The sequence below is a fragment of the Oryctolagus cuniculus genome, chromosome 17 (assembly GCF_051225735.1).
Source record: "Oryctolagus cuniculus isolate XC-2025 breed Fujian yellow rabbit chromosome 17, ASM5122573v1, whole genome shotgun sequence".
Taxonomy (NCBI): domain Eukaryota; kingdom Metazoa; phylum Chordata; class Mammalia; order Lagomorpha; family Leporidae; genus Oryctolagus; species Oryctolagus cuniculus.
This window is the reverse complement of record NC_142883.1, coordinates 73,521,916-73,589,526: the sequence shown is the minus strand read 5'-3', so window position 1 is coordinate 73,589,526 and position 67,611 is coordinate 73,521,916.

Here is a 67,611-nt window from a genome sequence, read left to right as displayed (position 1 = left end):
CCGGGAGGATGCAACTGGCTGCCCCTGGCTGGCTCCCTCCCGCTGGTCGGGCAATGCAAAGCCAGACCCACTTCTGCCCCCTGGGGTCCTGGCCTCCAGGGCGCGCTTAGAAGCGGTGCGGGCGGGCCCCTTCGGCTCCCGTCTGCCCTTCGCCCGCCCGCCCGCCCGACCGCCCGCCCGCGGAGCCTGCTGCAGCCAGCCCTGGCTCTAGGAGGCTGGCCAGCCGGCACTGCCAACTGGCCCCAGGTGCTAGCTAGAGGCAGCGGCAGGCCTCGGCAGCACACCTGCGGGCGCCCCCAGGCCGCACAAGCATTCTCGGAGGGAAGAGGAGCCCCAGGCCTCATCTCCCTCTGGCTGGCGGGCTCGCCGGCTCGCGCGTGCGCAGTCCAGGACTCCTCACAGGGAAGGCTTGTCTAGGGAGGGGCCGTTCCCGGGGTGGGGGGCGGCTGCTGCTGGGACACACCTACTCCTGACACCCACAGGGTGGTCCACGCGAGATGAGCTCGGTGCTGGGGTACGGGCTGTCCCACCGTGGCCTCCTGAGCCCGAGCGGACACGCGTGGGCCCTCTCCGAGGGCCAGCAGGGCCGGAGTCTGGGCCCTCCTGCGTTCCTGGGCGCCTCCGAGGTTCCCCCCACCTCCCTTGGATCCCCGGGTCATACAAACATTCTCTGAGGACAGTTCGAGCCCAGGGCAGCGTCCTCCTCTGGCTCTCTGGCTCTCTGGCTCCCTGGCTCATGCATGTGCAGACCAGGACTCCCTGTGCTAAGAGCTGGTAGGGCGGGGCTGTTCCTAGGGGCTCCTGCTGGGACACACCTACTCCTGACGCGCACTGGGTGGTCCACGCGAGATGAGCTCGGTGCTGGGGTACTGGCTGTCCCACCGTGGCCTCCTGAGCCCGAGCGGACACGCGTGGGCCCTCTCCGAGGGCTGGCAGGGCCGGAGTCTGGGCCCTCCTGCGTTCCTGGGCGCCTCCGAGGTTCCCCCCACCTCCCTTGGGCCGGGCCGGGACGAGGCGCAGCCCCAGGAACCCTGTGCCACCTGGCTGGCCCGTGGAGGCCCCGCCCACGGGCAGGGCAGCAAGCTCCAGAGCCCCACGGCCGATGCGCCCGACCCTGCAGCCTGCTGGCCGGCTGGAGCCACAGAGACGGCAGGTCTCCCCCGGCCAAGCCAAGAGTTGGCAGCGCGCTCCCCAAAAGCCTCCGCTGGCAGTTCCCGGGAGGATGCAACTGGCTGCCCCTGGCTGGCTCCCTCCCGCTGGTCGGGCAATGCAAAGCCAGACCCACTTCTGCCCCCTGGGGTCCTGGCCTCCAGGGCGCGCTTAGAAGCGGTGCGGGCGGGCCCCTTCGGCACCCGTCTGCCCTTCGCCCTTCGCCCGCCCGCCCGCCCGCCCGCGGAGCCTGCTGCAGCCAGCCCTGGCTCTAGGAGGCTGGCCAGCCGGCACTGCCAACTGGCCCCAGGTGCTAGCTAGAGGCAGCGGCAGGCCTCGGCAGCACACCTGCGGGCGCCCCCAGGCCGCACAAGCATTCTCGGAGGGAAGAGGAGCCCCAGGCCTCATCTCCCTCTGGCTGGCGGGCTCGCCGGCTCGCGCGTGCGCAGTCCAGGACTCCTCACAGGGAAGGCTTGTCTAGGGAGGGGCCGTTCCCGGGGTGGGGGGCGGCTGCTGCTGGGACACACCTACTCCTGACGCGCACTGGGTGGTCCACGCGAGATGAGCTCGGTGCTGGGGTACGGGCTGTCCCACCGTGGCCTCCTGAGCCCGAGCGGACACGCGTGGGCCCTCTCCGAGGGCCAGCAGGGCCGGAGTCTGGGCCCTCCTGCGTTCCTGGGCGCCTCCGAGGTTCCCCCCACCTCCCTTGGATCCCCGGGTCATACAAACATTCTCTGAGGACAGTTCGAGCCCAGGGCAGCGTCCTCCTCTGGCTCTCTGGCTCTCTGGCTCCCTGGCTCATGCATGTGCAGACCAGGACTCCCTGTGCTAAGAGCTGGTAGGGCGGGGCTGTTCCTAGGGGCTCCTGCTGGGACACACCTACTCCTGACGCGCACTGGGTGGTCCACGCGAGATGAGCTCGGTGCTGGGGTACTGGCTGTCCCACCGTGGCCTCCTGAGCCCGAGCGGACACGCGTGGGCCCTCTCCGAGGGCTGGCAGGGCCGGAGTCTGGGCCCTCCTGCGTTCCTGGGCGCCTCCGAGGTTCCCCCCACCTCCCTTGGGCCGGGCCGGGACGAGGCGCAGCCCCAGGAACCCTGTGCCACCTGGCTGGCCCGTGGAGGCCCCGCCCACGGGCAGGGCAGCAAGCTCCAGAGCCCCACGGCCGATGCGCCCGACCCTGCAGCCTGCTGGCCGGCTGGAGCCACAGAGACGGCAGGTCTCCCCCGGCCAAGCCAAGAGTTGGCAGCGCGCTCCCCAAAAGCCTCCGCTGGCAGTTCCCGGGAGGATGCAACTGGCTGCCCCTGGCTGGCTCCCTCCCGCTGGTCGGGCAATGCAAAGCCAGACCCACTTCTGCCCCCTGGGGTCCTGGCCTCCAGGGCGCGCTTAGAAGCGGTGCGGGCGGGCCCCTTCGGCACCCGTCTGCCCTTCGCCCGCCCGCCCGCCCGACCGCCCGCCCGCGGAGCCTGCTGCAGCCAGCCCTGGCTCTAGGAGGCTGGCCAGCCGGCACTGCCAACTGGCCCCAGGTGCTAGCTAGAGGCAGCGGCAGGCCTCGGCAGCACACCTGCGGGCGCCCCCAGGCCGCACAAGCATTCTCGGAGGGAAGAGGAGCCCCAGGCCTCATCTCCCTCTGGCTGGCGGGCTCGCCGGCTCGCGCGTGCGCAGTCCAGGACTCCTCACAGGGAAGGCTTGTCTAGGGAGGGGCCGTTCCCGGGGTGGGGGGCGGCTGCTGCTGGGACACACCTACTCCTGACGCGCACTGGGTGGTCCACGCGAGATGAGCTCGGTGCTGGGGTACGGGCTGTCCCACCGTGGCCTCCTGAGCCCGAGCGGACACGCGTGGGCCCTCTCCGAGGGCCAGCAGGGCCGGAGTCTGGGCCCTCCTGCGTTCCTGGGCGCCTCCGAGGTTCCCCCCACCTCCCTTGGATCCCCGGGTCATACAAACATTCTCTGAGGACAGTTCGAGCCCACGGCAGCGTCCTCCTCTGGCTCTCTGGCTCTCTGGCTCCCTGGCTCATGCATGTGCAGACCAGGACTCCCTGTGCTAAGAGCTGGTAGGGCGGGGCTGTTCCTAGGGGCTCCTGCTGGGACACACCTACTCCTGACGCGCACTGGGTGGTCCACGCGAGATGAGCTCGGTGCTGGGGTACTGGCTGTCCCACCGTGGCCTCCTGAGCCCGAGCGGACACGCGTGGGCCCTCTCCGAGGGCTGGCAGGGCCGGAGTCTGGGCCCTCCTGCGTTCCTGGGCGCCTCCGAGGTTCCCCCCACCTCCCTTGGGCCGGGCCGGGACGAGGCGCAGCCCCAGGAACCCTGTGCCACCTGGCTGGCCCGTGGAGGCCCCGCCCACGGGCAGGGCAGCAAGCTCCAGAGCCCCACGGCCGATGCGCCCGACCCTGCAGCCTGCTGGCCGGCTGGAGCCACAGAGACGGCAGGTCTCCCCCGGCCAAGCCAAGAGTTGGCAGCGCGCTCCCCAAAAGCCTCCGCTGGCAGTTCCCGGGAGGATGCAACTGGCTGCCCCTGGCTGGCTCCCTCCCGCTGGTCGGGCAATGCAAAGCCAGACCCACTTCTGCCCCCTGGGGTCCTGGCCTCCAGGGCGCGCTTAGAAGCGGTGCGGGCGGGCCCCTTCGGCACCCGTCTGCCCTTCGCCCGCCCGCCCGCCCGACCGCCCGCCCGCCCGCGGAGCCTGCTGCAGCCAGCCCTGGCTCTAGGAGGCTGGCCAGCCGGCACTGCCAACTGGCCCCAGGTGCTAGCTAGAGGCAGCGGCAGGCCTCGGCAGCACACCTGCGGGCGCCCCCAGGCCGCACAAGCATTCTCGGAGGGAAGAGGAGCCCCAGGCCTCATCTCCCTCTGGCTGGCGGGCTCGCCGGCTCGCGCGTGCGCAGTCCAGGACTCCTCACAGGGAAGGCTTGTCTAGGGAGGGGCCGTTCCCGGGGTGGGGGGCGGCTGCTGCTGGGACACACCTACTCCTGACGCGCACTGGGTGGTCCACGCGAGATGAGCTCGGTGCTGGGGTACGGGCTGTCCCACCGTGGCCTCCTGAGCCCGAGCGGACACGCGTGGGCCCTCTCCGAGGGCCAGCAGGGCCAGAGTCTGGGCCATCCTGCGTTCCTGGGCGCCTCCGAGGTTCCCCCCACCTCCCTTGGATCCCCGGGTCATACAAACATTCTCTGAGGACAGTTCGAGCCCAGGGCAGCGTCCTCCTCTGGCTCTCTGGCTCTCTGGCTCCCTGGCTCATGCATGTGCAGACCAGGACTCCCTGTGCTAAGAGCTGGTAGGGCGGGGCTGTTCCTAGGGGCTCCTGCTGGGACACACCTACTCCTGACGCGCACTGGGTGGTCCACGCGAGATGAGCTCGGTGCTGGGGTACTGGCTGTCCCACCGTGGCCTCCTGAGCCCGAGCGGACACGCGTGGGCCCTCTCCGAGGGCTGGCAGGGCCGGAGTCTGGGCCCTCCTGCGTTCCTGGGTGCCTCCGAGGTTCCCCCCACCTCCCTTGGGCCGGGCCGGGCCGGGACGAGGCGCAGCCCCAGGAACCCTGTGCCACCTGGCTGGCCCGTGGAGGCCCCGCCCACGGGCAGGGCAGCAAGCTCCAGAGCCCCACGGCCGATGCGCCCGACCCTGCAGCCTGCTGGCCGGCTGGAGCCACAGAGACGGCAGGTCTCCCCCGGCCAAGCCAAGAGTTGGCAGCGCGCTCCCCAAAAGCCTCCGCTGGCAGTTCCCGGGAGGATGCAACTGGCTGCCCCTGGCTGGCTCCCTCCCGCTGGTCGGGCAATGCAAAGCCAGACCCACTTCTGCCCCCTGGGGTCCTGGCCTCCAGGGCGCGCTTAGAAGCGGTGCGGGCGGGCCCCTTCGGCTCCCGTCTGCCCTTCGCCCGCCCGCCCGCCCGACCGCCCGCCCGCGGAGCCTGCTGCAGCCAGCCCTGGCTCTAGGAGGCTGGCCAGCCGGCACTGCCAACTGGCCCCAGGTGCTAGCTAGAGGCAGCGGCAGGCCTCGGCAGCACACCTGCGGGCGCCCCCAGGCCGCACAAGCATTCTCGGAGGGAAGAGGAGCCCCAGGCCTCATCTCCCTCTGGCTGGCGGGCTCGCCGGCTCGCGCGTGCGCAGTCCAGGACTCCTCACAGGGAAGGCTTGTCTAGGGAGGGGCCGTTCCCGGGGTGGGGGGCGGCTGCTGCTGGGACACACCTACTCCTGACGCGCACTGGGTGGTCCACGCGAGATGAGCTCGGTGCTGGGGTACGGGCTGTCCCACCGTGGCCTCCTGAGCCCGAGCGGACACGCGTGGGCCCTCTCCGAGGGCCAGCAGGGCCGGAGTCTGGGCCCTCCTGCGTTCCTGGGCGCCTCCGAGGTTCCCCCCACCTCCCTTGGATCCCCGGGTCATACAAACATTCTCTGAGGACAGTTCGAGCCCAGGGCAGCGTCCTCCTCTGGCTCTCTGGCTCTCTGGCTCCCTGGCTCATGCATGTGCAGACCAGGACTCCCTGTGCTAAGAGCTGGTAGGGCGGGGCTGTTCCTAGGGGCTCCTGCTGGGACACACCTACTCCTGACGCGCACTGGGTGGTCCACGCGAGATGAGCTCGGTGCTGGGGTACTGGCTGTCCCACCGTGGCCTCCTGAGCCCGAGCGGACACGCGTGGGCCCTCTCCGAGGGCTGGCAGGGCCGGAGTCTGGGCCCTCCTGCGTTCCTGGGCGCCTCCGAGGTTCCCCCCACCTCCCTTGGGCCGGGCCGGGACGAGGCGCAGCCCCAGGAACCCTGTGCCACCTGGCTGGCCCGTGGAGGCCCCGCCCACGGGCAGGGCAGCAAGCTCCAGAGCCCCACGGCCGATGCGCCCGACCCTGCAGCCTGCTGGCCGGCTGGAGCCACAGAGACGGCAGGTCTCCCCCGGCCAAGCCAAGAGTTGGCAGCGCGCTCCCCAAAAGCCTCCGCTGGCAGTTCCCGGGAGGATGCAACTGGCTGCCCCTGGCTGGCTCCCTCCCGCTGGTCGGGCAATGCAAAGCCAGACCCACTTCTGCCCCCTGGGGTCCTGGCCTCCAGGGCGCGCTTAGAAGCGGTGCGGGCGGGCCCCTTCGGCTCCCGTCTGCCCTTCGCCCGCCCGCCCGCCCGACCGCCCGCCCGCGGAGCCTGCTGCAGCCAGCCCTGGCTCTAGGAGGCTGGCCAGCCGGCACTGCCAACTGGCCCCAGGTGCTAGCTAGAGGCAGCGGCAGGCCTCGGCAGCACACCTGCGGGCGCCCCCAGGCCGCACAAGCATTCTCGGAGGGAAGAGGAGCCCCAGGCCTCATCTCCCTCTGGCTGGCGGGCTCGCCGGCTGGCGCGTGCGCAGTCCAGGACTCCTCACAGGGAAGGCTTGTCTAGGGAGGGGCCGTGCCCGGGGTGGGGGGCGGCTGCTGCTGGGACACACCTACTCCTGACGCGCACTGGGTGGTCCACGCGAGATGAGCTCGGTGCTGGGGTACGGGCTGTCCCACCGTGGCCTCCTGAGCCCGAGCGGACACGCGTGGGCCCTCTCCGAGGGCCAGCAGGGCCGGAGTCTGGGCCCTCCTGCGTTCCTGGGCGCCTCCGAGGTCCCCCCCACCTCCCTTGGATCCCCGGGTCATACAAACATTCTCTGAGGACAGTTCGAGCCCACGGCAGCGTCCTCCTCTGGCTCTCGGGCTCTCTGGCTCCCTGGCTCATGCATGTGCAGACCAGGACTCCCTGTGCTAAGAGCTGGTAGGGCGGGGCTGTTCCTAGGGGCTCCTGCTGGGACACACCTACTCCTGACGCGCACTGGGTGGTCCACGCGAGATGAGCTCGGTGCTGGGGTACTGGCTGTCCCACCGTGGCCTCCTGAGCCCGAGCGGACACGCGTGGGCCCTCTCCGAGGGCTGGCAGGGCCGGAGTCTGGGCCCTCCTGCGTTCCTGGGTGCCTCCGAGGTTCCCCCCACCTCCCTTGGGCCGGGCCGGGACGAGGCGCAGCCCCAGGAACCCTGTGCCACCTGGCTGGCCCGTGGAGGCCCCGCCCACGGGCAGGGCAGCAAGCTCCAGAGCCCCACGGCCGATGCGCCCGACCCTGCAGCCTGCTGGCCGGCTGGAGCCACAGAGACGGCAGGTCTCCCCCGGCCAAGCCAAGAGTTGGCAGCGCGCTCCCCAAAAGCCTCCGCTGGCAGTTCCCGGGAGGATGCAACTGGCTGCCCCTGGCTGGCTCCCTCCCGCTGGTCGGGCAATGCAAAGCCAGACCCACTTCTGCCCCCTGGGGTCCTGGCCTCCAGGGCGCGCTTAGAAGCGGTGCGGGCGGGCCCCTTCGGCACCCGTCTGCCCTTCGCCCTTCGCCCGCCCGACCGCCCGCCCGCGGAGCCTGCTGCAGCCAGCCCTGGCTCTAGGAGGCTGGCCAGCCGGCACTGCCAACTGGCCCCAGGTGCTAGCTAGAGGCAGCGGCAGGCCTCGGCAGCACACCTGCGGGCGCCCCCAGGCCGCACAAGCATTCTCGGAGGGAAGAGGAGCCCCAGGCCTCATCTCCCTCTGGCTGGCGGGCTCGCCGGCTCGCGCGTGCGCAGTCCAGGACTCCTCACAGGGAAGGCTTGTCTAGGGAGGGGCCGTTCCCGGGGTGGGGGGCGGCTGCTGCTGGGACACACCTACTCCTGACGCGCACTGGGTGGTCCACGCGAGATGAGCTCGGTGCTGGGGTACGGGCTGTCCCACCGTGGCCTCCTGAGCCCGAGCGGACACGCGTGGGCCCTCTCCGAGGGCCAGCAGGGCGGGAGTCTGGGCCCTCCTGCATTCCTGGGCGCCTCCGAGGTTCCCCCCACCTCCCTTGGATCCCCGGGTCATACAAACATTCTCTGAGGACAGTTCGAGCCCAGGGCAGCGTCCTCCTCTGGCTCTCTGGCTCTCTGGCTCCCTGGCTCATGCATGTGCAGACCAGGACTCCCTGTGCTAAGAGCTGGTAGGGCGGGGCTGTTCCTAGGGGCTCCTGCTGGGACACACCTACTCCTGACGCGCACTGGGTGGTCCACGCGAGATGAGCTCGGTGCTGGGGTACTGGCTGTCCCACCGTGGCCTCCTGAGCCCGAGCGGACACGCGTGGGCCCTCTCCGAGGGCTGGCAGGGCCGGAGTCTGGGCCCTCCTGCGTTCCTGGGCGCCTCCGAGGTTCCCCCCACCTCCCTTGGGCCGGGCCGGGACGAGGCGCAGCCCCAGGAACCCTGTGCCACCTGGCTGGCCCGTGGAGGCCCCGCCCACGGGCAGGGCAGCAAGCTCCAGAGCCCCACGGCCGATGCGCCCGACCCTGCAGCCTGCTGGCCGGCTGGAGCCACAGAGACGGCAGGTCTCCCCCGGCCAAGCCAAGAGTTGGCAGCGCGCTCCCCAAAAGCCTCCGCTGGCAGTTCCCGGGAGGATGCAACTGGCTGCCCCTGGCTGGCTCCCTCCCGCTGGTCGGGCAATGCAAAGCCAGACCCACTTCTGCCCCCTGGGGTCCTGGCCTCCAGGGCGCGCTTAGAAGCGGTGCGGGCGGGCCCCTTCGGCACCCGTCTGCCCTTCGCCCGCCCGCCCGCCCGACCGCCCGCCCGCGGAGCCTGCTGCAGCCAGCCCTGGCTCTAGGAGGCTGGCCAGCCGGCACTGCCAACTGGCCCCAGGTGCTAGCTAGAGGCAGCGGCAGGCCTCGGCAGCACACCTGCGGGCGCCCCCAGGCCGCACAAGCATTCTCGGAGGGAAGAGGAGCCCCAGGCCTCATCTCCCTCTGGCTGGCGGGCTCGCCGGCTCGCGCGTGCGCAGTCCAGGACTCCTCACAGGGAAGGCTTGTCTAGGGAGGGGCCGTTCCCGGGGTGGGGGGCGGCTGCTGCTGGGACACACCTACTCCTGACGCGCACTGGGTGGTCCACGCGAGATGAGCTCGGTGCTGGGGTACGGGCTGTCCCACCGTGGCCTCCTGAGCCCGAGCGGACACGCGTGGGCCCTCTCCGAGGGCCAGCAGGGCCGGAGTCTGGGCCCTCCTGCGTTCCTGGGCGCCTCCGAGGTTCCCCCCACCTCCCTTGGATCCCCGGGTCATACAAACATTCTCTGAGGACAGTTCGAGCCCACGGCAGCGTCCTCCTCTGGCTCTCTGGCTCTCTGGCTCCCTGGCTCATGCATGTGCAGACCAGGACTCCCTGTGCTAAGAGCTGGTAGGGCGGGGCTGTTCCTAGGGGCTCCTGCTGGGACACACCTACTCCTGACGCGCACTGGGTGGTCCACGCGAGATGAGCTCGGTGCTGGGGTACTGGCTGTCCCACCGTGGCCTCCTGAGCCCGAGCGGACACGCGTGGGCCCTCTCCGAGGGCTGGCAGGGCCGGAGTCTGGGCCCTCCTGCGTTCCTGGGCGCCTCCGAGGTTCCCCCCACCTCCCTTGGGCCGGGCCGGGACGAGGCGCAGCCCCAGGAACCCTGTGCCACCTGGCTGGCCCGTGGAGGCCCCGCCCACGGGCAGGGCAGCAAGCTCCAGAGCCCCACGGCCGATGCGCCCGACCCTGCAGCCTGCTGGCCGGCTGGAGCCACAGAGACGGCAGGTCTCCCCCGGCCAAGCCAAGAGTTGGCAGCGCGCTCCCCAAAAGCCTCCGCTGGCAGTTCCCGGGAGGATGCAACTGGCTGCCCCTGGCTGGCTCCCTCCCGCTGGTCGGGCAATGCAAAGCCAGACCCACTTCTGCCCCCTGGGGTCCTGGCCTCCAGGGCGCGCTTAGAAGCGGTGCGGGCGGGCCCCTTCGGCACCCGTCTGCCCTTCGCCCGCCCGCCCGCCCGACCGCCCGCCCGCCCGCGGAGCCTGCTGCAGCCAGCCCTGGCTCTAGGAGGCTGGCCAGCCGGCACTGCCAACTGGCCCCAGGTGCTAGCTAGAGGCAGCGGCAGGCCTCGGCAGCACACCTGCGGGCGCCCCCAGGCCGCACAAGCATTCTCGGAGGGAAGAGGAGCCCCAGGCCTCATCTCCCTCTGGCTGGCGGGCTCGCCGGCTCGCGCGTGCGCAGTCCAGGACTCCTCACAGGGAAGGCTTGTCTAGGGAGGGGCCGTTCCCGGGGTGGGGGGCGGCTGCTGCTGGGACACACCTACTCCTGACGCACACTGGGTGGTCCACGCGAGATGAGCTCGGTGCTGGGGTACGGGCTGTCCCACCGTGGCCTCCTGAGCCCGAGCGGACACGCGTGGGCCCTCTCCGAGGGCCAGCAGGGCCAGAGTCTGGGCCCTCCTGCGTTCCTGGGCGCCTCCGAGGTTCCCCCCACCTCCCTTGGATCCCCGGGTCATACAAACATTCTCTGAGGACAGTTCGAGCCCAGGGCAGCGTCCTCCTCTGGCTCTCTGGCTCTCTGGCTCCCTGGCTCATGCATGTGCAGACCAGGACTCCCTGTGCTAAGAGCTGGTAGGGCGGGGCTGTTCCTAGGGGCTCCTGCTGGGACACACCTACTCCTGACGCGCACTGGGTGGTCCACGCGAGATGAGCTCGGTGCTGGGGTACTGGCTGTCCCACCGTGGCCTCCTGAGCCCGAGCGGACACGCGTGGGCCCTCTCCGAGGGCTGGCAGGGCCGGAGTCTGGGCCCTCCTGCGTTCCTGGGTGCCTCCGAGGTTCCCCCCACCTCCCTTGGGCCGGGCCGGGCCGGGACGAGGCGCAGCCCCAGGAACCCTGTGCCACCTGGCTGGCCCGTGGAGGCCCCGCCCACGGGCAGGGCAGCAAGCTCCAGAGCCCCACGGCCGATGCGCCCGACCCTGCAGCCTGCTGGCCGGCTGGAGCCACAGAGACGGCAGGTCTCCCCCGGCCAAGCCAAGAGTTGGCAGCGCGCTCCCCAAAAGCCTCCGCTGGCAGTTCCCGGGAGGATGCAACTGGCTGCCCCTGGCTGGCTCCCTCCCGCTGGTCGGGCAATGCAAAGCCAGACCCACTTCTGCCCCCTGGGGTCCTGGCCTCCAGGGCGCGCTTAGAAGCGGTGCGGGCGGGCCCCTTCGGCTCCCGTCTGCCCTTCGCCCGCCCGCCCGCCCGACCGCCCGCCCGCGGAGCCTGCTGCAGCCAGCCCTGGCTCTAGGAGGCTGGCCAGCCGGCACTGCCAACTGGCCCCAGGTGCTAGCTAGAGGCAGCGGCAGGCCTCGGCAGCTCACCTGCGGGCGCCCCCAGGCCGCACAAGCATTCTCGGAGGGAAGAGGAGCCCCAGGCCTCATCTCCCTCTGGCTGGCGGGCTCGCCGGCTCGCGCGTGCGCAGTCCAGGACTCCTCACAGGGAAGGCTTGTCTAGGGAGGGGCCGTTCCCGGGGTGGGGGGCGGCTGCTGCTGGGACACACCTACTCCTGACGCGCACTGGGTGGTCCACGCGAGATGAGCTCGGTGCTGGGGTACGGGCTGTCCCACCGTGGCCTCCTGAGCCCGAGCGGACACGCGTGGGCCCTCTCCGAGGGCCAGCAGGGCCGGAGTCTGGGCCCTCCTGCGTTCCTGGGCGCCTCCGAGGTTCCCCCCACCTCCCTTGGATCCCCGGGTCATACAAACATTCTCTGAGGACAGTTCGAGCCCAGGGCAGCGTCCTCCTCTGGCTCTCTGGCTCTCTGGCTCCCTGGCTCATGCATGTGCAGACCAGGACTCCCTGTGCTAAGAGCTGGTAGGGCGGGGCTGTTCCTAGGGGCTCCTGCTGGGACACACCTACTCCTGACGCGCACTGGGTGGTCCACGCGAGATGAGCTCGGTGCTGGGGTACTGGCTGTCCCACCGTGGCCTCCTGAGCCCGAGCGGACACGCGTGGGCCCTCTCCGAGGGCTGGCAGGGCCGGAGTCTGGGCCCTCCTGCGTTCCTGGGCGCCTCCGAGGTTCCCCCCACCTCCCTTGGGCCGGGCCGGGACGAGGCGCAGCCCCAGGAACCCTGTGCCACCTGGCTGGCCCGTGGAGGCCCCGCCCACGGGCAGGGCAGCAAGCTCCAGAGCCCCACGGCCGATGCGCCCGACCCTGCAGCCTGCTGGCCGGCTGGAGCCACAGAGACGGCAGGTCTCCCCCGGCCAAGCCAAGAGTTGGCAGCGCGCTCCCCAAAAGCCTCCGCTGGCAGTTCCCGGGAGGATGCAACTGGCTGCCCCTGGCTGGCTCCCTCCCGCTGGTCGGGCAATGCAAAGCCAGACCCACTTCTGCCCCCTGGGGTCCTGGCCTCCAGGGCGCGCTTAGAAGCGGTGCGGGCGGGCCCCTTCGGCTCCCGTCTGCCCTTCGCCCGCCCGCCCGCCCGACCGCCCGCCCGCGGAGCCTGCTGCAGCCAGCCCTGGCTCTAGGAGGCTGGCCAGCCGGCACTGCCAACTGGCCCCAGGTGCTAGCTAGAGGCAGCGGCAGGCCTCGGCAGCTCACCTGCGGGCGCCCCCAGGCCGCACAAGCATTCTCGGAGGGAAGAGGAGCCCCAGGCCTCATCTCCCTCTGGCTGGCGGGCTCGCCGGCTGGCGCGTGCGCAGTCCAGGACTCCTCACAGGGAAGGCTTGTCTAGGGAGGGGCCGTTCCCGGGGTGGGGGGCGGCTGCTGCTGGGACACACCTACTCCTGACGCCCACTGGGTGGTCCACGCGAGATGAGCTCGGTGCTGGGGTACGGGCTGTCCCACCGTGGCCTCCTGAGCCCGAGCGGACACGCGTGGGCCCTCTCCGAGGGCCAGCAGGGCCGGAGTCTGGGCCCTCCTGCGTTCCTGGGCGCCTCCGAGGTCCCCCCCACCTCCCTTGGATCCCCGGGTCATACAAACATTCTCTGAGGACAGTTCGAGCCCACGGCAGCGTCCTCCTCTGGCTCTCGGGCTCTCTGGCTCCCTGGCTCATGCATGTGCAGACCAGGACTCCCTGTGCTAAGAGCTGGTAGGGCGGGGCTGTTCCTAGGGGCTCCTGCTGGGACACACCTACTCCTGACGCGCACTGGGTGGTCCACGCGAGATGAGCTCGGTGCTGGGGTACTGGCTGTCCCACCGTGGCCTCCTGAGCCCGAGCGGACACGCGTGGGCCCTCTCCGAGGGCTGGCAGGGCCGGAGTCTGGGCCCTCCTGCGTTCCTGGGTGCCTCCGAGGTTCCCCCCACCTCCCTTGGGCCGGGCCGGGACGAGGCGCAGCCCCAGGAACCCTGTGCCACCTGGCTGGCCCGTGGAGGCCCCGCCCACGGGCAGGGCAGCAAGCTCCAGAGCCCCACGGCCGATGCGCCCGACCCTGCAGCCTGCTGGCCGGCTGGAGCCACAGAGACGGCAGGTCTCCCCCGGCCAAGCCAAGAGTTGGCAGCGCGCTCCCCAAAAGCCTCCGCTGGCAGTTCCCGGGAGGATGCAACTGGCTGCCCCTGGCTGGCTCCCTCCCGCTGGTCGGGCAATGCAAAGCCAGACCCACTTCTGCCCCCTGGGGTCCTGGCCTCCAGGGCGCGCTTAGAAGCGGTGCGGGCGGGCCCCTTCGGCACCCGTCTGCCCTTCGCCCTTCGCCCGCCCGCCCGCCCGCCCGCGGAGCCTGCTGCAGCCAGCCCTGGCTCTAGGAGGCTGGCCAGCCGGCACTGCCAACTGGCCCCAGGTGCTAGCTAGAGGCAGCGGCAGGCCTCGGCAGCACACCTGCGGGCGCCCCCAGGCCGCACAAGCATTCTCGGAGGGAAGAGGAGCCCCAGGCCTCATCTCCCTCTGGCTGGCGGGCTCGCCGGCTCGCGCGTGCGCAGTCCAGGACTCCTCACAGGGAAGGCTTGTCTAGGGAGGGGCCGTTCCCGGGGTGGGGGGCGGCTGCTGCTGGGACACACCTACTCCTGACGCGCACTGGGTGGTCCACGCGAGATGAGCTCGGTGCTGGGGTACGGGCTGTCCCACCGTGGCCTCCTGAGCCCGAGCGGACACGCGTGGGCCCTCTCCGAGGGCCAGCAGGGCCGGAGTCTGGGCCCTCCTGCGTTCCTGGGCGCCTCCGAGGTTCCCCCCACCTCCCTTGGATCCCCGGGTCATACAAACATTCTCTGAGGACAGTTCGAGCCCAGGGCAGCGTCCTCCTCTGGCTCTCTGGCTCTCTGGCTCCCTGGCTCATGCATGTGCAGACCAGGACTCCCTGTGCTAAGAGCTGGTAGGGCGGGGCTGTTCCTAGGGGCTCCTGCTGGGACACACCTACTCCTGACGCGCACTGGGTGGTCCACGCGAGATGAGCTCGGTGCTGGGGTACTGGCTGTCCCACCGTGGCCTCCTGAGCCCGAGCGGACACGCGTGGGCCCTCTCCGAGGGCTGGCAGGGCCGGAGTCTGGGCCCTCCTGCGTTCCTGGGCGCCTCCGAGGTTCCCCCCACCTCCCTTGGGCCGGGCCGGGACGAGGCGCAGCCCCAGGAACCCTGTGCCACCTGGCTGGCCCGTGGAGGCCCCGCCCACGGGCAGGGCAGCAAGCTCCAGAGCCCCACGGCCGATGCGCCCGACCCTGCAGCCTGCTGGCCGGCTGGAGCCACAGAGACGGCAGGTCTCCCCCGGCCAAGCCAAGAGTTGGCAGCGCGCTCCCCAAAAGCCTCCGCTGGCAGTTCCCGGGAGGATGCAACTGGCTGCCCCTGGCTGGCTCCCTCCCGCTGGTCGGGCAATGCAAAGCCAGACCCACTTCTGCCCCCTGGGGTCCTGGCCTACAGGGCGCGCTTAGAAGCGGTGCGGGCGGGCCCCTTCGGCTCCCGTCTGCCCTTCGCCCGCCCGCCCGCCCGACCGCCCGCCCGCGGAGCCTGCTGCAGCCAGCCCTGGCTCTAGGAGGCTGGCCAGCCGGCACTGCCAACTGGCCCCAGGTGCTAGCTAGAGGCAGCGGCAGGCCTCGGCAGCTCACCTGCGGGCGCCCCCAGGCCGCACAAGCATTCTCGGAGGGAAGAGGAGCCCCAGGCCTCATCTCCCTCTGGCTGGCGGGCTCGCCGGCTGGCGCGTGCGCAGTCCAGGACTCCTCACAGGGAAGGCTTGTCTAGGGAGGGGCCGTTCCCGGGGTGGGGGGCGGCTGCTGCTGGGACACACCTACTCCTGACGCCCACTGGGTGGTCCACGCGAGATGAGCTCGGTGCTGGGGTACGGGCTGTCCCACCGTGGCCTCCTGAGCCCGAGCGGACACGCGTGGGCCCTCTCCGAGGGCCAGCAGGGCCGGAGTCTGGGCCCTCCTGCGTTCCTGGGCGCCTCCGAGGTCCCCCCCACCTCCCTTGGATCCCCGGGTCATACAAACATTCTCTGAGGACAGTTCGAGCCCACGGCAGCGTCCTCCTCTGGCTCTCGGGCTCTCTGGCTCCCTGGCTCATGCATGTGCAGACCAGGACTCCCTGTGCTAAGAGCTGGTAGGGCGGGGCTGTTCCTAGGGGCTCCTGCTGGGACACACCTACTCCTGACGCGCACTGGGTGGTCCACGCGAGATGAGCTCGGTGCTGGGGTACTGGCTGTCCCACCGTGGCCTCCTGAGCCCGAGCGGACACGCGTGGGCCCTCTCCGAGGGCTGGCAGGGCCGGAGTCTGGGCCCTCCTGCGTTCCTGGGTGCCTCCGAGGTTCCCCCCACCTCCCTTGGGCCGGGCCGGGACGAGGCGCAGCCCCAGGAACCCTGTGCCACCTGGCTGGCCCGTGGAGGCCCCGCCCACGGGCAGGGCAGCAAGCTCCAGAGCCCCACGGCCGATGCGCCCGACCCTGCAGCCTGCTGGCCGGCTGGAGCCACAGAGACGGCAGGTCTCCCCCGGCCAAGCCAAGAGTTGGCAGCGCGCTCCCCAAAAGCCTCCGCTGGCAGTTCCCGGGAGGATGCAACTGGCTGCCCCTGGCTGGCTCCCTCCCGCTGGTCGGGCAATGCAAAGCCAGACCCACTTCTGCCCCCTGGGGTCCTGGCCTCCAGGGCGCGCTTAGAAGCGGTGCGGGCGGGCCCCTTCGGCACCCGTCTGCCCTTCGCCCTTCGCCCGCCCGCCCGCCCGCCCGCGGAGCCTGCTGCAGCCAGCCCTGGCTCTAGGAGGCTGGCCAGCCGGCACTGCCAACTGGCCCCAGGTGCTAGCTAGAGGCAGCGGCAGGCCTCGGCAGCACACCTGCGGGCGCCCCCAGGCCGCACAAGCATTCTCGGAGGGAAGAGGAGCCCCAGGCCTCATCTCCCTCTGGCTGGCGGGCTCGCCGGCTCGCGCGTGCGCAGTCCAGGACTCCTCACAGGGAAGGCTTGTCTAGGGAGGGGCCGTTCCCGGGGTGGGGGGCGGCTGCTGCTGGGACACACCTACTCCTGACGCGCACTGGGTGGTCCACGCGAGATGAGCTCGGTGCTGGGGTACGGGCTGTCCCACCGTGGCCTCCTGAGCCCGAGCGGACACGCGTGGGCCCTCTCCGAGGGCCAGCAGGGCCGGAGTCTGGGCCCTCCTGCGTTCCTGGGCGCCTCCGAGGTTCCCCCCACCTCCCTTGGATCCCCGGGTCATACAAACATTCTCTGAGGACAGTTCGAGCCCAGGGCAGCGTCCTCCTCTGGCTCTCTGGCTCTCTGGCTCCCTGGCTCATGCATGTGCAGACCAGGACTCCCTGTGCTAAGAGCTGGTAGGGCGGGGCTGTTCCTAGGGGCTCCTGCTGGGACACACCTACTCCTGACGCGCACTGGGTGGTCCACGCGAGATGAGCTCGGTGCTGGGGTACTGGCTGTCCCACCGTGGCCTCCTGAGCCCGAGCGGACACGCGTGGGCCCTCTCCGAGGGCTGGCAGGGCCGGAGTCTGGGCCCTCCTGCGTTCCTGGGCGCCTCCGAGGTTCCCCCCACCTCCCTTGGGCCGGGCCGGGACGAGGCGCAGCCCCAGGAACCCTGTGCCACCTGGCTGGCCCGTGGAGGCCCCGCCCACGGGCAGGGCAGCAAGCTCCAGAGCCCCACGGCCGATGCGCCCGACCCTGCAGCCTGCTGGCCGGCTGGAGCCACAGAGACGGCAGGTCTCCCCCGGCCAAGCCAAGAGTTGGCAGCGCGCTCCCCAAAAGCCTCCGCTGGCAGTTCCCGGGAGGATGCAACTGGCTGCCCCTGGCTGGCTCCCTCCCGCTGGTCGGGCAATGCAAAGCCAGACCCACTTCTGCCCCCTGGGGTCCTGGCCTCCAGGGCGCGCTTAGAAGCGGTGCGGGCGGGCCCCTTCGGCTCCCGTCTGCCCTTCGCCCGCCCGCCCGCCCGACCGCCCGCCCGCGGAGCCTGCTGCAGCCAGCCCTGGCTCTAGGAGGCTGGCCAGCCGGCACTGCCAACTGGCCCCAGGTGCTAGCTAGAGGCAGCGGCAGGCCTCGGCAGCTCACCTGCGGGCGCCCCCAGGCCGCACAAGCATTCTCGGAGGGAAGAGGAGCCCCAGGCCTCATCTCCCTCTGGCTGGCGGGCTCGCCGGCTCGCGCGTGCGCAGTCCAGGACTCCTCACAGGGAAGGCTTGTCTAGGGAGGGGCCGTGCCCGGGGTGGGGGGCGGCTGCTGCTGGGACACACCTACTCCTGACGCCCACTGGGTGGTCCACGCGAGATGAGCTCGGTGCTGGGGTACGGGCTGTCCCACCGTGGCCTCCTGAGCCCGAGCGGACACGCGTGGGCCCTCTCCGAGGGCCAGCAGGGCCGGAGTCTGGGCCCTCCTGCGTTCCTGGGCGCCTCCGAGGTCCCCCCCACCTCCCTTGGATCCCCGGGTCATACAAACATTCTCTGAGGACAGTTCGAGCCCACGGCAGCGTCCTCCTCTGGCTCTCGGGCTCTCTGGCTCCCTGGCTCATGCATGTGCAGACCAGGACTCCCTGTGCTAAGAGCTGGTAGGGCGGGGCTGTTCCTAGGGGCTCCTGCTGGGACACACCTACTCCTGACGCGCACTGGGTGGTCCACGCGAGATGAGCTCGGTGCTGGGGTACTGGCTGTCCCACCGTGGCCTCCTGAGCCCGAGCGGACACGCGTGGGCCCTCTCCGAGGGCTGGCAGGGCCGGAGTCTGGGCCCTCCTGCGTTCCTGGGTGCCTCCGAGGTTCCCCCCACCTCCCTTGGGCCGGGCCGGGACGAGGCGCAGCCCCAGGAACCCTGTGCCACCTGGCTGGCCCGTGGAGGCCCCGCCCACGGGCAGGGCAGCAAGCTCCAGAGCCCCACGGCCGATGCGCCCGACCCTGCAGCCTGCTGGCCGGCTGGAGCCACAGAGACGGCAGGTCTCCCCCGGCCAAGCCAAGAGTTGGCAGCGCGCTCCCCAAAAGCCTCCGCTGGCAGTTCCCGGGAGGATGCAACTGGCTGCCCCTGGCTGGCTCCCTCCCGCTGGTCGGGCAATGCAAAGCCAGACCCACTTCTGCCCCCTGGGGTCCTGGCCTCCAGGGCGCGCTTAGAAGCGGTGCGGGCGGGCCCCTTCGGCACCCGTCTGCCCTTCGCCCTTCGCCCGCCCGCCCGCCCGCCCGCGGAGCCTGCTGCAGCCAGCCCTGGCTCTAGGAGGCTGGCCAGCCGGCACTGCCAACTGGCCCCAGGTGCTAGCTAGAGGCAGCGGCAGGCCTCGGCAGCACACCTGCGGGCGCCCCCAGGCCGCACAAGCATTCTCGGAGGGAAGAGGAGCCCCAGGCCTCATCTCCCTCTGGCTGGCGGGCTCGCCGGCTCGCGCGTGCGCAGTCCAGGACTCCTCACAGGGAAGGCTTGTCTAGGGAGGGGCCGTTCCCGGGGTGGGGGGCGGCTGCTGCTGGGACACACCTACTCCTGACGCCCACTGGGGGGTCCACGCGAGATGAGCTCGGTGCTGGGGTACGGGCTGTCCCACCGTGGCCTCCTGAGCCCGAGCGGACACGCGTGGGCCCTCTCCGAGGGCCAGCAGGGCCGGAGTCTGGGCCCTCCTGCGTTCCTGGGCGCCTCCGAGGTCCCCCCCACCTCCCTTGGATCCCCGGGTCATACAAACATTCTCTGAGGACAGTTCGAGCCCAGGGCAGCGTCCTCCTCTGGCTCTCTGGCTCTCTGGCTCCCTGGCTCATGCATGTGCAGACCAGGACTCCCTGTGCTAAGAGCTGGTAGGGCGGGGCTGTTCCTAGGGGCTCCTGCTGGGACACACCTACTCCTGACGCGCACTGGGTGGTCCACGCGAGATGAGCTCGGTGCTGGGGTACTGGCTGTCCCACCGTGGCCTCCTGAGCCCGAGCGGACACGCGTGGGCCCTCTCCGAGGGCTGGCAGGGCCGGAGTCTGGGCCCTCCTGCGTTCCTGGGTGCCTCCGAGGTTCCCCCCACCTCCCTTGGGCCGGGCCGGGCCGGGACGAGGCGCAGCCCCAGGAACCCTGTGCCACCTGGCTGGCCCGTGGAGGCCCCGCCCACGGGCAGGGCAGCAAGCTCCAGAGCCCCACGGCCGATGCGCCCGACCCTGCAGCCTGCTGGCCGGCTGGAGCCACAGAGACGGCAGGTCTCCCCCGGCCAAGCCAAGAGTTGGCAGCGCGCTCCCCAAAAGCCTCCGCTGGCAGTTCCCGGGAGGATGCAACTGGCTGCCCCTGGCTGGCTCCCTCCCGCTGGTCGGGCAATGCAAAGCCAGACCCACTTCTGCCCCCTGGGGTCCTGGCCTCCAGGGCGCGCTTAGAAGCGGTGCGGGCGGGCCCCTTCGGCTCCCGTCTGCCCTTCGCCCGCCCGCCCGCCCGACCGCCCGCCCGCGGAGCCTGCTGCAGCCAGCCCTGGCTCTAGGAGGCTGGCCAGCCGGCACTGCCAACTGGCCCCAGGTGCTAGCTAGAGGCAGCGGCAGGCCTCGGCAGCTCACCTGCGGGCGCCCCCAGGCCGCACAAGCATTCTCGGAGGGAAGAGGAGCCCCAGGCCTCATCTCCCTCTGGCTGGCGGGCTCGCCGGCTCGCGCGTGCGCAGTCCAGGACTCCTCACAGGGAAGGCTTGTCTAGGGAGGGGCCGTTCCCGGGGTGGGGGGCGGCTGCTGCTGGGACACACCTACTCCTGACGCGCACTGGGTGGTCCACGCGAGATGAGCTCGGTGCTGGGGTACGGGCTGTCCCACCGTGGCCTCCTGAGCCCGAGCGGACACGCGTGGGCCCTCTCCGAGGGCCAGCAGGGCCGGAGTCTGGGCCCTCCTGCGTTCCTGGGCGCCTCCGAGGTTCCCCCCACCTCCCTTGGATCCCCGGGTCATACAAACATTCTCTGAGGACAGTTCGAGCCCAGGGCAGCGTCCTCCTCTGGCTCTCTGGCTCTCTGGCTCCCTGGCTCATGCATGTGCAGACCAGGACTCCCTGTGCTAAGAGCTGGTAGGGCGGGGCTGTTCCTAGGGGCTCCTGCTGGGACACACCTACTCCTGACGCGCACTGGGTGGTCCACGCGAGATGAGCTCGGTGCTGGGGTACTGGCTGTCCCACCGTGGCCTCCTGAGCCCGAGCGGACACGCGTGGGCCCTCTCCGAGGGCTGGCAGGGCCGGAGTCTGGGCCCTCCTGCGTTCCTGGGTGCCTCCGAGGTTCCCCCCACCTCCCTTGGGCCGGGCCGGGACGAGGCGCAGCCCCAGGAACCCTGTGCCACCTGGCTGGCCCGTGGAGGCCCCGCCCACGGGCAGGGCAGCAAGCTCCAGAGCCCCACGGCCGATGCGCCCGACCCTGCAGCCTGCTGGCCGGCTGGAGCCACAGAGACGGCAGGTCTCCCCCGGCCAAGCCAAGAGTTGGCAGCGCGCTCCCCAAAAGCCTCCGCTGGCAGTTCCCGGGAGGATGCAACTGGCTGCCCCTGGCTGGCTCCCTCCCGCTGGTCGGGCAATGCAAAGCCAGACCCACTTCTGCCCCCTGGGGTCCTGGCCTCCAGGGCGCGCTTAGAAGCGGTGCGGGCGGGCCCCTTCGGCTCCCGTCTGCCCTTCGCCCGCCTGCCCGCCCGACCGCCCGCCCGCGGAGCCTGCTGCAGCCAGCCCTGGCTCTAGGAGGCTGGCCAGCCGGCACTGCCAACTGGCCCCAGGTGCTAGCTAGAGGCAGCGGCAGGCCTCGGCAGCTCACCTGCGGGCGCCCCCAGGCCGCACAAGCATTCTCGGAGGGAAGAGGAGCCCCAGGCCTCATCTCCCTCTGGCTGGCGGGCTCGCCGGCTCACGCGTGCGCAGTCCAGGACTCCTCACAGGGAAGGCTTGTCTAGGGAGGGGCCGTTCCCGGGGTGGGGGGCGGCTGCTGCTGGGACACACCTACTCCTGACGCGCACTGGGTGGTCCACGCGAGATGAGCTCGGTGCTGGGGTACGGGCTGTCCCACCGTGGCCTCCTGAGCCCGAGCGGACACGCGTGGGCCCTCTCCGAGGGCCAGCAGGGCCGGAGTCTGGGCCCACCTGCGTTCCTGGGCGCCTCCGAGGTTCCCCCCACCTCCCTTGGATCCCCGGGTCATACAAACATTCTCTGAGGACAGTTCGAGCCCAGGGCAGCGTCCTCCTCTGGCTCTCTGGCTCTCTGGCTCCCTGGCTCATGCATGTGCAGACCAGGACTCCCTGTGCTAAGAGCTGGTAGGGCGGGGCTGTTCCTAGGGGCTCCTGCTGGGACACACCTACTCCTGACGCGCACTGGGTGGTCCACGCGAGATGAGCTCGGTGCTGGGGTACTGGCTGTCCCACCGTGGCCTCCTGAGCCCGAGCGGACACGCGTGGGCCCTCTCCGAGGGCTGGCAGGGCCGGAGTCTGGGCCCTCCTGCGTTCCTGGGTGCCTCCGAGGTTCCCCCCACCTCCCTTGGGCCGGGCCGGGACGAGGCGCAGCCCCAGGAACCCTGTGCCACCTGGCTGGCCCGTGGAGGCCCCGCCCACGGGCAGGGCAGCAAGCTCCAGAGCCCCACGGCCGATGCGCCCGACCCTGCAGCCTGCTGGCCGGCTGGAGCCACAGAGACGGCAGGTCTCCCCCGGCCAAGCAAAGAGTTGGCAGCGCGCTCCCCAAAAGCCTCCGCTGGCAGTTCCCGGGAGGATGCAACTGGCTGCCCCTGGCTGGCTCCCTCCCACTGGTCGGGCAATGCAAAGCCAGACCCACTTCTGCCCCCTGGGGTCCTGGCCTCCAGGGCGCGCTTAGAAGCGGTGCGGGCGGGCCCCTTCGGCTCCCGTCTGCCCTTCGCCCGCCTGCCCGCCCGACCGCCCGCCCGCGGAGCCTGCTGCAGCCAGCCCTGGCTCTAGGAGGCTGGCCAGCCGGCACTGCCAACTGGCCCCAGGTGCTAGCTAGAGGCAGCGGCAGGCCTCGGCAGCTCACCTGCGGGCGCCCCCAGGCCGCACAAGCATTCTCGGAGGGAAGAGGAGCCCCAGGCCTCATCTCCCTCTGGCTGGCGGGCTCGCCGGCTCACGCGTGCGCAGTCCAGGACTCCTCACAGGGAAGGCTTGTCTAGGGAGGGGCCGTTCCCGGGGTGGGGGGCGGCTGCTGCTGGGACACACCTACTCCTGACGCGCACTGGGTGGTCCACGCGAGATGAGCTCGGTGCTGGGGTACGGGCTGTCCCACCGTGGCCTCCTGAGCCCGAGCGGACACGCGTGGGCCCTCTCCGAGGGCCGGCAGGGCCGGAGTCTGGGCCCACCTGCGTTCCTGGGCGCCTCCGAGGTTCCCCCCACCTCCCTTGGATCCCCGGGTCATACAAACATTCTCTGAGGACAGTTCGAGCCCAGGGCAGCGTCCTCCTCTGGCTCTCTGGCTCTCTGGCTCCCTGGCTCATGCATGTGCAGACCAGGACTCCCTGTGCTAAGAGCTGGTAGGGCGGGGCTGTTCCTAGGGGCTCCTGCTGGGACACACCTACTCCTGACGCGCACTGGGTGGTCCACGCGAGATGAGCTCGGTGCTGGGGTACTGGCTGTCCCACCGTGGCCTCCTGAGCCCGAGCGGACACGCGTGGGCCCTCTCCGAGGGCTGGCAGGGCCGGAGTCTGGGCCCTCCTGCGTTCCTGGGTGCCTCCGAGGTTCCCCCCACCTCCCTTGGGCCGGGCCGGGACGAGGCGCAGCCCCAGGAACCCTGTGCCACCTGGCTGGCCCGTGGAGGCCCCGCCCACGGGCAGGGCAGCAAGCTCCAGAGCCCCACGGCCGATGCGCCCGACCCTGCAGCCTGCTGGCCGGCTGGAGCCACAGAGACGGCAGGTCTCCCCCGGCCAAGCCAAGAGTTGGCAGCGCGCTCCCCAAAAGCCTCCGCTGGCAGTTCCCGGGAGGATGCAACTGGCTGCCCCTGGCTGGCTCCCTCCCGCTGGTCGGGCAATGCAAAGCCAGACCCACTTCTGCCCCCTGGGGTCCTGGCCTCCAGGGCGCGCTTAGAGGCGGTGCGGGCGGGCCCCCTTCCGCTCCCTTATGCCTTTCGCCCTTCGCCCGACCGCCCGCCCGCGGAGCCTGCTGCAGCCAGCCCTGGCTCTAGGAGGCTGGCCAGCCGGCACTGCCAACTGGCCCCAGGTGCTAGCTAGAGGCAGCGGCAGGCCTCGGCAGCTCACCTGCGGGCGCCCCCAGGCCGCACAAGCATTCTCGGAGGGAAGAGGAGCCCCAGGCCTCATCTCCCTCTGGCTGGCGGGCTCGCCGGCTCGCGCGTGCGCAGTCCAGGACTCCTCACAGGGAAGGCTTGTCTAGGGAGGGGCCGTTCCCGGGGTGGGGGGCGGCTGCTGCTGGGACACACCTACTCCTGACGCGCACTGGGTGGTCCACGCGAGATGAGCTCGGTGCTGGGGTACGGGCTGTCCCACCGTGGCCTCCTGAGCCCGAGCGGACACGCGTGGGCCCTCTCCGAGGGCCAGCAGGGCCGGAGTCTGGGCCCTCCTGCGTTCCTGGGCGCCTCCGAGGTTCCCCCCACCTCCCTTGGATCCCCGGGTCATACAAACATTCTCTGAGGACAGTTCGAGCCCAGGGCAGCGTCCTCCTCTGGCTCTCTGGCTCTCTGGCTCCCTGGCTCATGCATGTGCAGACCAGGACTCCCTGTGCTAAGAGCTGGTAGGGCGGGGCTGTTCCTAGGGGCTCCTGCTGGGACACACCTACTCCTGACGCGCACTGGGTGGTCCACGCGAGATGAGCTCGGTGCTGGGGTACTGGCTGTCCCACCGTGGCCTCCTGAGCCCGAGCGGACACGCGTGGGCCCTCTCCGAGGGCTGGCAGGGCCGGAGTCTGGGCCCTCCTGCGTTCCTGGGCGCCTCCGAGGTTCCCCCCACCTCCCTTGGGCCGGGCCGGGACGAGGCGCAGCCCCAGGAACCCTGTGCCACCTGGCTGGCCCGTGGAGGCCCCGCCCACGGGCAGGGCAGCAAGCTCCAGAGCCCCACGGCCGATGCGCCCGACCCTGCAGCCTGCTGGCCGGCTGGAGCCACAGAGACGGCAGGTCTCCCCCGGCCAAGCCAAGAGTTGGCAGCGCGCTCCCCAAAAGCCTCCGCTGGCAGTTCCCGGGAGGATGCAACTGGCTGCCCCTGGCTGGCTCCCTCCCGCTGGTCGGGCAATGCAAAGCCAGACCCACTTCTGCCCCCTGGGGTCCTGGCCTCCAGGGCGCGCTTAGAAGCGGTGCGGGCGGGCCCCTTCGGCTCCCGTCTGCCCTTCGCCCGCCTGCCCGCCCGACCGCCCGCCCGCGGAGCCTGCTGCAGCCAGCCCTGGCTCTAGGAGGCTGGCCAGCCGGCACTGCCAACTGGCCCCAGGTGCTAGCTAGAGGCAGCGGCAGGCCTCGGCAGCTCACCTGCGGGCGCCCCCAGGCCGCACAAGCATTCTCGGAGGGAAGAGGAGCCCCAGGCCTCATCTCCCTCTGGCTGGCGGGCTCGCCGGCTCACGCGTGCGCAGTCCAGGACTCCTCACAGGGAAGGCTTGTCTAGGGAGGGGCCGTTCCCGGGGTGGGGGGCGGCTGCTGCTGGGACACACCTACTCCTGACGCGCACTGGGTGGTCCACGCGAGATGAGCTCGGTGCTGGGGTACGGGCTGTCCCACCGTGGCCTCCTGAGCCCGAGCGGACACGCGTGGGCCCTCTCCGAGGGCCAGCAGGGCCGGAGTCTGGGCCCACCTGCGTTCCTGGGCGCCTCCGAGGTTCCCCCCACCTCCCTTGGATCCCCGGGTCATACAAACATTCTCTGAGGACAGTTCGAGCCCAGGGCAGCGTCCTCCTCTGGCTCTCTGGCTCTCTGGCTCCCTGGCTCATGCATGTGCAGACCAGGACTCCCTGTGCTAAGAGCTGGTAGGGCGGGGCTGTTCCTAGGGGCTCCTGCTGGGACACACCTACTCCTGACGCGCACTGGGTGGTCCACGCGAGATGAGCTCGGTGCTGGGGTACTGGCTGTCCCACCGTGGCCTCCTGAGCCCGAGCGGACACGCGTGGGCCCTCTCCGAGGGCTGGCAGGGCCGGAGTCTGGGCCCTCCTGCGTTCCTGGGTGCCTCCGAGGTTCCCCCCACCTCCCTTGGGCCGGGCCGGGACGAGGCGCAGCCCCAGGAACCCTGTGCCACCTGGCTGGCCCGTGGAGGCCCCGCCCACGGGCAGGGCAGCAAGCTCCAGAGCCCCACGGCCGATGCGCCCGACCCTGCAGCCTGCTGGCCGGCTGGAGCCACAGAGACGGCAGGTCTCCCCCGGCCAAGCCAAGAGTTGGCAGCGCGCTCCCCAAAAGCCTCCGCTGGCAGTTCCCGGGAGGATGCAACTGGCTGCCCCTGGCTGGCTCCCTCCCGCTGGTCGGGCAATGCAAAGCCAGACCCACTTCTGCCCCCTGGGGTCCTGGCCTCCAGGGCGGGCTTAGAGGCAGTGCGGGCGGGCCCCCTTCCGCTCCCGTATGCCTTTCGCCCTTCGCCCGCCCGCCCGCCCGCGGAGCCTGCTGCAGCCAGCCCTGGCTCTAGGAGGCTGGCCAGCCGGCACTGCCAACTGGCCCCAGGTGCTAGCTAGAGGCAGCGGCAGGCCTCGGCAGCACACCTGCGGGCGCCCCCAGGCCGCACAAGCATTCTCGGAGGGAAGAGGAGCCCCAGGCCTCATCTCCCTCTGGCTGGCGGGCTCGCCGGCTCGCGCGTGCGCAGTCCAGGACTCCTCACAGGGAAGGCTTGTCTAGGGAGGGGCCGTTCCCGGGGTGGGGGGCGGCTGCTGCTGGGACACACCTACTCCTGACGCGCACTGGGTGGTCCACGCGAGATGAGCTCGGTGCTGGGGTACGGGCTGTCCCACCGTGGCCTCCTGAGCCCGAGCGGACACGCGTGGGCCCTCTCCGAGGGCCAGCAGGGCCGGAGTCTGGGCCCTCCTGCGTTCCTGGGCGCCTCCGAGGTTCCCCCCACCTCCCTTGGATCCCCGGGTCATACAAACATTCTCTGAGGACAGTTCGAGCCCAGGGCAGCGTCCTCCTCTGGCTCTCTGGCTCTCTGGCTCCCTGGCTCATGCATGTGCAGACCAGGACTCCCTGTGCTAAGAGCTGGTAGGGCGGGGCTGTTCCTAGGGGCTCCTGCTGGGACACACCTACTCCTGACGCGCACTGGGTGGTCCACGCGAGATGAGCTCGGTGCTGGGGTACTGGCTGTCCCACCGTGGCCTCCTGAGCCCGAGCGGACACGCGTGGGCCCTCTCCGAGGGCTGGCAGGGCCGGAGTCTGGGCCCTCCTGCGTTCCTGGGCGCCTCCGAGGTTCCCCCCACCTCCCTTGGGCCGGGCCGGGACGAGGCGCAGCCCCAGGAACCCTGTGCCACCTGGCTGGCCCGTGGAGGCCCCGCCCACGGGCAGGGCAGCAAGCTCCAGAGCCCCACGGCCGATGCGCCCGACCCTGCAGCCTGCTGGCCGGCTGGAGCCACAGAGACGGCAGGTCTCCCCCGGCCAAGCCAAGAGTTGGCAGCGCGCTCCCCAAAAGCCTCCGCTGGCAGTTCCCGGGAGGATGCAACTGGCTGCCCCTGGCTGGCTCCCTCCCGCTGGTCGGGCAATGCAAAGCCAGACCCACTTCTGCCCCCTGGGGTCCTGGCCTCCAGGGCGGTCTTAGAGGCGGTGCGGGCGGGCCCCCTTCCGCTCCCGTATGCCTTTCGCCCTTCGCCCGCCCGCCCGCCCACGGAGCCTGCTGCAGCCAGCCCTGGCTCTAGGAGGCTGGCCAGCCGGCACTGCCAACTGGCCCCAGGTGCTAGCTAGAGGCAGCGGCAGGCCTCGGCAGCACACCTGCGGGCGCCCCCAGGCCGCACAAGCATTCTCGGAGGGAAGAGGAGCCCCAGGCCTCATCTCCCTCTGGCTGGCGGGCTCGCCGGCTCGCGCGTGCGCAGTCCAGGACTCCTCACAGGGAAGGCTTGTCTAGGGAGGGGCCGTTCCCGGGATGGGGGGCGGCTGCTGCTGGGACACACCTACTCCTGACGCGCACTGGGTGGTCCACGCGAGATGAGCTCGGTGCTGGGGTACGGGCTGTCCCACCGTGGCCTCCTGAGCCCGAGCGGACACGCGTGGGCCCTCTCCGAGGGCCAGCAGGGCCGGAGTCTGGGCCCTCCTGCGTTCCTGGGCGCCTCCGAGGTTCCCCCCACCTCCCTTGGATCCCCGGGTCATACAAACATTCTCTGAGGACAGTTCGAGCCCAGGGCAGCGTCCTCCTCTGGCTCTCTGGCTCTCTGGCTCCCTGGCTCATGCATGTGCAGACCAGGACTCCCTGTGCTAAGAGCTGGTAGGGCGGGGCTGTTCCTAGGGGCTCCTGCTGGGACACACCTACTCCTGACGCGCACTGGGTGGTCCACGCGAGATGAGCTCGGTGCTGGGGTACTGGCTGTCCCACCGTGGCCTCCTGAGCCCGAGCGGACACGCGTGGGCCCTCTCCGAGGGCTGGCAGGGCCGGAGTCTGGGCCCTCCTGCGTTCCTGGGCGCCTCCGAGGTTCCCCCCACCTCCCTTGGGCCGGGCCGGGACGAGGCGCAGCCCCAGGAACCCTGTGCCACCTGGCTGGCCCGTGGAGGCCCCGCCCACGGGCAGGGCAGCAAGCTCCAGAGCCCCACGGCCGATGCGCCCGACCCTGCAGCCTGCTGGCCGGCTGGAGCCACAGAGACGGCAGGTCTCCCCCGGCCAAGCCAAGAGTTGGCAGCGCGCTCCCCAAAAGCCTCCGCTGGCAGTTCCCGGGAGGATGCAACTGGCTGCCCCTGGCTGGCTCCCTCCCGCTGGTCGGGCAATGCAAAGCCAGACCCACTTCTGCCCCCTGGGGTCCTGGCCTCCAGGGCGCGCTTAGAAGCGGTGCGGGCGGGCCCCTTCGGCTCCCGTCTGCCCTTCGCCCGCCTGCCCGCCCGACCGCCCGCCCGCGGAGCCTGCTGCAGCCAGCCCTGGCTCTAGGAGGCTGGCCAGCCGGCACTGCCAACTGGCCCCAGGTGCTAGCTAGAGGCAGCGGCAGGCCTCGGCAGCTCACCTGCGGGCGCCCCCAGGCCGCACAAGCATTCTCGGAGGGAAGAGGAGCCCCAGGCCTCATCTCCCTCTGGCTGGCGGGCTCGCCGGCTCGCGCGTGCGCAGTCCAGGACTCCTCACAGGGAAGGCTTGTCTAGGGAGGGGCCGTTCCCGGGGTGGGGGGCGGCTGCTGCTGGGACACACCTACTCCTGACGCGCACTGGGTGGTCCACGCGAGATGAGCTCGGTGCTGGGGTACGGGCTGTCCCACCGTGGCCTCCTGAGCCCGAGCGGACACGCGTGGGCCCTCTCCGAGGGCCAGCAGGGCCGGAGTCTGGGCCCTCCTGCGTTCCTGGGCGCCTCCGAGGTTCCCCCCACCTCCCTTGGATCCCCGGGTCATACAAACATTCTCTGAGGACAGTTCGAGCCCAGGGCAGCGTCCTCCTCTGGCTCTCTGGCTCTCTGGCTCCCTGGCTCATGCATGTGCAGACCAGGACTCCCTGTGCTAAGAGCTGGTAGGGCGGGGCTGTTCCTAGGGGCTCCTGCTGGGACACACCTACTCCTGACGCGCACTGGGTGGTCCACGCGAGATGAGCTCGGTGCTGGGGTACTGGCTGTCCCACCGTGGCCTCCTGAGCCCGAGCGGACACGCGTGGGCCCTCTCCGAGGGCTGGCAGGGCCGGAGTCTGGGCCCTCCTGCGTTCCTGGGCGCCTCCGAGGTTCCCCCCACCTCCCTTGGGCCGGGCCGGGACGAGGCGCAGCCCCAGGAACCCTGTGCCACCTGGCTGGCCCGTGGAGGCCCCGCCCACGGGCAGGGCAGCAAGCTCCAGAGCCCCACGGCCGATGCGCCCGACCCTGCAGCCTGCTGGCCGGCTGGAGCCACAGAGACGGCAGGTCTCCCCCGGCCAAGCCAAGAGTTGGCAGCGCGCTCCCCAAAAGCCTCCGCTGGCAGTTCCCGGGAGGATGCAACTGGCTGCCCCTGGCTGGCTCCCTCCCGCTGGTCGGGCAATGCAAAGCCAGACCCACTTCTGCCCCCTGGGGTCCTGGCCTCCAGGGCGGTCTTAGAGGCGGTGCGGGCGGGCCCCCTTCCGCTCCCGTATGCCTTTCGCCCTTCGCCCGCCCGCCCGCCCACGGAGCCTGCTGCAGCCAGCCCTGGCTCTAGGAGGCTGGCCAGCCGGCACTGCCAACTGGCCCCAGGTGCTAGCTAGAGGCAGCGGCAGGCCTCGGCAGCACACCTGCGGGCGCCCCCAGGCCGCACAAGCATTCTCGGAGGGAAGAGGAGCCCCAGGCCTCATCTCCCTCTGGCTGGCGGGCTCGCCGGCTCGCGCGTGCGCAGTCCAGGACTCCTCACAGGGAAGGCTTGTCTAGGGAGGGGCCGTTCCCGGGATGGGGGGCGGCTGCTGCTGGGACACACCTACTCCTGACGCGCACTGGGTGGTCCACGCGAGATGAGCTCGGTGCTGGGGTACGGGCTGTCCCACCGTGGCCTCCTGAGCCCGAGCGGACACGCGTGGGCCCTCTCCGAGGGCCAGCAGGGCCGGAGTCTGGGCCCTCCTGCGTTCCTGGGCGCCTCCGAGGTTCCCCCCACCTCCCTTGGATCCCCGGGTCATACAAACATTCTCTGAGGACAGTTCGAGCCCAGGGCAGCGTCCTCCTCTGGCTCTCTGGCTCTCTGGCTCCCTGGCTCATGCATGTGCAGACCAGGACTCCCTGTGCTAAGAGCTGGTAGGGCGGGGCTGTTCCTAGGGGCTCCTGCTGGGACACACCTACTCCTGACGCGCACTGGGTGGTCCACGCGAGATGAGCTCGGTGCTGGGGTACTGGCTGTCCCACCGTGGCCTCCTGAGCCCGAGCGGACACGCGTGGGCCCTCTCCGAGGGCTGGCAGGGCCGGAGTCTGGGCCCTCCTGCGTTCCTGGGCGCCTCCGAGGTTCCCCCCACCTCCCTTGGGCCGGGCCGGGACGAGGCGCAGCCCCAGGAACCCTGTGCCACCTGGCTGGCCCGTGGAGGCCCCGCCCACGGGCAGGGCAGCAAGCTCCAGAGCCCCACGGCCGATGCGCCCGACCCTGCAGCCTGCTGGCCGGCTGGAGCCACAGAGACGGCAGGTCTCCCCCGGCCAAGCCAAGAGTTGGCAGCGCGCTCCCCAAAAGCCTCCGCTGGCAGTTCCCGGGAGGATGCAACTGGCTGCCCCTGGCTGGCTCCCTCCCGCTGGTCGGGCAATGCAAAGCCAGACCCACTTCTGCCCCCTGGGGTCCTGGCCTCCAGGGCGGTCTTAGAGGCGGTGCGGGCGGGCCCCCTTCCGCTCCCGTATGCCTTTCGCCCTTCGCCCGCCCGCCCGCCCACGGAGCCTGCTGCAGCCAGCCCTGGCTCTAGGAGGCTGGCCAGCCGGCACTGCCAACTGGCCCCAGGTGCTAGCTAGAGGCAGCGGCAGGCCTCGGCAGCACACCTGCGGGCGCCCCCAGGCCGCACAAGCATTCTCGGAGGGAAGAGGAGCCCCAGGCCTCATCTCCCTCTGGCTGGCGGGCTCGCCGGCTCGCGCGTGCGCAGTCCAGGACTCCTCACAGGGAAGGCTTGTCTAGGGAGGGGCCGTTCCCGGGGTGGGGGGCGGCTGCTGCTGGGACACACCTACTCCTGACACCCACAGGGTGGTCCACGCGAGATGAGCTCGGTGCTGGGGTACGGGCTGTCCCACCGTGGCCTCCTGAGCCCGAGCGGACACGCGTGGGCCCTCTCCGAGGGCTGGCAGGGCCGGAGTCTGGGCCCTCCTGCGTTCCTGGGCGCCTCCGAGGTTCCCCCCACCTCCCTTGGGCCGGGCCGGGACGAGGCGCAGCCCCAGGAACCCTGTGCCACCTGGCTGGCCCGTGGAGGCCCCGCCCACGGGCAGGGCAGCAAGCTCCAGAGCCCCACGGCCGATGCGCCCGACCCTGCAGCCTGCTGGCCGGCTGGAGCCACAGAGACGGCAGGTCTCCCCCGGCCAAGCCAAGAGTTGGCAGCGCGCTCCCCAAAAGCCTCCGCTGGCAGTTCCCGGGAGGATGCAACTGGCTGCCCCTGGCTGGCTCCCTCCCGCTGGTCGGGCAATGCAAAGCCAGACCCACTTCTGCCCCCTGGGGTCCTGGCCTCCAGGGCGGGCTTAGAGGCGGTGCGGGCGGGCCCCCTTCCGCTCCCATCTGTCCTTCGCCCTTCGCCCGCCCGCCCGCCCGCCCGCGGAGCCTGCTGCAGCCAGCCCTGGCTCTAGGAGGCTGGCCAGCCGGCACTGCCAACTGGCCCCAGGTGCTAGCTAGAGGCAGCGGCAGGCCTCGGCAGCACACCTGCGGGCGCCCCCAGGCCGCACAAGCATTCTCGGAGGGAAGAGGAGCCCCAGGCCTCATCTCCCTCTGGCTGGCGGGCTCGCCGGCTCGCGCGTGCGCAGTCCAGGACTCCTCACAGGGAAGGCTTGTCTAGGGAGGGGCCGTTCCCGGGGTGGGGGGCGGCTGCTGCTGGGACACACCTACTCCTGACGCGCACTGGGTGGTCCACGCGAGATGAGCTCGGTGCTGGGGTACGGGCTGTCCCACCGTGGCCTCCTGAGCCCGAGCGGACACGCGTGGGCCCTCTCCGAGGGCCAGCAGGGCCGGAGTCTGGGCCCTCCTGCGTTCCTGGGCGCCTCCGAGGTTCCCCCCACCTCCCTTGGATCCCCGGGTCATACAAACATTCTCTGAGGACAGTTCGAGCCCAGGGCAGCGTCCTCCTCTGGCTCTCTGGCTCTCTGGCTCCCTGGCTCATGCATGTGCAGACCAGGACTCCCTGTGCTAAGAGCTGGTAGGGCGGGGCTGTTCCTAGGGGCTCCTGCTGGGACACACCTACTCCTGACGCGCACTGGGTGGTCCACGCGAGATGAGCTCGGTGCTGGGGTACTGGCTGTCCCACCGTGGCCTCCTGAGCCCGAGCGGACACGCGTGGGCCCTCTCCGAGGGCTGGCAGGGCCGGAGTCTGGGCCCTCCTGCGTTCCTGGGCGCCTCCGAGGTTCCCCCCACCTCCCTTGGGCCGGGCCGGGCCGGGACAAGGCGCAGCCCCAGGAACCCTGTGCCACCTGGCTGGCCCGTGGAGGCCCCGCCCACGGGCAGGGCAGCAAGCTCCAGAGCCCCACGGCCGATGCGCCCGACCCTGCAGCCTGCTGGCCGGCTGGAGCCACAGAGACGGCAGGTCTCCCCCGGCCAAGCCAAGAGTTGGCAGCGCGCTCCCCAAAAGCCTCCGCTGGCAGTTCCCGGGAGGATGCAACTGGCTGCCCCTGGCTGGCTCCCTCCCGCTGGTCGGGCAATGCAAAGCCAGACCCACTTCTGCCCCCTGGGGTCCTGGCCTCCAGGGCGCGCTTAGAAGCGGTGCGGGCGGGCCCCTTCGGCTCCCGTCTGCCCTTCGCCCGCCCGCCCGCCCGACCGCCCGCCCGCGGAGCCTGCTGCAGCCAGCCCTGGCTCTAGGAGGCTGGCCAGCCGGCACTGCCAACTGGCCCCAGGTGCTAGCTAGAGGCAGCGGCAGGCCTCGGCAGCACACCTGCGGGCGCCCCCAGGCCGCACAAGCATTCTCGGAGGGAAGAGGAGCCCCAGGCCTCATCTCCCTCTGGCTGGCGGGCTCGCCGGCTCGCGCGTGCGCAGTCCAGGACTCCTCACAGGGAAGGCTTGTCTAGGGAGGGGCCGTTCCCGGGGTGGGGGGCGGCTGCTGCTGGGACACACCTACTCCTGACGCCCACTGGCTGGTCCACGCGAGATGAGCTCGGTGCTGGGGTACGGGCTGTCCCACCGTGGCCTCCTGAGCCCGAGCGGACACGCGTGGGCCCTCTCCGAGGGCCAGCAGGGCCGGAGTCTGGGCCCTCCTGCGTTCCTGGGCGCCTCCGAGGTTCCCCCCACCTCCCTTGGATCCCCGGGTCATACAAACATTCTCTGAGGACAGTTCGAGCCCAGGGCAGCGTCCTCCTCTGGCTCTCTGGCTCTCTGGCTCCCTGGCTCATGCATGTGCAGACCAGGACTCCCTGTGCTAAGAGCTGGTAGGGCGGGGCTGTTCCTAGGGGCTCCTGCTGGGACACACCTACTCCTGACGCGCACTGGGTGGTCCACGCGAGATGAGCTCGGTGCTGGGGTACTGGCTGTCCCACCGTGGCCTCCTGAGCCCGAGCGGACACGCGTGGGCCCTCTCCGAGGGCTGGCAGGGCCGGAGTCTGGGCCCTCCTGCGTTCCTGGGCGCCTCCGAGGTTCCCCCCACCTCCCTTGGGCCGGGCCGGGACGAGGCGCAGCCCCAGGAACCCTGTGCCACCTGGCTGGCCCGTGGAGGCCCCGCCCACGGGCAGGGCAGCAAGCTCCAGAGCCCCACGGCCGATGCGCCCGACCCTGCAGCCTGCTGGCCGGCTGGAGCCACAGAGACGGCAGGTCTCCCCCGGCCAAGCCAAGAGTTGGCAGCGCGCTCCCCAAAAGCCTCCGCTGGCAGTTCCCGGGAGGATGCAACTGGCTGCCCCTGGCTGGCTCCCTCCCGCTGGTCGGGCAATGCAAAGCCAGACCCACTTCTGCCCCCTGGGGTCCTGGCCTCCAGGGCGGTCTTAGAGGCGGTGCGGGCGGGCCCCCTTCCGCTCCCGTATGCCTTTCGCCCTTCGCCCGCCCGCCCGCCCACGGAGCCTGCTGCAGCCAGCCCTGGCTCTAGGAGGCTGGCCAGCCGGCACTGCCAACTGGCCCCAGGTGCTAGCTAGAGGCAGCGGCAGGCCTCGGCAGCACACCTGCGGGCGCCCCCAGGCCGCACAAGCATTCTCGGAGGGAAGAGGAGCCCCAGGCCTCATCTCCCTCTGGCTGGCGGGCTCGCCGGCTCGCGCGTGCGCAGTCCAGGACTCCTCACAGGGAAGGCTTGTCTAGGGAGGGGCCGTTCCCGGGATGGGGGGCGGCTGCTGCTGGGACACACCTACTCCTGACGCGCACTGGGTGGTCCACGCGAGATGAGCTCGGTGCTGGGGTACGGGCTGTCCCACCGTGGCCTCCTGAGCCCGAGCGGACACGCGTGGGCCCTCTCCGAGGGCCAGCAGGGCCGGAGTCTGGGCCCTCCTGCGTTCCTGGGCGCCTCCGAGGTTCCCCCCACCTCCCTTGGATCCCCGGGTCATACAAACATTCTCTGAGGACAGTTCGAGCCCAGGGCAGCGTCCTCCTCTGGCTCTCTGGCTCTCTGGCTCCCTGGCTCATGCATGTGCAGACCAGGACTCCCTGTGCTAAGAGCTGGTAGGGCGGGGCTGTTCCTAGGGGCTCCTGCTGGGACACACCTACTCCTGACGCGCACTGGGTGGTCCACGCGAGATGAGCTCGGTGCTGGGGTACTGGCTGTCCCACCGTGGCCTCCTGAGCCCGAGCGGACACGCGTGGGCCCTCTCCGAGGGCTGGCAGGGCCGGAGTCTGGGCCCTCCTGCGTTCCTGGGCGCCTCCGAGGTTCCCCCCACCTCCCTTGGGCCGGGCCGGGACGAGGCGCAGCCCCAGGAACCCTGTGCCACCTGGCTGGCCCGTGGAGGCCCCGCCCACGGGCAGGGCAGCAAGCTCCAGAGCCCCACGGCCGATGCGCCCGACCCTGCAGCCTGCTGGCCGGCTGGAGCCACAGAGACGGCAGGTCTCCCCCGGCCAAGCCAAGAGTTGGCAGCGCGCTCCCCAAAAGCCTCCGCTGGCAGTTCCCGGGAGGATGCAACTGGCTGCCCCTGGCTGGCTCCCTCCCGCTGGTCGGGCAATGCAAAGCCAGACCCACTTCTGCCCCCTGGGGTCCTGGCCTCCAGGGCGGTCTTAGAGGCGGTGCGGGCGGGCCCCCTTCCGCTCCCGTATGCCTTTCGCCCTTCGCCCGCCCGCCCGCCCACGGAGCCTGCTGCAGCCAGCCCTGGCTCTAGGAGGCTGGCCAGCCGGCACTGCCAACTGGCCCCAGGTGCTAGCTAGAGGCAGCGGCAGGCCTCGGCAGCACACCTGCGGGCGCCCCCAGGCCGCACAAGCATTCTCGGAGGGAAGAGGAGCCCCAGGCCTCATCTCCCTCTGGCTGGCGGGCTCGCCGGCTCGCGCGTGCGCAGTCCAGGACTCCTCACAGGGAAGGCTTGTCTAGGGAGGGGCCGTTCCCAGGGTGGGGGGCGGCTGCTGCTGGGACACACCTACTCCTGACACCCACTGGGTGGTCCACGCGAGATGAGCTCGGTGCTGGGGTACGGGCTGTCCCACCGTGGCCTCCTGAGCCCGAGCGGACACGCGTGGGCCCTCTCCGAGGGCCGGCAGGGCCGGAGTCTGGGCCCTCCTGCGTTCCTGGGCGCCTCCGAGGTTCCCCCCACCTCCCTTGGGCCGGGCCGGGACGAGGCGCAGCCCCAGGAACCCTGTGCCACCTGGCTGGCCCGTGGAGGCCCCGCCCACGGGCAGGGCAGCAAGCTCCAGAGCCCCACGGCCGATGCGCCCGACCCTGCAGCCTGCTGGCCGGCTGGAGCCACAGAGACGGCAGGTCTCCCCCGGCCAAGCCAAGAGTTGGCAGCGCGCTCCCCAAAAGCCTCCGCTGGCAGTTCCCGGGAGGATGCAACTGGCTGCCCCTGGCTGGCTCCCTCCCGCTGGTCGGGCAATGCAAAGCCAGACCCACTTCTGCCCCCTGGGGTCCTGGCCTCCAGGGCGGGCTTAGAGGCGGTGCGGGCGGGCCCCCTTCCGCTCCCATCTGTCCTTCGCCCGCCCGCCCGCCCGCCCGCGGAGCCTGCTGCAGCCAGCCCTGGCTCTAGGAGGCTGGCCAGCCGGCACTGCCAACTGGCCCCAGGTGCTAGCTAGAGGCAGCGGCAGGCCTCGGCAGCACACCTGCGGGCGCCCCCAGGCCGCACAAGCATTCTCGGAGGGAAGAGGAGCCCCAGGCCTCATCTCCCTCTGGCTGGCGGGCTCGCCGGCTCGCGCGTGCGCAGTCCAGGACTCCTCACAGGGAAGGCTTGTCTAGGGAGGGGCCGTTCCCGGGGTGGGGGGCGGCTGCTGCTGGGACACACCTACTCCTGACGCGCACTGGGTGGTCCACGCGAGATGAGCTCGGTGCTGGGGTACGGGCTGTCCCACCGTGGCCTCCTGAGCCCGAGCGGACACGCGTGGGCCCTCTCCGAGGGCCAGCAGGGCCGGAGTCTGGGCCCTCCTGCGTTCCTGGGCGCCTCCGAGGTTCCCCCCACCTCCCTTGGATCCCCGGGTCATACAAACATTCTCTGAGGACAGTTCGAGCCCAGGGCAGCGTCCTCCTCTGGCTCTCTGGCTCTCTGGCTCCCTGGCTCATGCATGTGCAGACCAGGACTCCCTGTGCTAAGAGCTGGTAGGGCGGGGCTGTTCCTAGGGGCTCCTGCTGGGACACACCTACTCCTGACGCGCACTGGGTGGTCCACGCGAGATGAGCTCGGTGCTGGGGTACTGGCTGTCCCACCGTGGCCTCCTGAGCCCGAGCGGACACGCGTGGGCCCTCTCCGAGGGCTGGCAGGGCCGGAGTCTGGGCCCTCCTGCGTTCCTGGGCGCCTCCGAGGTTCCCCCCACCTCCCTTGGGCCGGGCCGGGCCGGGACAAGGCGCAGCCCCAGGAACCCTGTGCCACCTGGCTGGCCCGTGGAGGCCCCGCCCACGGGCAGGGCAGCAAGCTCCAGAGCCCCACGGCCGATGCGCCCGACCCTGCAGCCTGCTGGCCGGCTGGAGCCACAGAGACGGCAGGTCTCCCCCGGCCAAGCCAAGAGTTGGCAGCGCGCTCCCCAAAAGCCTCCGCTGGCAGTTCCCGGGAGGATGCAACTGGCTGCCCCTGGCTGGCTCCCTCCCGCTGGTCGGGCAATGCAAAGCCAGACCCACTTCTGCCCCCTGGGGTCCTGGCCTCCAGGGCGCGCTTAGAAGCGGTGCGGGCGGGCCCCTTCGGCTCCTGTCTGCCCTTCGCCCGCCCGCCCGCCCGACCGCCCGCCCGCGGAGCCTGCTGCAGCCAGCCCTGGCTCTAGGAGGCTGGCCAGCCGGCACTGCCAACTGGCCCCAGGTGCTAGCTAGAGGCAGCGGCAGGCCTCGGCAGCACACCTGCGGGCGCCCCCAGGCCGCACAAGCATTCTCGGAGGGAAGAGGAGCCCCAGGCCTCATCTCCCTCTGGCTGGCGGGCTCGCCGGCTCGCGCGTGCGCAGTCCAGGACTCCTCACAGGGAAGGCTTGTCTAGGGAGGGGCCGTTCCCGGGGTGGGGGGCGGCTGCTGCTGGGACACACCTACTCCTGACGCGCACTGGGTGGTCCACGCGAGATGAGCTCGGTGCTGGGGTACGGGCTGTCCCACCGTGGCCTCCTGAGCCCGAGCGGACACGCGTGGGCCCTCTCCGAGGGCCAGCAGGGCCGGAGTCTGGGCCCTCCTGCGTTCCTGGGCGCCTCCGAGGTTCCCCCCACCTCCCTTGGATCCCCGGGTCATACAAACATTCTCTGAGGACAGTTCGAGCCCAGGGCAGCGTCCTCCTCTGGCTCTCTGGCTCTCTGGCTCCCTGGCTCATGCATGTGCAGACCAGGACTCCCTGTGCTAAGAGCTGGTAGGGCGGGGCTGTTCCTAGGGGCTCCTGCTGGGACACACCTACTCCTGACGCGCACTGGGTGGTCCACGCGAGATGAGCTCGGTGCTGGGGTACTGGCTGTCCCACCGTGGCCTCCTGAGCCCGAGCGGACACGCGTGGGCCCTCTCCGAGGGCTGGCAGGGCCGGAGTCTGGGCCCTCCTGCGTTCCTGGGCGCCTCCGAGGTTCCCCCCACCTCCCTTGGGCCGGGCCGGGACGAGGCGCAGCCCCAGGAACCCTGTGCCACCTGGCTGGCCCGTGGAGGCCCCGCCCACGGGCAGGGCAGCAAGCTCCAGAGCCCCACGGCCGATGCGCCCGACCCTGCAGCCTGCTGGCCGGCTGGAGCCACAGAGACGGCAGGTCTCCCCCGGCCAAGCCAAGAGTTGGCAGCGCGCTCCCCAAAAGCCTCCGCTGGCAGTTCCCGGGAGGATGCAACTGGCTGCCCCTGGCTGGCTCCCTCCCGCTGGTCGGGCAATGCAAAGCCAGACCCACTTCTGCCCCCTGGGGTCCTGGCCTCCAGGGCGCGCTTAGAAGCGGTGCGGGGGGGCCCCTTCGGCTCCCGTCTGCCCTTCGCCCGCCCGCCCGCCCGACCGCCCGCCCGCGGAGCCTGCTGCAGCCAGCCCTGGCTCTAGGAGGCTGGCCAGCCGGCACTGCCAACTGGCCCCAGGTGCTAGCTAGAGGCAGCGGCAGGCCTCGGCAGCTCACCTGCGGGCGCCCCCAGGCCGCACAAGCATTCTCGGAGGGAAGAGGAGCCCCAGGCCTCATCTCCCTCTGGCTGGCGGGCTCGCCGGCTGGCGCGTGCGCAGTCCAGGACTCCTCACAGGGAAGGCTTGTCTAGGGAGGGGCCGTGCCCGGGGTGGGGGGCGGCTGCTGCTGGGACACACCTACTCCTGACGCCCACTGGGTGGTCCACGCGAGATGAGCTCGGTGCTGGGGTACGGGCTGTCCCACCGTGGCCTCCTGAGCCCGAGCGGACACGCGTGGGCCCTCTCCGAGGGCCAGCAGGGCCGGAGTCTGGGCCCTCCTGCGTTCCTGGGCGCCTCCGAGGTCCCCCCCACCTCCCTTGGATCCCCGGGTCATACAAACATTCTCTGAGGACAGTTCGAGCCCACGGCAGCGTCCTCCTCTGGCTCTCGGGCTCTCTGGCTCCCTGGCTCATGCATGTGCAGACCAGGACTCCCTGTGCTAAGAGCTGGTAGGGCGGGGCTGTTCCTAGGGGCTCCTGCTGGGACACACCTACTCCTGACGCGCACTGGGTGGTCCACGCGAGATGAGCTCGGTGCTGGGGTACTGGCTGTCCCACCGTGGCCTCCTGAGCCCGAGCGGACACGCGTGGGCCCTCTCCGAGGGCTGGCAGGGCCGGAGTCTGGGCCCTCCTGCGTTCCTGGGTGCCTCCGAGGTTCCCCCCACCTCCCTTGGGCCGGGCCGGGACGAGGCGCAGCCCCAGGAACCCTGTGCCACCTGGCTGGCCCGTGGAGGCCCCGCCCACGGGCAGGGCAGCAAGCTCCAGAGCCCCACGGCCGATGCGCCCGACCCTGCAGCCTGCTGGCCGGCTGGAGCCACAGAGACGGCAGGTCTCCCCCGGCCAAGCCAAGAGTTGGCAGCGCGCTCCCCAAAAGCCTCCGCTGGCAGTTCCCGGGAGGATGCAACTGGCTGCCCCTGGCTGGCTCCCTCCCGCTGGTCGGGCAATGCAAAGCCAGACCCACTTCTGCCCCCTGGGGTCCTGGCCTCCAGGGCGCGCTTAGAAGCGGTGCGGGCGGGCCCCTTCGGCACCCGTCTGCCCTTCGCCCTTCGCCCGCCCGCCCGCCCGCCCGCCCGCGGAGCCTGCTGCAGCCAGCCCTGGCTCTAGGAGGCTGGCCAGCCGGCACTGCCAACTGGCCCCAGGTGCTAGCTAGAGGCAGCGGCAGGCCTCGGCAGCACACCTGCGGGCGCCCCCAGGCCGCACAAGCATTCTCGGAGGGAAGAGGAGCCCCAGGCCTCATCTCCCTCTGGCTGGCGGGCTCGCCGGCTCGCGCGTGCGCAGTCCAGGACTCCTCACAGGGAAGGCTTGTCTAGGGAGGGGCCGTTCCCGGGGTGGGGGGCGGCTGCTGCTGGGACACACCTACTCCTGACGCGCACTGGGTGGTCCACGCGAGATGAGCTCGGTGCTGGGGTACGGGCTGTCCCACCGTGGCCTCCTGAGCCCGAGCGGACACGCGTGGGCCCTCTCCGAGGGCCAGCAGGGCCGGAGTCTGGGCCCTCCTGCGTTCCTGGGCGCCTCCGAGGTCCCCCCCACCTCCCTTGGATCCCCGGGTCATACAAACATTCTCTGAGGACAGTTCGAGCCCAGGGCAGCGTCCTCCTCTGGCTCTCTGGCTCTCTGGCTCCCTGGCTCATGCATGTGCAGACCAGGACTCCCTGTGCTAAGAGCTGGTAGGGCGGGGCTGTTCCTAGGGGCTCCTGCTGGGACACACCTACTCCTGACGCGCACTGGGTGGTCCACGCGAGATGAGCTCGGTGCTGGGGTACTGGCTGTCCCACCGTGGCCTCCTGAGCCCGAGCGGACACGCGTGGGCCCTCTCCGAGGGCTGGCAGGGCCGGAGTCTGGGCCCTCCTGCGTTCCTGGGTGCCTCCGAGGTTCCCCCCACCTCCCTTGGGCCGGGCCGGGCCGGGACGAGGCGCAGCCCCAGGAACCCTGTGCCACCTGGCTGGCCCGTGGAGGCCCCGCCCACGGGCAGGGCAGCAAGCTCCAGAGCCCCACGGCCGATGCGCCCGACCCTGCAGCCTGCTGGCCGGCTGGAGCCACAGAGACGGCAGGTCTCCCCCGGCCAAGCCAAGAGTTGGCAGCGCGCTCCCCAAAAGCCTCCGCTGGCAGTTCCCGGGAGGATGCAACTGGCTGCCCCTGGCTGGCTCCCTCCCGCTGGTCGGGCAATGCAAAGCCAGACCCACTTCTGCCCCCTGGGGTCCTGGCCTCCAGGGCGCGCTTAGAAGCAGTGCGGGCGGGCCCCTTCGGCTCCCGTCTGCCCTTCGCCCGCCCGCCCGCCCGCCCGCCCGCGGAGCCTGCTGCAGCCAGCCCTGGCTCTAGGAGGCTGGCCAGCCGGCACTGCCAACTGGCCCCAGGTGCTAGCTAGAGGCAGCGGCAGGCCTCGGCAGCACACCTGCGGGCGCCCCCAGGCCGCACAAGCATTCTCGGAGGGAAGAGGAGCCCCAGGCCTCATCTCCCTCTGGCTGGCGGGCTCGCCGGCTCGCGCGTGCGCAGTCCAGGACTCCTCACAGGGAAGGCTTGTCTAGGGAGGGGCCGTTCCCGGGGTGGGGGGCGGCTGCTGCTGGGACACACCTACTCCTGACACCCACAGGGTGGTCCACGCGAGATGAGCTCGGTGCTGGGGTACGGGCTGTCCCACCGTGGCCTCCTGAGCCCGAGCGGACACGCGTGGGCCCTCTCCGAGGGCCAGCAGGGCCGGAGTCTGGGCCCTCCTGCGTTCCTGGGCGCCTCCGAGGTTCCCCCCACCTCCCTTGGATCCCCGGGTCATACAAACATTCTCTGAGGACAGTTCGAGCCCACGGCAGCGTCCTCCTCTGGCTCTCTGGCTCTCTGGCTCCCTGGCTCATGCATGTGCAGACCAGGACTCCCTGTGCTAAGAGCTGGTAGGGCGGGGCTGTTCCTAGGGGCTCCTGCTGGGACACACCTACTCCTGACGCGCACTGGGTGGTCCACGCGAGATGAGCTCGGTGCTGGGGTACTGGCTGTCCCACCGTGGCCTCCTGAGCCCGAGCGGACACGCGTGGGCCCTCTCCGAGGGCTGGCAGGGCCGGAGTCTGGGCCCTCCTGCGTTCCTGGGCGCCTCCGAGGTTCCCCCCACCTCCCTTGGGCCGGGCCGGGACGAGGCGCAGCCCCAGGAACCCTGTGCCACCTGGCTGGCCCGTGGAGGCCCCGCCCACGGGCAGGGCAGCAAGCTCCAGAGCCCCACGGCCGATGCGCCCGACCCTGCAGCCTGCTGGCCGGCTGGAGCCACAGAGACGGCAGGTCTCCCCCGGCCAAGCCAAGAGTTGGCAGCGCGCTCCCCAAAAGCCTCCGCTGGCAGTTCCCGGGAGGATGCAACTGGCTGCCCCTGGCTGGCTCCCTCCCGCTGGTCGGGCAATGCAAAGCCAGACCCACTTCTGCCCCCTGGGGTCCTGGCCTCCAGGGCGCGCTTAGAAGCGGTGCGGGCGGGCCCCTTCGGCACCCGTCTGCCCTTCGCCCGCCCGCCCGCCCGACCGCCCGCCCGCCCGCGGAGCCTGCTGCAGCCAGCCCTGGCTCTAGGAGGCTGGCCAGCCGGCACTGCCAACTGGCCCCAGGTGCTAGCTAGAGGCAGCGGCAGGCCTCGGCAGCACACCTGCGGGCGCCCCCAGGCCGCACAAGCATTCTCGGAGGGAAGAGGAGCCCCAGGCCTCATCTCCCTCTGGCTGGCGGGCTCGCCGGCTCGCGCGTGCGCAGTCCAGGACTCCTCACAGGGAAGGCTTGTCTAGGGAGGGGCCGTTCCCGGGGTGGGGGGCGGCTGCTGCTGGGACACACCTACTCCTGACGCGCACTGGCTGGTCCACGCGAGATGAGCTCGGTGCTGGGGTACGGGCTGTCCCACCGTGGCCTCCTGAGCCCGAGCGGACACGCGTGGGCCCTCTCCGAGGGCCAGCAGGGCCAGAGTCTGGGCCCTCCTGCGTTCCTGGGCGCCTCCGAGGTTCCCCCCACCTCCCTTGGATCCCCGGGTCATACAAACATTCTCTGAGGACAGTTCGAGCCCAGGGCAGCGTCCTCCTCTGGCTCTCTGGCTCTCTGGCTCCCTGGCTCATGCATGTGCAGACCAGGACTCCCTGTGCTAAGAGCTGGTAGGGCGGGGCTGTTCCTAGGGGCTCCTGCTGGGACACACCTACTCCTGACGCGCACTGGGTGGTCCACGCGAGATGAGCTCGGTGCTGGGGTACTGGCTGTCCCACCGTGGCCTCCTGAGCCCGAGCGGACACGCGTGGGCCCTCTCCGAGGGCTGGCAGGGCCGGAGTCTGGGCCCTCCTGCGTTCCTGGGCGCCTCCGAGGTTCCCCCCACCTCCCTTGGGCCGGGCCGGGACGAGGCGCAGCCCCAGGAACCCTGTGCCACCTGGCTGGCCCGTGGAGGCCCCGCCCACGGGCAGGGCAGCAAGCTCCAGAGCCCCACGGCCGATGCGCCCGACCCTGCAGCCTGCTGGCCGGCTGGAGCCACAGAGACGGCAGGTCTCCCCCGGCCAAGCCAAGAGTTGGCAGCGCGCTCCCCAAAAGCCTCCGCTGGCAGTTCCCGGGAGGATGCAACTGGCTGCCCCTGGCTGGCTCCCTCCCGCTGGTCGGGCAATGCAAAGCCAGACCCACTTCTGCCCCCTGGGGTCCTGGCCTCCAGGGCGCGCTTAGAAGCGGTGCGGGCGGGCCCCTTCGGCACCCGTCTGCCCTTCGCCCGCCCGCCCGCCCGACCGCCCGCCCGCGGAGCCTGCTGCAGCCAGCCCTGGCTCTAGGAGGCTGGCCAGCCGGCACTGCCAACTGGCCCCAGGTGCTAGCTAGAGGCAGCGGCAGGCCTCGGCAGCACACCTGCGGGCGCCCCCAGGCCGCACAAGCATTCTCGGAGGGAAGAGGAGCCCCAGGCCTCATCTCCCTCTGGCTGGCGGGCTCGCCGGCTCGCGCGTGCGCAGTCCAGGACTCCTCACAGGGAAGGCTTGTCTAGGGAGGGGCCGTTCCCGGGGTGGGGGGCGGCTGCTGCTGGGACACACCTACTCCTGACGCCCACTGGCTGGTCCACGCGAGATGAGCTCGGTGCTGGGGTACGGGCTGTCCCACCGTGGCCTCCTGAGCCCGAGCGGACACGCGTGGGCCCTCTCCGAGGGCCAGCAGGGCCGGAGTCTGGGCCCTCCTGCGTTCCTGGGCGCCTCCGAGGTTCCCCCCACCTCCCTTGGATCCCCGGGTCATACAAACATTCTCTGAGGACAGTTCGAGCCCACGGCAGCGTCCTCCTCTGGCTCTCTGGCTCTCTGGCTCCCTGGCTCATGCATGTGCAGACCAGGACTCCCTGTGCTAAGAGCTGGTAGGGCGGGGCTGTTCCTAGGGGCTCCTGCTGGGACACACCTACTCCTGACGCGCACTGGGTGGTCCACGCGAGATGAGCTCGGTGCTGGGGTACTGGCTGTCCCACCGTGGCCTCCTGAGCCCGAGCGGACACGCGTGGGCCCTCTCCGAGGGCTGGCAGGGCCGGAGTCTGGGCCCTCCTGCGTTCCTGGGCGCCTCCGAGGTTCCCCCCACCTCCCTTGGGCCGGGCCGGGACGAGGCGCAGCCCCAGGAACCCTGTGCCACCTGGCTGGCCCGTGGAGGCCCCGCCCACGGGCAGGGCAGCAAGCTCCAGAGCCCCACGGCCGATGCGCCCGACCCTGCAGCCTGCTGGCCGGCTGGAGCCACAGAGACGGCAGGTCTCCCCCGGCCAAGCCAAGAGTTGGCAGCGCGCTCCCCAAAAGCCTCCGCTGGCAGTTCCCGGGAGGATGCAACTGGCTGCCCCTGGCTGGCTCCCTCCCGCTGGTCGGGCAATGCAAAGCCAGACCCACTTCTGCCCCCTGGGGTCCTGGCCTCCAGGGCGCGCTTAGAAGCGGTGCGGGCGGGCCCCTTCGGCACCCGTCTGCCCTTCGCCCGCCCGCCCGCCCGCGGAGCCTGCTGCAGCCAGCCCTGGCTCTAGGAGGCTGGCCAGCCGGCACTGCCAACTGGCCCCAGGTGCTAGCTAGAGGCAGCGGCAGGCCTCGGCAGCACACCTGCGGGCGCCCCCAGGCCGCACAAGCATTCTCGGAGGGAAGAGGAGCCCCAGGCCTCATCTCCCTCTGGCTGGCGGGCTCGCCGGCTCGCGCGTGCGCAGTCCAGGACTCCTCACAGGGAAGGCTTGTCTAGGGAGGGGCCGTTCCCGGGGTGGGGGGCGGCTGCTGCTGGGACACACCTACTCCTGACGCCCACTGGCTGGTCCACGCGAGATGAGCTCGGTGCTGGGGTACGGGCTGTCCCACCGTGGCCTCCTGAGCCCGAGCGGACACGCGTGGGCCCTCTCCGAGGGCCAGCAGGGCCGGAGTCTGGGCCCTCCTGCGTTCCTGGGCGCCTCCGAGGTTCCCCCCACCTCCCTTGGATCCCCGGGTCATACAAACATTCTCTGAGGACAGTTCGAGCCCACGGCAGCGTCCTCCTCTGGCTCTCTGGCTCTCTGGCTCCCTGGCTCATGCATGTGCAGACCAGGACTCCCTGTGCTAAGAGCTGGTAGGGCGGGGCTGTTCCTAGGGGCTCCTGCTGGGACACACCTACTCCTGACGCGCACTGGGTGGTCCACGCGAGATGAGCTCGGTGCTGGGGTACTGGCTGTCCCACCGTGGCCTCCTGAGCCCGAGCGGACACGCGTGGGCCCTCTCCGAGGGCTGGCAGGGCCGGAGTCTGGGCCCTCCTGCGTTCCTGGGCGCCTCCGAGGTTCCCCCCACCTCCCTTGGGCCGGGCCGGGACGAGGCGCAGCCCCAGGAACCCTGTGCCACCTGGCTGGCCCGTGGAGGCCCCGCCCACGGGCAGGGCAGCAAGCTCCAGAGCCCCACGGCCGATGCGCCCGACCCTGCAGCCTGCTGGCCGGCTGGAGCCACAGAGACGGCAGGTCTCCCCCGGCCAAGCCAAGAGTTGGCAGCGCGCTCCCCAAAAGCCTCCGCTGGCAGTTCCCGGGAGGATGCAACTGGCTGCCCCTGGCTGGCTCCCTCCCGCTGGTCGGGCAATGCAAAGCCAGACCCACTTCTGCCCCCTGGGGTCCTGGCCTCCAGGGCGCGCTTAGAAGCGGTGCGGGCGGGCCCCTTCGGCACCCGTCTGCCCTTCGCCCGCCCGCCCGCCCGACCGCCCGCCCGCGGAGCCTGCTGCAGCCAGCCCTGGCTCTAGGAGGCTGGCCAGCCGGCACTGCCAACTGGCCCCAGGTGCTAGCTAGAGGCAGCGGCAGGCCTCGGCAGCACACCTGCGGGCGCCCCCAGGCCGCACAAGCATTCTCGGAGGGAAGAGGAGCCCCAGGCCTCATCTCCCTCTGGCTGGCGGGCTCGCCGGCTCGCGCGTGCGCAGTCCAGGACTCCTCACAGGGAAGGCTTGTCTAGGGAGGGGCCGTTCCCGGGGTGGGGGGCGGCTGCTGCTGGGACACACCTACTCCTGACGCGCACTGGGTGGTCCACGCGAGATGAGCTCGGTGCTGGGGTACGGGCTGTCCCACCGTGGCCTCCTGAGCCCGAGCGGACACGCGTGGGCCCTCTCCGAGGGCCAGCAGGGCCGGAGTCTGGGCCCTCCTGCGTTCCTGGGCGCCTCCGAGGTTCCTCCCACCTCCCTTGGATCCCCGGGTCATACAAACATTCTCTGAGGACAGTTCGAGCCCACGGCAGCGTCCTCCTCTGGCTCTCTGGCTCTCTGGCTCCCTGGCTCATGCATGTGCAGACCAGGACTCCCTGTGCTAAGAGCTGGTAGGGCGGGGCTGTTCCTAGGGGCTCCTGCTGGGACACACCTACTCCTGACGCGCACTGGGTGGTCCACGCGAGATGAGCTCGGTGCTGGGGTACTGGCTGTCCCACCGTGGCCTCCTGAGCCCGAGCGGACACGCGTGGGCCCTCTCCGAGGGCTGGCAGGGCCGGAGTCTGGGCCCTCCTGCGTTCCTGGGCGCCTCCGAGGTTCCCCCCACCTCCCTTGGGCCGGGCCGGGACGAGGCGCAGCCCCAGGAACCCTGTGCCACCTGGCTGGCCCGTGGAGGCCCCGCCCACGGGCAGGGCAGCAAGCTCCAGAGCCCCACGGCCGATGCGCCCGACCCTGCAGCCTGCTGGCCGGCTGGAGCCACAGAGACGGCAGGTCTCCCCCGGCCAAGCCAAGAGTTGGCAGCGCGCTCCCCAAAAGCCTCCGCTGGCAGTTCCCGGGAGGATGCAACTGGCTGCCCCTGGCTGGCTCCCTCCCGCTGGTCGGGCAATGCAAAGCCAGACCCACTTCTGCCCCCTGGGGTCCTGGCCTCCAGGGCGCGCTTAGAAGCGGTGCGGGCGGGCCCCTTCGGCACCCGTCTGCCCTTCGCCCGCCCGCCCGCCCGACCGCCCGCCCGCCCGCGGAGCCTGCTGCAGCCAGCCCTGGCTCTAGGAGGCTGGCCAGCCGGCACTGCCAACTGGCCCCAGGTGCTAGCTAGAGGCAGCGGCAGGCCTCGGCAGCACACCTGCGGGCGCCCCCAGGCCGCACAAGCATTCTCGGAGGGAAGAGGAGCCCCAGGCCTCATCTCCCTCTGGCTGGCGGGCTCGCCGGCTCGCGCGTGCGCAGTCCAGGACTCCTCACAGGGAAGGCTTGTCTAGGGAGGGGCCGTTCCCGGGGTGGGGGGCGGCTGCTGCTGGGACACACCTACTCCTGACGCCCACTGGCTGGTCCACGCGAGATGAGCTCGGTGCTGGGGTACGGGCTGTCCCACCGTGGCCTCCTGAGCCCGAGCGGACACGCGTGGGCCCTCTCCGAGGGCCGGCAGGGCCGGAGTCTGGGCCCTCCTGCGTTCCTGGGCGCCTCCGAGGTTCCCCCCACCTCCCTTGGATCCCCGGGTCATACAAACATTCTCTGAGGACAGTTCGAGCCCAGGGCAGCGTCCTCCTCTGGCTCTCTGGCTCTCTGGCTCCCTGGCTCATGCATGTGCAGACCAGGACTCCCTGTGCTAAGAGCTGGTAGGGCGGGGCTGTTCCTAGGGGCTCCTGCTGGGACACACCTACTCCTGACGCGCACTGGGTGGTCCACGCGAGATGAGCTCGGTGCTGGGGTACTGGCTGTCCCACCGTGGCCTCCTGAGCCCGAGCGGACACGCGTGGGCCCTCTCCGAGGGCTGGCAGGGCCGGAGTCTGGGCCCTCCTGCGTTCCTGGGCGCCTCCGAGGTTCCCCCCACCTCCCTTGGGCCGGGCCGGGACGAGGCGCAGCCCCAGGAACCCTGTGCCACCTGGCTGGCCCGTGGAGGCCCCGCCCACGGGCAGGGCAGCAAGCTCCAGAGCCCCACGGCCGATGCGCCCGACCCTGCAGCCTGCTGGCCGGCTGGAGCCACAGAGACGGCAGGTCTCCCCCGGCCAAGCCAAGAGTTGGCAGCGCGCTCCCCAAAAGCCTCCGCTGGCAGTTCCCGGGAGGATGCAACTGGCTGCCCCTGGCTGGCTCCCTCCCGCTGGTCGGGCAATGCAAAGCCAGACCCACTTCTGCCCCCTGGGGTCCTGGCCTCCAGGGCGCGCTTAGAAGCGGTGCGGGCGGGCCCCTTCGGCACCCGTCTGCCCTTCGCCCGCCCGCCCGCCCGACCGCCCGCCCGCGGAGCCTGCTGCAGCCAGCCCTGGCTCTAGGAGGCTGGCCAGCCGGCACTGCCAACTGGCCCCAGGTGCTAGCTAGAGGCAGCGGCAGGCCTCGGCAGCACACCTGCGGGCGCCCCCAGGCCGCACAAGCATTCTCGGAGGGAAGAGGAGCCCCAGGCCTCATCTCCCTCTGGCTGGCGGGCTCGCCGGCTCGCGCGTGCGCAGTCCAGGACTCCTCACAGGGAAGGCTTGTCTAGGGAGGGGCCGTTCCCGGGGTGGGGGGCGGCTGCTGCTGGGACACACCTACTCCTGACGCCCACTGGCTGGTCCACGCGAGATGAGCTCGGTGCTGGGGTACGGGCTGTCCCACCGTGGCCTCCTGAGCCCGAGCGGACACGCGTGGGCCCTCTCCGAGGGCCGGCAGGGCCGGAGTCTGGGCCCTCCTGCGTTCCTGGGCGCCTCCGAGGTTCCCCCCACCTCCCTTGGATCCCCGGGTCATACAAACATTCTCTGAGGACAGTTCGAGCCCAGGGCAGCGTCCTCCTCTGGCTCTCTGGCTCTCTGGCTCCCTGGCTCATGCATGTGCAGACCAGGACTCCCTGTGCTAAGAGCTGGTAGGGCGGGGCTGTTCCTAGGGGCTCCTGCTGGGACACACCTACTCCTGACGCGCACTGGGTGGTCCACGCGAGATGAGCTCGGTGCTGGGGTACTGGCTGTCCCACCGTGGCCTCCTGAGCCCGAGCGGACACGCGTGGGCCCTCTCCGAGGGCTGGCAGGGCCGGAGTCTGGGCCCTCCTGCGTTCCTGGGCGCCTCCGAGGTTCCCCCCACCTCCCTTGGGCCGGGCCGGGACGAGGCGCAGCCCCAGGAACCCTGTGCCACCTGGCTGGCCCGTGGAGGCCCCGCCCACGGGCAGGGCAGCAAGCTCCAGAGCCCCACGGCCGATGCGCCCGACCCTGCAGCCTGCTGGCCGGCTGGAGCCACAGAGACGGCAGGTCTCCCCCGGCCAAGCCAAGAGTTGGCAGCGCGCTCCCCAAAAGCCTCCGCTGGCAGTTCCCGGGAGGATGCAACTGGCTGCCCCTGGCTGGCTCCCTCCCGCTGGTCGGGCAATGCAAAGCCAGACCCACTTCTGCCCCCTGGGGTCCTGGCCTCCAGGGCGCGCTTAGAAGCGGTGCGGGCGGGCCCCTTCGGCACCCGTCTGCCCTTCGCCCGCCCGCCCGCCCGCCCGCCCGCCCGCGGAGCCTGCTGCAGCCAGCCCTGGCTCTAGGAGGCTGGCCAGCCGGCACTGCCAACTGGCCCCAGGTGCTAGCTAGAGGCAGCGGCAGGCCTCGGCAGCACACCTGCGGGCGCCCCCAGGCCGCACAAGCATTCTCGGAGGGAAGAGGAGCCCCAGGCCTCATCTCCCTCTGGCTGGCGGGCTCGCCGGCTCGCGCGTGCGCAGTCCAGGACTCCTCACAGGGAAGGCTTGTCTAGGGAGGGGCCGTTCCCGGGGTGGGGGGCGGCTGCTGCTGGGACACACCTACTCCTGACGCCCACTGGCTGGTCCACGCGAGATGAGCTCGGTGCTGGGGTACGGGCTGTCCCACCGTGGCCTCCTGAGCCCGAGCGGACACGCGTGGGCCCTCTCCGAGGGCCAGCAGGGCCGGAGTCTGGGCCCTCCTGCGTTCCTGGGCGCCTCCGAGGTTCCCCCCACCTCCCTTGGATCCCCGGGTCATACAAACATTCTCTGAGGACAGTTCGAGCCCACGGCAGCGTCCTCCTCTGGCTCTCTGGCTCTCTGGCTCCCTGGCTCATGCATGTGCAGACCAGGACTCCCTGTGCTAAGAGCTGGTAGGGCGGGGCTGTTCCTAGGGGCTCCTGCTGGGACACACCTACTCCTGACGCGCACTGGGTGGTCCACGCGAGATGAGCTCGGTGCTGGGGTACTGGCTGTCCCACCGTGGCCTCCTGAGCCCGAGCGGACACGCGTGGGCCCTCTCCGAGGGCTGGCAGGGCCGGAGTCTGGGCCCTCCTGCGTTCCTGGGCGCCTCCGAGGTTCCCCCCACCTCCCTTGGGCCGGGCCGGGACGAGGCGCAGCCCCAGGAACCCTGTGCCACCTGGCTGGCCCGTGGAGGCCCCGCCCACGGGCAGGGCAGCAAGCTCCAGAGCCCCACGGCCGATGCGCCCGACCCTGCAGCCTGCTGGCCGGCTGGAGCCACAGAGACGGCAGGTCTCCCCCGGCCAAGCCAAGAGTTGGCAGCGCGCTCCCCAAAAGCCTCCGCTGGCAGTTCCCGGGAGGATGCAACTGGCTGCCCCTGGCTGGCTCCCTCCCGCTGGTCGGGCAATGCAAAGCCAGACCCACTTCTGCCCCCTGGGGTCCTGGCCTCCAGGGCGCGCTTAGAAGCGGTGCGGGCGGGCCCCTTCGGCACCCGTCTGCCCTTCGCCCGCCCGCCCGCCCGACCGCCCGCCCGCGGAGCCTGCTGCAGCCAGCCCTGGCTCTAGGAGGCTGGCCAGCCGGCACTGCCAACTGGCCCCAGGTGCTAGCTAGAGGCAGCGGCAGGCCTCGGCAGCACACCTGCGGGCGCCCCCAGGCCGCACAAGCATTCTCGGAGGGAAGAGGAGCCCCAGGCCTCATCTCCCTCTGGCTGGCGGGCTCGCCGGCTCGCGCGTGCGCAGTCCAGGACTCCTCACAGGGAAGGCTTGTCTAGGGAGGGGCCGTTCCCGGGGTGGGGGGCGGCTGCTGCTGGGACACACCTACTCCTGACGCGCACTGGGTGGTCCACGCGAGATGAGCTCGGTGCTGGGGTACGGGCTGTCCCACCGTGGCCTCCTGAGCCCGAGCGGACACGCGTGGGCCCTCTCCGAGGGCCAGCAGGGCCGGAGTCTGGGCCCTCCTGCGTTCCTGGGCGCCTCCGAGGTTCCTCCCACCTCCCTTGGATCCCCGGGTCATACAAACATTCTCTGAGGACAGTTCGAGCCCACGGCAGCGTCCTCCTCTGGCTCTCTGGCTCTCTGGCTCCCTGGCTCATGCATGTGCAGACCAGGACTCCCTGTGCTAAGAGCTGGTAGGGCGGGGCTGTTCCTAGGGGCTCCTGCTGGGACACACCTACTCCTGACGCGCACTGGGTGGTCCACGCGAGATGAGCTCGGTGCTGGGGTACTGGCTGTCCCACCGTGGCCTCCTGAGCCCGAGCGGACACGCGTGGGCCCTCTCCGAGGGCTGGCAGGGCCGGAGTCTGGGCCCTCCTGCGTTCCTGGGCGCCTCCGAGGTTCCCCCCACCTCCCTTGGGCCGGGCCGGGACGAGGCGCAGCCCCAGGAACCCTGTGCCACCTGGCTGGCCCGTGGAGGCCCCGCCCACGGGCAGGGCAGCAAGCTCCAGAGCCCCACGGCCGATGCGCCCGACCCTGCAGCCTGCTGGCCGGCTGGAGCCACAGAGACGGCAGGTCTCCCCCGGCCAAGCCAAGAGTTGGCAGCGCGCTCCCCAAAAGCCTCCGCTGGCAGTTCCCGGGAGGATGCAACTGGCTGCCCCTGGCTGGCTCCCTCCCGCTGGTCGGGCAATGCAAAGCCAGACCCACTTCTGCCCCCTGGGGTCCTGGCCTCCAGGGCGCGCTTAGAAGCGGTGCGGGCGGGCCCCTTCGGCACCCGTCTGCCCTTCGCCCGCCCGCCCGCCCGACCGCCCGCCCGCCCGCGGAGCCTGCTGCAGCCAGCCCTGGCTCTAGGAGGCTGGCCAGCCGGCACTGCCAACTGGCCCCAGGTGCTAGCTAGAGGCAGCGGCAGGCCTCGGCAGCACACCTGCGGGCGCCCCCAGGCCGCACAAGCATTCTCGGAGGGAAGAGGAGCCCCAGGCCTCATCTCCCTCTGGCTGGCGGGCTCGCCGGCTCGCGCGTGCGCAGTCCAGGACTCCTCACAGGGAAGGCTTGTCTAGGGAGGGGCCGTTCCCGGGGTGGGGGGCGGCTGCTGCTGGGACACACCTACTCCTGACGCCCACTGGCTGGTCCACGCGAGATGAGCTCGGTGCTGGGGTACGGGCTGTCCCACCGTGGCCTCCTGAGCCCGAGCGGACACGCGTGGGCCCTCTCCGAGGGCCGGCAGGGCCGGAGTCTGGGCCCTCCTGCGTTCCTGGGCGCCTCCGAGGTTCCCCCCACCTCCCTTGGATCCCCGGGTCATACAAACATTCTCTGAGGACAGTTCGAGCCCAGGGCAGCGTCCTCCTCTGGCTCTCTGGCTCTCTGGCTCCCTGGCTCATGCATGTGCAGACCAGGACTCCCTGTGCTAAGAGCTGGTAGGGCGGGGCTGTTCCTAGGGGCTCCTGCTGGGACACACCTACTCCTGACGCGCACTGGGTGGTCCACGCGAGATGAGCTCGGTGCTGGGGTACTGGCTGTCCCACCGTGGCCTCCTGAGCCCGAGCGGACACGCGTGGGCCCTCTCCGAGGGCTGGCAGGGCCGGAGTCTGGGCCCTCCTGCGTTCCTGGGCGCCTCCGAGGTTCCCCCCACCTCCCTTGGGCCGGGCCGGGACGAGGCGCAGCCCCAGGAACCCTGTGCCACCTGGCTGGCCCGTGGAGGCCCCGCCCACGGGCAGGGCAGCAAGCTCCAGAGCCCCACGGCCGATGCGCCCGACCCTGCAGCCTGCTGGCCGGCTGGAGCCACAGAGACGGCAGGTCTCCCCCGGCCAAGCCAAGAGTTGGCAGCGCGCTCCCCAAAAGCCTCCGCTGGCAGTTCCCGGGAGGATGCAACTGGCTGCCCCTGGCTGGCTCCCTCCCGCTGGTCGGGCAATGCAAAGCCAGACCCACTTCTGCCCCCTGGGGTCCTGGCCTCCAGGGCGCGCTTAGAAGCGGTGCGGGCGGGCCCCTTCGGCACCCGTCTGCCCTTCGCCCGCCCGCCCGCCCGACCGCCCGCCCGCGGAGCCTGCTGCAGCCAGCCCTGGCTCTAGGAGGCTGGCCAGCCGGCACTGCCAACTGGCCCCAGGTGCTAGCTAGAGGCAGCGGCAGGCCTCGGCAGCACACCTGCGGGCGCCCCCAGGCCGCACAAGCATTCTCGGAGGGAAGAGGAGCCCCAGGCCTCATCTCCCTCTGGCTGGCGGGCTCGCCGGCTCGCGCGTGCGCAGTCCAGGACTCCTCACAGGGAAGGCTTGTCTAGGGAGGGGCCGTTCCCGGGGTGGGGGGCGGCTGCTGCTGGGACACACCTACTCCTGACGCCCACTGGCTGGTCCACGCGAGATGAGCTCGGTGCTGGGGTACGGGCTGTCCCACCGTGGCCTCCTGAGCCCGAGCGGACACGCGTGGGCCCTCTCCGAGGGCCGGCAGGGCCGGAGTCTGGGCCCTCCTGCGTTCCTGGGCGCCTCCGAGGTTCCCCCCACCTCCCTTGGATCCCCGGGTCATACAAACATTCTCTGAGGACAGTTCGAGCCCAGGGCAGCGTCCTCCTCTGGCTCTCTGGCTCTCTGGCTCCCTGGCTCATGCATGTGCAGACCAGGACTCCCTGTGCTAAGAGCTGGTAGGGCGGGGCTGTTCCTAGGGGCTCCTGCTGGGACACACCTACTCCTGACGCGCACTGGGTGGTCCACGCGAGATGAGCTCGGTGCTGGGGTACTGGCTGTCCCACCGTGGCCTCCTGAGCCCGAGCGGACACGCGTGGGCCCTCTCCGAGGGCTGGCAGGGCCGGAGTCTGGGCCCTCCTGCGTTCCTGGGCGCCTCCGAGGTTCCCCCCACCTCCCTTGGGCCGGGCCGGGACGAGGCGCAGCCCCAGGAACCCTGTGCCACCTGGCTGGCCCGTGGAGGCCCCGCCCACGGGCAGGGCAGCAAGCTCCAGAGCCCCACGGCCGATGCGCCCGACCCTGCAGCCTGCTGGCCGGCTGGAGCCACAGAGACGGCAGGTCTCCCCCGGCCAAGCCAAGAGTTGGCAGCGCGCTCCCCAAAAGCCTCCGCTGGCAGTTCCCGGGAGGATGCAACTGGCTGCCCCTGGCTGGCTCCCTCCCGCTGGTCGGGCAATGCAAAGCCAGACCCACTTCTGCCCCCTGGGGTCCTGGCCTCCAGGGCGCGCTTAGAAGCGGTGCGGGCGGGCCCCTTCGGCACCCGTCTGCCCTTCGCCCGCCCGCCCGCCCGACCGCCCGCCCGCGGAGCCTGCTGCAGCCAGCCCTGGCTCTAGGAGGCTGGCCAGCCGGCACTGCCAACTGGCCCCAGGTGCTAGCTAGAGGCAGCGGCAGGCCTCGGCAGCACACCTGCGGGCGCCCCCAGGCCGCACAAGCATTCTCGGAGGGAAGAGGAGCCCCAGGCCTCATCTCCCTCTGGCTGGCGGGCTCGCCGGCTCGCGCGTGCGCAGTCCAGGACTCCTCACAGGGAAGGCTTGTCTAGGGAGGGGCCGTTCCCGGGGTGGGGGGCGGCTGCTGCTGGGACACACCTACTCCTGACGCGCACTGGGTGGTCCACGCGAGATGAGCTCGGTGCTGGGGTACGGGCTGTCCCACCGTGGCCTCCTGAGCCCGAGCGGACACGCGTGGGCCCTCTCCGAGGGCCGGCAGGGCCGGAGTCTGGGCCCTCCTGCGTTCCTGGGCGCCTCCGAGGTTCCCCCCACCTCCCTTGGATCCCCGGGTCATACAAACATTCTCTGAGGACAGTTCGAGCCCAGGGCAGCGTCCTCCTCTGGCTCTCTGGCTCTCTGGCTCCCTGGCTCATGCATGTGCAGACCAGGACTCCCTGTGCTAAGAGCTGGTAGGGCGGGGCTGTTCCTAGGGGCTCCTGCTGGGACACACCTACTCCTGACGCGCACTGGGTGGTCCACGCGAGATGAGCTCGGTGCTGGGGTACTGGCTGTCCCACCGTGGCCTCCTGAGCCCGAGCGGACACGCGTGGGCCCTCTCCGAGGGCTGGCAGGGCCGGAGTCTGGGCCCTCCTGCGTTCCTGGGCGCCTCCGAGGTTCCCCCCACCTCCCTTGGGCCGGGCCGGGACGAGGCGCAGCCCCAGGAACCCTGTGCCACCTGGCTGGCCCGTGGAGGCCCCGCCCACGGGCAGGGCAGCAAGCTCCAGAGCCCCACGGCCGATGCGCCCGACCCTGCAGCCTGCTGGCCGGCTGGAGCCACAGAGACGGCAGGTCTCCCCCGGCCAAGCCAAGAGTTGGCAGCGCGCTCCCCAAAAGCCTCCGCTGGCAGTTCCCGGGAGGATGCAACTGGCTGCCCCTGGCTGGCTCCCTCCCGCTGGTCGGGCAATGCAAAGCCAGACCCACTTCTGCCCCCTGGGGTCCTGGCCTCCAGGGCGCGCTTAGAAGCGGTGCGGGCGGGCCCCTTCGGCACCCGTCTGCCCTTCGCCCGCCCGCCCGCCCGCCCGCCCGCCCGCGGAGCCTGCTGCAGCCAGCCCTGGCTCTAGGAGGCTGGCCAGCCGGCACTGCCAACTGGCCCCAGGTGCTAGCTAGAGGCAGCGGCAGGCCTCGGCAGCACACCTGCGGGCGCCCCCAGGCCGCACAAGCATTCTCGGAGGGAAGAGGAGCCCCAGGCCTCATCTCCCTCTGGCTGGCGGGCTCGCCGGCTCGCGCGTGCGCAGTCCAGGACTCCTCACAGGGAAGGCTTGTCTAGGGAGGGGCCGTTCCCGGGGTGGGGGGCGGCTGCTGCTGGGACACACCTACTCCTGACGCCCACTGGCTGGTCCACGCGAGATGAGCTCGGTGCTGGGGTACGGGCTGTCCCACCGTGGCCTCCTGAGCCCGAGCGGACACGCGTGGGCCCTCTCCGAGGGCCGGCAGGGCCGGAGTCTGGGCCCTCCTGCGTTCCTGGGCGCCTCCGAGGTTCCCCCCACCTCCCTTGGATCCCCGGGTCATACAAACATTCTCTGAGGACAGTTCGAGCCCAGGGCAGCGTCCTCCTCTGGCTCTCTGGCTCTCTGGCTCCCTGGCTCATGCATGTGCAGACCAGGACTCCCTGTGCTAAGAGCTGGTAGGGCGGGGCTGTTCCTAGGGGCTCCTGCTGGGACACACCTACTCCTGACGCGCACTGGGTGGTCCACGCGAGATGAGCTCGGTGCTGGGGTACTGGCTGTCCCACCGTGGCCTCCTGAGCCCGAGCGGACACGCGTGGGCCCTCTCCGAGGGCTGGCAGGGCCGGAGTCTGGGCCCTCCTGCGTTCCTGGGCGCCTCCGAGGTTCCCCCCACCTCCCTTGGGCCGGGCCGGGACGAGGCGCAGCCCCAGGAACCCTGTGCCACCTGGCTGGCCCGTGGAGGCCCCGCCCACGGGCAGGGCAGCAAGCTCCAGAGCCCCACGGCCGATGCGCCCGACCCTGCAGCCTGCTGGCCGGCTGGAGCCACAGAGACGGCAGGTCTCCCCCGGCCAAGCCAAGAGTTGGCAGCGCGCTCCCCAAAAGCCTCCGCTGGCAGTTCCCGGGAGGATGCAACTGGCTGCCCCTGGCTGGCTCCCTCCCGCTGGTCGGGCAATGCAAAGCCAGACCCACTTCTGCCCCCTGGGGTCCTGGCCTCCAGGGCGCGCTTAGAAGCGGTGCGGGCGGGCCCCTTCGGCACCCGTCTGCCCTTCGCCCGCCCGCCCGCCCGACCGCCCGCCCGCGGAGCCTGCTGCAGCCAGCCCTGGCTCTAGGAGGCTGGCCAGCCGGCACTGCCAACTGGCCCCAGGTGCTAGCTAGAGGCAGCGGCAGGCCTCGGCAGCACACCTGCGGGCGCCCCCAGGCCGCACAAGCATTCTCGGAGGGAAGAGGAGCCCCAGGCCTCATCTCCCTCTGGCTGGCGGGCTCGCCGGCTCGCGCGTGCGCAGTCCAGGACTCCTCACAGGGAAGGCTTGTCTAGGGAGGGGCCGTTCCCGGGGTGGGGGGCGGCTGCTGCTGGGACACACCTACTCCTGACGCCCACTGGCTGGTCCACGCGAGATGAGCTCGGTGCTGGGGTACGGGCTGTCCCACCGTGGCCTCCTGAGCCCGAGCGGACACGCGTGGGCCCTCTCCGAGGGCCGGCAGGGCCGGAGTCTGGGCCCTCCTGCGTTCCTGGGCGCCTCCGAGGTTCCCCCCACCTCCCTTGGATCCCCGGGTCATACAAACATTCTCTGAGGACAGTTCGAGCCCAGGGCAGCGTCCTCCTCTGGCTCTCTGGCTCTCTGGCTCCCTGGCTCATGCATGTGCAGACCAGGACTCCCTGTGCTAAGAGCTGGTAGGGCGGGGCTGTTCCTAGGGGCTCCTGCTGGGACACACCTACTCCTGACGCGCACTGGGTGGTCCACGCGAGATGAGCTCGGTGCTGGGGTACTGGCTGTCCCACCGTGGCCTCCTGAGCCCGAGCGGACACGCGTGGGCCCTCTCCGAGGGCTGGCAGGGCCGGAGTCTGGGCCCTCCTGCGTTCCTGGGCGCCTCCGAGGTTCCCCCCACCTCCCTTGGGCCGGGCCGGGACGAGGCGCAGCCCCAGGAACCCTGTGCCACCTGGCTGGCCCGTGGAGGCCCCGCCCACGGGCAGGGCAGCAAGCTCCAGAGCCCCACGGCCGATGCGCCCGACCCTGCAGCCTGCTGGCCGGCTGGAGCCACAGAGACGGCAGGTCTCCCCCGGCCAAGCCAAGAGTTGGCAGCGCGCTCCCCAAAAGCCTCCGCTGGCAGTTCCCGGGAGGATGCAACTGGCTGCCCCTGGCTGGCTCCCTCCCGCTGGTCGGGCAATGCAAAGCCAGACCCACTTCTGCCCCCTGGGGTCCTGGCCTCCAGGGCGCGCTTAGAAGCGGTGTGGGCGGGCCCCTTCGGCACCCGACTGCCCTTCGCCCGCCCGCCCGCCCGACCGCCCGCCCGCGGAGCCTGCTGCAGCCAGCCCTGGCTCTAGGAGGCTGGCCAGCCGGCACTGCCAACTGGCCCCAGGTGCTAGCTAGAGGCAGCGGCAGGCCTCGGCAGCACACCTGCGGGCGCCCCCAGGCCGCACAAGCATTCTCGGAGGGAAGAGGAGCCCCAGGCCTCATCTCCCTCTGGCTGGCGGGCTCGCCGGCTCGCGCGTGCGCAGTCCAGGACTCCTCACAGGGAAGGCTTGTCTAGGGAGGGGCCGTTCCCGGGGTGGGGGGCGGCTGCTGCTGGGACACACCTACTCCTGACGCGCACTGGGTGGTCCACGCGAGATGAGCTCGGTGCTGGGGTACGGGCTGTCCCACCGTGGCCTCCTGAGCCCGAGCGGACACGCGTGGGCCCTCTCCGAGGGCCAGCAGGGCCGGAGTCTGGGCCCTCCTGCGTTCCTGGGCGCCTCCGAGGTTCCCCCCACCTCCCTTGGATCCCCGGGTCATACAAACATTCTCTGAGGACAGTTCGAGCCCACGGCAGCGTCCTCCTCTGGCTCTCTGGCTCTCTGGCTCCCTGGCTCATGCATGTGCAGACCAGGACTCCCTGTGCTAAGAGCTGGTAGGGCGGGGCTGTTCCTAGGGGCTCCTGCTGGGACACACCTACTCCTGACGCGCACTGGGTGGTCCACGCGAGATGAGCTCGGTGCTGGGGTACTGGCTGTCCCACCGTGGCCTCCTGAGCCCGAGCGGACACGCGTGGGCCCTCTCCGAGGGCTGGCAGGGCCGGAGTCTGGGCCCTCCTGCGTTCCTGGGCGCCTCCGAGGTTCCCCCCACCTCCCTTGGGCCGGGCCGGGACGAGGCGCAGCCCCAGGAACCCTGTGCCACCTGGCTGGCCCGTGGAGGCCCCGCCCACGGGCAGGGCAGCAAGCTCCAGAGCCCCACGGCCGATGCGCCCGACCCTGCAGCCTGCTGGCCGGCTGGAGCCACAGAGACGGCAGGTCTCCCCCGGCCAAGCCAAGAGTTGGCAGCGCGCTCCCCAAAAGCCTCCGCTGGCAGTTCCCGGGAGGATGCAACTGGCTGCCCCTGGCTGGCTCCCTCCCGCTGGTCGGGCAATGCAAAGCCAGACCCACTTCTGCCCCCTGGGGTCCTGGCCTCCAGGGCGCGCTTAGAAGCGGTGCGGGCGGGCCCCTTCGGCACCCGTCTGCCCTTCGCCCGCCCGCCCGCCCGACCGCCCGCCCGCCCGCGGAGCCTGCTGCAGCCAGCCCTGGCTCTAGGAGGCTGGCCAGCCGGCACTGCCAACTGGCCCCAGGTGCTAGCTAGAGGCAGCGGCAGGCCTCGGCAGCACACCTGCGGGCGCCCCCAGGCCGCACAAGCATTCTCGGAGGGAAGAGGAGCCCCAGGCCTCATCTCCCTCTGGCTGGCGGGCTCGCCGGCTCGCGCGTGCGCAGTCCAGGACTCCTCACAGGGAAGGCTTGTCTAGGGAGGGGCCGTTCCCGGGGTGGGGGGCGGCTGCTGCTGGGACACACCTACTCCTGACGCCCACTGGCTGGTCCACGCGAGATGAGCTCGGTGCTGGGGTACGGGCTGTCCCACCGTGGCCTCCTGAGCCCGAGCGGACACGCGTGGGCCCTCTCCGAGGGCCAGCAGGGCCGGAGTCTGGGCCCTCCTGCGTTCCTGGGCGCCTCCGAGGTTCCCCCCACCTCCCTTGGATCCCCGGGTCATACAAACATTCTCTGAGGACAGTTCGAGCCCAGGGCAGCGTCCTCCTCTGGCTCTCTGGCTCTCTGGCTCCCTGGCTCATGCATGTGCAGACCAGGACTCCCTGTGCTAAGAGCTGGTAGGGCGGGGCTGTTCCTAGGGGCTCCTGCTGGGACACACCTACTCCTGACGCGCACTGGGTGGTCCACGCGAGATGAGCTCGGTGCTGGGGTACTGGCTGTCCCACCGTGGCCTCCTGAGCCCGAGCGGACACGCGTGGGCCCTCTCCGAGGGCTGGCAGGGCCGGAGTCTGGGCCCTCCTGCGTTCCTGGGCGCCTCCGAGGTTCCCCCCACCTCCCTTGGGCCGGGCCGGGACGAGGCGCAGCCCCAGGAACCCTGTGCCACCTGGCTGGCCCGTGGAGGCCCCGCCCACGGGCAGGGCAGCAAGCTCCAGAGCCCCACGGCCGATGCGCCCGACCCTGCAGCCTGCTGGCCGGCTGGAGCCACAGAGACGGCAGGTCTCCCCCGGCCAAGCCAAGAGTTGGCAGCGCGCTCCCCAAAAGCCTCCGCTGGCAGTTCCCGGGAGGATGCAACTGGCTGCCCCTGGCTGGCTCCCTCCCGCTGGTCGGGCAATGCAAAGCCAGACCCACTTCTGCCCCCTGGGGTCCTGGCCTCCAGGGCGCGCTTAGAAGCGGTGCGGGCGGGCCCCTTCGGCACCCGTCTGCCCTTCGCCCGCCCGCCCGCCCGACCGCCCGCCCGCGGAGCCTGCTGCAGCCAGCCCTGGCTCTAGGAGGCTGGCCAGCCGGCACTGCCAACTGGCCCCAGGTGCTAGCTAGAGGCAGCGGCAGGCCTCGGCAGCACACCTGCGGGCGCCCCCAGGCCGCACAAGCATTCTCGGAGGGAAGAGGAGCCCCAGGCCTCATCTCCCTCTGGCTGGCGGGCTCGCCGGCTCGCGCGTGCGCAGTCCAGGACTCCTCACAGGGAAGGCTTGTCTAGGGAGGGGCCGTTCCCGGGGTGGGGGGCGGCTGCTGCTGGGACACACCTACTCCTGACGCCCACTGGCTGGTCCACGCGAGATGAGCTCGGTGCTGGGGTACGGGCTGTCCCACCGTGGCCTCCTGAGCCCGAGCGGACACGCGTGGGCCCTCTCCGAGGGCCAGCAGGGCCGGAGTCTGGGCCCTCCTGCGTTCCTGGGCGCCTCCGAGGTTCCCCCCACCTCCCTTGGATCCCCGGGTCATACAAACATTCTCTGAGGACAGTTCGAGCCCAGGGCAGCGTCCTCCTCTGGCTCTCTGGCTCTCTGGCTCCCTGGCTCATGCATGTGCAGACCAGGACTCCCTGTGCTAAGAGCTGGTAGGGCGGGGCTGTTCCTAGGGGCTCCTGCTGGGACACACCTACTCCTGACGCGCACTGGGTGGTCCACGCGAGATGAGCTCGGTGCTGGGGTACTGGCTGTCCCACCGTGGCCTCCTGAGCCCGAGCGGACACGCGTGGGCCCTCTCCGAGGGCTGGCAGGGCCGGAGTCTGGGCCCTCCTGCGTTCCTGGGCGCCTCCGAGGTTCCCCCCACCTCCCTTGGGCCGGGCCGGGACGAGGCGCAGCCCCAGGAACCCTGTGCCACCTGGCTGGCCCGTGGAGGCCCCGCCCACGGGCAGGGCAGCAAGCTCCAGAGCCCCACGGCCGATGCGCCCGACCCTGCAGCCTGCTGGCCGGCTGGAGCCACAGAGACGGCAGGTCTCCCCCGGCCAAGCCAAGAGTTGGCAGCGCGCTCCCCAAAAGCCTCCGCTGGCAGTTCCCGGGAGGATGCAACTGGCTGCCCCTGGCTGGCTCCCTCCCGCTGGTCGGGCAATGCAAAGCCAGACCCACTTCTGCCCCCTGGGGTCCTGGCCTCCAGGGCGCGCTTAGAAGCGGTGCGGGCGGGCCCCTTCGGCACCCGACTGCCCTTCGCCCGCCCGCCCGCCCGACCGCCCGCCCGCGGAGCCTGCTGCAGCCAGCCCTGGCTCTAGGAGGCTGGCCAGCCGGCACTGCCAACTGGCCCCAGGTGCTAGCTAGAGGCAGCGGCAGGCCTCGGCAGCACACCTGCGGGCGCCCCCAGGCCGCACAAGCATTCTCGGAGGGAAGAGGAGCCCCAGGCCTCATCTCCCTCTGGCTGGCGGGCTCGCCGGCTCGCGCGTGCGCAGTCCAGGACTCCTCACAGGGAAGGCTTGTCTAGGGAGGGGCCGTTCCCGGGGTGGGGGGCGGCTGCTGCTGGGACACACCTACTCCTGACGCGCACTGGGTGGTCCACGCGAGATGAGCTCGGTGCTGGGGTACGGGCTGTCCCACCGTGGCCTCCTGAGCCCGAGCGGACACGCGTGGGCCCTCTCCGAGGGCCAGCAGGGCCGGAGTCTGGGCCCTCCTGCGTTCCTGGGCGCCTCCGAGGTTCCCCCCACCTCCCTTGGATCCCCGGGTCATACAAACATTCTCTGAGGACAGTTCGAGCCCACGGCAGCGTCCTCCTCTGGCTCTCTGGCTCTCTGGCTCCCTGGCTCATGCATGTGCAGACCAGGACTCCCTGTGCTAAGAGCTGGTAGGGCGGGGCTGTTCCTAGGGGCTCCTGCTGGGACACACCTACTCCTGACGCGCACTGGGTGGTCCACGCGAGATGAGCTCGGTGCTGGGGTACTGGCTGTCCCACCGTGGCCTCCTGAGCCCGAGCGGACACGCGTGGGCCCTCTCCGAGGGCTGGCAGGGCCGGAGTCTGGGCCCTCCTGCGTTCCTGGGCGCCTCCGAGGTTCCCCCCACCTCCCTTGGGCCGGGCCGGGACGAGGCGCAGCCCCAGGAACCCTGTGCCACCTGGCTGGCCCGTGGAGGCCCCGCCCACGGGCAGGGCAGCAAGCTCCAGAGCCCCACGGCCGATGCGCCCGACCCTGCAGCCTGCTGGCCGGCTGGAGCCACAGAGACGGCAGGTCTCCCCCGGCCAAGCCAAGAGTTGGCAGCGCGCTCCCCAAAAGCCTCCGCTGGCAGTTCCCGGGAGGATGCAACTGGCTGCCCCTGGCTGGCTCCCTCCCGCTGGTCGGGCAATGCAAAGCCAGACCCACTTCTGCCCCCTGGGGTCCTGGCCTCCAGGGCGCGCTTAGAAGCGGTGCGGGCGGGCCCCTTCGGCACCCGTCTGCCCTTCGCCCGCCCGCCCGCCCGACCGCCCGCCCGCCCGCGGAGCCTGCTGCAGCCAGCCCTGGCTCTAGGAGGCTGGCCAGCCGGCACTGCCAACTGGCCCCAGGTGCTAGCTAGAGGCAGCGGCAGGCCTCGGCAGCACACCTGCGGGCGCCCCCAGGCCGCACAAGCATTCTCGGAGGGAAGAGGAGCCCCAGGCCTCATCTCCCTCTGGCTGGCGGGCTCGCCGGCTCGCGCGTGCGCAGTCCAGGACTCCTCACAGGGAAGGCTTGTCTAGGGAGGGGCCGTTCCCGGGGTGGGGGGCGGCTGCTGCTGGGACACACCTACTCCTGACGCGCACTGGGTGGTCCACGCGAGATGAGCTCGGTGCTGGGGTACGGGCTGTCCCACCGTGGCCTCCTGAGCCCGAGCGGACACGCGTGGGCCCTCTCCGAGGGCCAGCAGGGCCGGAGTCTGGGCCCTCCTGCGTTCCTGGGTGCCTCCGAGGTTCCCCCCACCTCCCTTGGATCCCCGGGTCATACAAACATTCTCTGAGGACAGTTCGAGCCCAGGGCAGCGTCCTCCTCTGGCTCTCTGGCTCTCTGGCTCCCTGGCTCATGCATGTGCAGACCAGGACTCCCTGTGCTAAGAGCTGGTAGGGCGGGGCTGTTCCTAGGGGCTCCTGCTGGGACACACCTACTCCTGACGCGCACTGGGTGGTCCACGCGAGATGAGCTCGGTGCTGGGGTACTGGCTGTCCCACCGTGGCCTCCTGAGCCCGAGCGGACACGCGTGGGCCCTCTCCGAGGGCTGGCAGGGCCGGAGTCTGGGCCCTCCTGCGTTCCTGGGCGCCTCCGAGGTTCCCCCCACCTCCCTTGGGCCGGGCCGGGACGAGGCGCAGCCCCAGGAACCCTGTGCCACCTGGCTGGCCCGTGGAGGCCCCGCCCACGGGCAGGGCAGCAAGCTCCAGAGCCCCACGGCCGATGCGCCCGACCCTGCAGCCTGCTGGCCGGCTGGAGCCACAGAGACGGCAGGTCTCCCCCGGCCAAGCCAAGAGTTGGCAGCGCGCTCCCCAAAAGCCTCCGCTGGCAGTTCCCGGGAGGATGCAACTGGCTGCCCCTGGCTGGCTCCCTCCCGCTGGTCGGGCAATGCAAAGCCAGACCCACTTCTGCCCCCTGGGGTCCTGGCCTCCAGGGCGCGCTTAGAAGCGGTGCGGGCGGGCCCCTTCGGCACCCGTCTGCCCTTCGCCCGCCCGCCCGCCCGACCGCCCGCCCGCCCGCGGAGCCTGCTGCAGCCAGCCCTGGCTCTAGGAGGCTGGCCAGCCGGCACTGCCAACTGGCCCCAGGTGCTAGCTAGAGGCAGCGGCAGGCCTCGGCAGCACACCTGCGGGCGCCCCCAGGCCGCACAAGCATTCTCGGAGGGAAGAGGAGCCCCAGGCCTCATCTCCCTCTGGCTGGCGGGCTCGCCGGCTCGCGCGTGCGCAGTCCAGGACTCCTCACAGGGAAGGCTTGTCTAGGGAGGGGCCGTTCCCGGGGTGGGGGGCGGCTGCTGCTGGGACACACCTACTCCTGACGCGCACTGGGTGGTCCACGCGAGATGAGCTCGGTGCTGGGGTACGGGCTGTCCCACCGTGGCCTCCTGAGCCCGAGCGGACACGCGTGGGCCCTCTCCGAGGGCCAGCAGGGCCGGAGTCTGGGCCCTCCTGCGTTCCTGGGCGCCTCCGAGGTTCCCCCCACCTCCCTTGGATCCCCGGGTCATACAAACATTCTCTGAGGACAGTTCGAGCCCACGGCAGCGTCCTCCTCTGGCTCTCTGGCTCTCTGGCTCCCTGGCTCATGCATGTGCAGACCAGGACTCCCTGTGCTAAGAGCTGGTAGGGCGGGGCTGTTCCTAGGGGCTCCTGCTGGGACACACCTACTCCTGACGCGCACTGGGTGGTCCACGCGAGATGAGCTCGGTGCTGGGGTACTGGCTGTCCCACCGTGGCCTCCTGAGCCCGAGCGGACACGCGTGGGCCCTCTCCGAGGGCTGGCAGGGCCGGAGTCTGGGCCCTCCTGCGTTCCTGGGCGCCTCCGAGGTTCCCCCCACCTCCCTTGGGCCGGGCCGGGACGAGGCGCAGCCCCAGGAACCCTGTGCCACCTGGCTGGCCCGTGGAGGCCCCGCCCACGGGCAGGGCAGCAAGCTCCAGAGCCCCACGGCCGATGCGCCCGACCCTGCAGCCTGCTGGCCGGCTGGAGCCACAGAGACGGCAGGTCTCCCCCGGCCAAGCCAAGAGTTGGCAGCGCGCTCCCCAAAAGCCTCCGCTGGCAGTTCCCGGGAGGATGCAACTGGCTGCCCCTGGCTGGCTCCCTCCCGCTGGTCGGGCAATGCAAAGCCAGACCCACTTCTGCCCCCTGGGGTCCTGGCCTCCAGGGCGCGCTTAGAAGCGGTGCGGGCGGGCCCCTTCGGCACCCGTCTGCCCTTCGCCCGCCCGCCCGCCCGACCGCCCGCCCGCCCGCGGAGCCTGCTGCAGCCAGCCCTGGCTCTAGGAGGCTGGCCAGCCGGCACTGCCAACTGGCCCCAGGTGCTAGCTAGAGGCAGCGGCAGGCCTCGGCAGCACACCTGCGGGCGCCCCCAGGCCGCACAAGCATTCTCGGAGGGAAGAGGAGCCCCAGGCCTCATCTCCCTCTGGCTGGCGGGCTCGCCGGCTCGCGCGTGCGCAGTCCAGGACTCCTCACAGGGAAGGCTTGTCTAGGGAGGGGCCGTTCCCGGGGTGGGGGGCGGCTGCTGCTGGGACACACCTACTCCTGACGCCCACTGGCTGGTCCACGCGAGATGAGCTCGGTGCTGGGGTACGGGCTGTCCCACCGTGGCCTCCTGAGCCCGAGCGGACACGCGTGGGCCCTCTCCGAGGGCCGGCAGGGCCGGAGTCTGGGCCCTCCTGCGTTCCTGGGCGCCTCCGAGGTTCCCCCCACCTCCCTTGGATCCCCGGGTCATACAAACATTCTCTGAGGACAGTTCGAGCCCAGGGCAGCGTCCTCCTCTGGCTCTCTGGCTCTCTGGCTCCCTGGCTCATGCATGTGCAGACCAGGACTCCCTGTGCTAAGAGCTGGTAGGGCGGGGCTGTTCCTAGGGGCTCCTGCTGGGACACACCTACTCCTGACGCGCACTGGGTGGTCCACGCGAGATGAGCTCGGTGCTGGGGTACTGGCTGTCCCACCGTGGCCTCCTGAGCCCGAGCGGACACGCGTGGGCCCTCTCCGAGGGCTGGCAGGGCCGGAGTCTGGGCCCTCCTGCGTTCCTGGGCGCCTCCGAGGTTCCCCCCACCTCCCTTGGGCCGGGCCGGGACGAGGCGCAGCCCCAGGAACCCTGTGCCACCTGGCTGGCCCGTGGAGGCCCCGCCCACGGGCAGGGCAGCAAGCTCCAGAGCCCCACGGCCGATGCGCCCGACCCTGCAGCCTGCTGGCCGGCTGGAGCCACAGAGACGGCAGGTCTCCCCCGGCCAAGCCAAGAGTTGGCAGCGCGCTCCCCAAAAGCCTCCGCTGGCAGTTCCCGGGAGGATGCAACTGGCTGCCCCTGGCTGGCTCCCTCCCGCTGGTCGGGCAATGCAAAGCCAGACCCACTTCTGCCCCCTGGGGTCCTGGCCTCCAGGGCGCGCTTAGAAGCGGTGCGGGCGGGCCCCTTCGGCACCCGTCTGCCCTTCGCCCGCCCGCCCGCCCGACCGCCCGCCCGCCCGCGGAGCCTGCTGCAGCCAGCCCTGGCTCTAGGAGGCTGGCCAGCCGGCACTGCCAACTGGCCCCAGGTGCTAGCTAGAGGCAGCGGCAGGCCTCGGCAGCACACCTGCGGGCGCCCCCAGGCCGCACAAGCATTCTCGGAGGGAAGAGGAGCCCCAGGCCTCATCTCCCTCTGGCTGGCGGGCTCGCCGGCTCGCGCGTGCGCAGTCCAGGACTCCTCACAGGGAAGGCTTGTCTAGGGAGGGGCCGTTCCCGGGGTGGGGGGCGGCTGCTGCTGGGACACACCTACTCCTGACGCCCACTGGCTGGTCCACGCGAGATGAGCTCGGTGCTGGGGTACGGGCTGTCCCACCGTGGCCTCCTGAGCCCGAGCGGACACGCGTGGGCCCTCTCCGAGGGCCGGCAGGGCCGGAGTCTGGGCCCTCCTGCGTTCCTGGGCGCCTCCGAGGTTCCCCCCACCTCCCTTGGATCCCCGGGTCATACAAACATTCTCTGAGGACAGTTCGAGCCCAGGGCAGCGTCCTCCTCTGGCTCTCTGGCTCTCTGGCTCCCTGGCTCATGCATGTGCAGACCAGGACTCCCTGTGCTAAGAGCTGGTAGGGCGGGGCTGTTCCTAGGGGCTCCTGCTGGGACACACCTACTCCTGACGCGCACTGGGTGGTCCACGCGAGATGAGCTCGGTGCTGGGGTACTGGCTGTCCCACCGTGGCCTCCTGAGCCCGAGCGGACACGCGTGGGCCCTCTCCGAGGGCTGGCAGGGCCGGAGTCTGGGCCCTCCTGCGTTCCTGGGCGCCTCCGAGGTTCCCCCCACCTCCCTTGGGCCGGGCCGGGACGAGGCGCAGCCCCAGGAACCCTGTGCCACCTGGCTGGCCCGTGGAGGCCCCGCCCACGGGCAGGGCAGCAAGCTCCAGAGCCCCACGGCCGATGCGCCCGACCCTGCAGCCTGCTGGCCGGCTGGAGCCACAGAGACGGCAGGTCTCCCCCGGCCAAGCCAAGAGTTGGCAGCGCGCTCCCCAAAAGCCTCCGCTGGCAGTTCCCGGGAGGATGCAACTGGCTGCCCCTGGCTGGCTCCCTCCCGCTGGTCGGGCAATGCAAAGCCAGACCCACTTCTGCCCCCTGGGGTCCTGGCCTCCAGGGCGCGCTTAGAAGCGGTGCGGGCGGGCCCCTTCGGCACCCGTCTGCCCTTCGCCCGCCCGCCCGCCCGCCCGCCCGACCGCCCGCCCGCGGAGCCTGCTGCAGCCAGCCCTGGCTCTAGGAGGCTGGCCAGCCGGCACTGCCAACTGGCCCCAGGTGCTAGCTAGAGGCAGCGGCAGGCCTCGGCAGCACACCTGCGGGCGCCCCCAGGCCGCA